This window comes from Cryptomeria japonica, chromosome 10, assembly GCF_030272615.1.
Source record: "Cryptomeria japonica chromosome 10, Sugi_1.0, whole genome shotgun sequence".
In the NCBI taxonomy this organism is placed as follows: Eukaryota; Viridiplantae; Streptophyta; class Pinopsida; order Cupressales; family Cupressaceae; genus Cryptomeria; species Cryptomeria japonica.
Window position 1 is genome coordinate 739,432,065 of NC_081414.1, and position 72,089 is coordinate 739,504,153.

At 36.8% G+C, this 72,089-nt stretch overlaps 1 protein-coding gene across 6 annotated transcripts; it reads left to right on the forward strand.

Moving 5' to 3' along the window:
• Positions 1–3,221: 3,221 nt before the first annotated feature.
• LOC131047346 (uncharacterized) lies at positions 3,222–57,153 on the forward strand. 6 transcript variants are annotated; one of them, XR_009359141.1, is made up of 5 exons: positions 3,222–4,518; positions 56,308–56,358; positions 56,476–56,722; positions 56,820–56,909; positions 57,045–57,153. XR_009359141.1 is itself a non-coding variant. In XM_059213184.1 (2 exons), exon 1 carries the CDS (start codon positions 3,313–3,315, stop codon positions 4,471–4,473), a length of 1,161 nt encoding a protein of 386 aa, XP_059069167.1. In that variant the 5' UTR covers positions 3,222–3,312; the 3' UTR covers positions 4,474–4,518; positions 27,935–28,466. The 6 variants fall into 6 exon arrangements, 4 of the variants coding, with proteins under 4 accessions (XP_059069167.1, XP_057837199.2, XP_057837198.2 ...); XR_009106113.2 differs by lacking the exons at positions 56,308–56,358; positions 56,476–56,722 and having other exon boundaries at positions 57,045–57,149; XM_059213184.1 differs by lacking the exons at positions 56,308–56,358; positions 56,476–56,722; positions 56,820–56,909; positions 57,045–57,153 and adding an exon at positions 27,935–28,466.
• The last annotated feature ends 14,936 nt before the right edge of the window (positions 57,154–72,089 follow it).

Here is a 72,089-nt window from a genome sequence, read left to right on the forward strand (position 1 = left end):
GAAATCACCGATTCGTGTGGCTAAAGAAGGTGTTGACCACACATGCCACGAAAATGGGAAGGCGCGTAACACACAATGTTAGTCACATTCGTTGTATCGTGTGGCTAAAGAAGGTGTTGGCCACGTAGGTCGCGAAACTGCGAAGGTGCATAACACACAATGTTAGTCGCATTTGTCGTATCGCGTGGCTAAAGAAGGTGTTGGCCACACAGGCCACGAAACTGCAAAGGCACATAACACACAATGTTAGTCGCATTCGCTGTATTGTGTGGCTAAAGAAGGTGTTGGCCACGCAGGCTACGAAACTGTGAAGGTGCATAACACACAATGTTAGTCACATTTTCTTTCATGGACATCCTTACCCTATTTGAGTAAAGTTATTCCTCTACACTATAGCATAACTAATATCTGACAGATCCAAGGTGTAAAACAAATGTAACACTGTTAACAACAAACCTATGGATTCAATAGGGCTTGTCAACTGGTCTCTTGGAGAGGTACTACATATTGTGTACACAAATGGCTCAAAACCCCCAGATCTACCTTTGTATGTAGTTGTTTGATTTGATAATTACCATGGTCCGCCTTGGAACCAAGATGACTCAAAAAGTATACCTATAACACCAATCTCCCTAGGTAATCATAGACAAATACCACTATCCATGGCATGGGCAATCACCATACAAAAATCCCAAGGACTAGCACTCCCTAAAGAAACAATTAATATAGGTAAAACAAAAAGACAAGGGCTAACTTTTATAGCTATATCTAGAGTTAAACCATTAAAGGGTCTTCGAATAGAATTGCCATCCTCCTTCAATCGATATTCAAGAATGAAAAACAATCCATACACAATTATCAGGAAAAAGGAAGAGTCTTGCCTACATCAACTCTCATTATAATGAGTGAAGGTTTGTACTTTCAAATTTGTCCTTGTATATAGAAAATATATATTTTGTTGTATTCACTATATTGTCTTCCTAACAAATGTTGTGCAAGAAAAAAAATACAAAGTTAACAATTTCATGGTGCACAGGTTGCTCTACACGTTGTTGCTTTATACACACACACACACACACACACACACACACACACACACACACACACACACACATATATATATATATTGTTGTATTTACTATATTGTCTTCCTAACAAATGTTGTGCAGGAAGAAAAATACAAAGTTAACAATTTCATGTTGCACAGGTTGCTCTACACATTGTTGCTTGATATATATATATATATTGCTACCAGAACACAGATTCATCAACTTCCAAGTCTTGAAAATTGGAACCTTTGTAAAATAATAATTCAATTCAATATGACCAAATATGTAATATGAACATTTTTTTAATGTTACCAAAAAGATTGTGCGTGTCTAAGAGTTGCATTGACAAAATATATATGACATACTTAATGTAAGGGGTTGTTGTCTCAAGTGTGGGGAGCACAAGGAGGCAGGTAGTCTTGTGGGGTGTAAGTCCCTATTCGATTCTCATGAGGTGTGCATTGTGTTGGAAGATCGTGGGGAGGTCTCAAACTACAGATGTGTGGGAAATGGACGAAAAACTTATATATGGGGGATCGGTTGAAAGAATAGCCGAGTGCCAAGAGTGCACCAAGGTGGTCTGAGGTAGACACCTCCTCCTAGGGGTGAAGAAGAGTAACCCTACCCTCTAGTCTTAGGGAGATAGAGGTTCTACATGGATATTAGGGGTGAAGTAGAGTAACCCCGCCTTATCATTAGAAGGTGAGGTTGATTGGTGGATGCATACTCATGGTCCCTATCTCAGTGAAGCGGATTAGGCGAGCCAATGTTGGGGATGACTTTCGAGGAGTTGTCCATGACCCGAGGACTGGGGAAGCGGAGTACCCAGGTCCTTATGAGAAGGATGATTGCACAATGGATTGTCTCGGTTGGGGAAATGGAGTACCCATGATCTTGTAAGGGGGATGGTCATACAATGGGCTATCTATGTCAGAATGTTGGAGCTCGAGAGACGGGTGAGCTATGTGGGTTGAGTTGCAGAGCCAGATGTCCATGTGTCTTGTGGAACAAGTGGGTGATGTGTCGGGCACACACCTAGGTTACCTGGAGTTGGATTTGCAATGAGGTTTGGGATCTTAAGGCCTTAGAGTGGGGGTTGAATGTGGCAGTAGGGGCAAGGTTCTAAAAGTGTGCTTAGGTTGAGCCGAGCCATGAGGCGACTCCAAGAGGGTGACAAAGATGGACGAGTTGCATGACCGAAAAGGGGACATGGTCCATAGGCAAGTTGATTTGGGAGCACCGCCGAGTTGAAGGAGTATTCAACGGCCAAGGATATTGGGTTGGATCATGGAGCGGAGAGCTTGGAGCCCAAGTAGGAGTGCAAGGTGATCTGTGAGTTGAGGAGCTTAGATCGGGTGTTTACGTGGAGTTGGTTAGTGTGCATAGGATGTACATGGAACAGGGTTCACCAACAAAGTCATGTAGATATAGGCTAAGGGCCCATGTAGTCGGAGCTTGGATGGATGAACATGAAGCTAGCTCAAGGAGTCTAGTCGTCCCATGAAGAATGTTTGGTGCTTGAGGGTTCCGAGGAGCTGAGGGAGGCCAACATGGGGTGCCAGTGCTGATGGAGTACTGGGCATGCTCAGGGAGTGTGCAAATTTAGAGCCTAAGGACTTAAGGAGTTCCAGATGGGGTCAGTGTTAGTAGTTGGGGTCTTATGGGGGACTTAAGAGACGAAGGTATGGGGGAGACCTATAAGCTTGTACCAAGGGTGCAAGGGCAGTGTGACAAGACAATGCTAGAGTAGAGTAAGGACTTGAAGAGAGTGCTAGGAGCATCGAGATGAAGGAGACCCGCGAGAGGGTTGGCATGTGCTTCTATTCCACAGGTGTGTGTGTTAATGTGGTCAGGTGTTGGACACTTGAGAAGGGAAGGTGTAGTTTGGGAGCAAGAAAGGGCTTATCCGCAATGGGAGTCGTGAGTAAGGTTTGCCAGTGCCGCATGAAGTTGGACCTCCTTTAAAAGGAAAAAAGCTAGTTTGGGCAGCAAGTCGGTCTAGCCCCATGACACTTAACAATATACATCTCTCATATATTTGACATACAAGTAATTTCCTATAGGCAAAATCCTTTCACCTCCTTTGGGTGCAAGTGCTAGTTTTTAAAAACATAAAAATATAATAAATAGGGCTTTGCTTCCGTTTCGTTCTCTAACAGTCTTACACGGCATCGTTGGAACAACAAGTGATATTCCAAATAGTTTTTGTTCAACTTTTTAAGCTATTAAGTTGCATGCACAACAAGCCTCTGAAAAAGAGTATATGGCAGAGCAGCAGCAGCAGGACGATGATGCGCGGGCACGAGGGCTTTCTAAGCTAGACGCCATTGTTTTGGAATCCTTCATTTCTCCCTCCCAAGAAGAACAACTACGCCAATTACCCGAATGGGCGCTTTTTGAATCGCAGACAGAAAGCCCTTCCAAGTTGATGCCAATTTCCCAACAAACAACGCCAACGTCTTCTCGACTCTCTGCCCAAGACAAATTCACAGTGGGCTGTCATCCTACAATGATATATACGCCAACAGACACAGAAAACCCAGACGAGAAAGAGGACGAGGAACAGCCTCCTGCAAATGCTAATGATGATGATGACGATAGTTATGAAGCTAAGTTTGAGAGTGATCGAGATTGTTCCCTGAATACCCAGTCCCAAAATTTCGTACACCTTGCCAAATCCTTCCCCTTAGGTGGCCTTATTTTGAATGATCACTCTCCATCCCCAGTTAGATTGGATCTTGCCTTACCTGAATCTTCCTCTGTTTCTTCCAAGAGAGGCATTCCAAATTTAAACTCCAAGAAGAAGATTAACCCTAAACCCGCTTCTTGTCGCCGAATTATGGACGAGGAGGAGGAGAACTCCCAAATGAAGACCACTCATAATGCCAAAATTCTTCCTGACATTGTCGAAGATAGCCCCGTCGACCTGCCCAAGCCTGCCACCCAATTGGGGGTTATAGCACGCATTGCCCGATTCGACAACTGTCCAACCCTAAATTTCAGTCCTATTGACACCCAATTGACGCCAAATCTCAATACCCAATGCCTTAAAGGTTACACCCAAACTGATAGTGAAATGCATTTTTCTCATAACTCGGGAGAAGAGCAGGAAGAAGCTACTGAGTGCGAAGAAATCAGCGCATGCAGAGTTTTGCCAACTTATTTCACAGCTGACTCTGTGCAGAAAAATACACCTACAGATTTGGAAAAGGATACCCAAATGGGACAGGATAGGGATGGCCAATATGTTCTAAAGAGGCGGCGCAAGGAGCCCAAGCTTTTTCCAAAGAATCTTATGGATGTCATCATGCATTTTTCGGGAGAGCCTCCTGTTGGGTCCGAGGATGTTGATATTGTGGAAACAGCTATTAAGGCTGGATATACCTTTCCCCCACCACTTTCTAGGCACCGTTATCAAGCATAGCCAATGTGGAATTGCACATGCAGATCAGATTAGGCTCCGTACACTGTAAGTACTTTGAAATCTCGGGCAATGTTATATCAATCTGGACATTATATAGAAAGATGTATATCGATTTTTTTGAGAATGGACATATATGGTTTTTAGTTGTAGCAATAATTCTGCTGGATGAACCTGTGCGTACTGAATTTTTTCTTTCCCTGATGCCGTTATGCAGAGTTTTGGTTATGTACACAGTAAAAGATGTTTATACTTATACTATTTCAGCATTGGTTGTGTTAGTTTACCTGATTCAACATTCAACATTTTGTACATTTAAACATGTAACATGTACCCTGGAGATTTGAACACGGGTGTCAACTATGAAAGCCTCAGTGATTAGCCACTTGAGCTCATCCCGTTTGATTTAACTGATCATTAAATGCTGTTTAATTTCTACTTCCTGTCAGTTTTAGGCATTCATTTATTTTAGAAAATATTCTTGTGACTGATGTAGTGGGTTATTACTTATGTAGGAAATTTCAAATTTTCTAATTTTAGGATTTGTTTAGTAGAGGCAGTGTGGTGTGTGTGTGAGAGAGAGTGAGAGAGAGAGAGGGCGGAGAGAGGGGGGGGGGGGGGTGCTGGGATAGACATTTAAAGAGAACTTTTGCTGTTTGCTGTAGTCAAATTCAGAAATAAGAGTGGTTGTACGATTTGTTACGAATTCTGCTTGTGCTATTAGTTTTAACATTATTTTAATTTCCTGTCACTGTTACGAGCTCATGCAGATCATAGAAAAATCTGCATCATTTTGTATCAGAGTATCCTAATATGTTGGGAGAAGAGAATTTGTGAGGAGAGTTTTGAGTAGTTGAGATGAGAGTCATGGTTTTGGCTGTCCATGCAGAGATGGAGTTCTATGATGTGACAAAGAGGATAACTAAGTTGGAAGAAGGAATAAGACAAAGGAAGAGACAAAGTAAATCAAAGATAAGAAAATAAAGCTGACACAAAAGTATTCAAGGGATGTGAGAAGGTGAAAATTATTGGTGGGAACGAATATTTAACTTGTGAGCAAGATCTATTTTCGGATAGGAAAGCCATCGAGTGTAAGATCTGCCGAGGTATATAACTGTTTGAATAGGGAAAGATTAAATTCCTTGAGGAGTCGGCATAATTACCAGTGGATAGGAGGTCCTTTAATGTGATTTGCAAAGAGTTTGAGAGAAGGAGATAGATGAAGAGGATGGATGAGTGGGATGAATGTGTTACCCTGAAGAAGGTGAAAATATTGATGATTCTAATGAGAGAGGATAAGAGTTTGAAGACTGCAATGGAGAGGATTGTAGCCTATCACCGAAGGTGGCCCAAGATGTTGCAGTTGTGGATGCAATCCATATTAGAGATGAAGCACCAGAAGAGAAAGAGATCTTTGGACGTCTCATATTGATGATGGAAAAGAAGCCCTCATAAAAGAGGATGACATTGTGAAGAATGCAGGTGAATGGCATCATATTGTGAGCATCCTAGAAGCTAATATAGTAGTAAAAAAAGATTAAGAGAAAAATGAGCTCTTGACAGTCTGTGACAGGGCAACAAACAATGGAAATGATATAAGCTGCAAAGACAAATTGTAAAGCATGCTTAAATGTCATAATGTAGAGAAGGGGGAAGTACATGTGGGAATTTTTTATTCTCTTAACTTGATTTTTGTTTTTAATTATTTATTGCAAGCACAATAAAAGGTTGGGCAAGTGATGAGAAGAGCCGTGATTGCTTTTAGTGGAGGAGGACCACTCAAAAGTGGGTCTAGGCCTGTAAGATGCAATGAAAATAGAAAGAGGATCATTTGGTAGAGGATGATGATTTATGATCTAGCAAGGGGCTAGAAGTAGAGAAAGAAACTAGAAGCATTGTAGAAGCACCTAATATGGTAGAAGGGCGGGCCAAGATAGTTAAATTCTCTAGTTATTTGAACCAGGAGGTTCAAAACTCTGAAAAGATAGGGAGGATGATGTAAGCAACCATTAAATGCCAATTAATTCCCAGTTCCTATGAGTTTTAGTCATTCACTCAATCTAGGGAATGTTGTTGTGACCACTGTAGTGGGATATTTAGGAGTTTTTCTTTTCTTAGGATAGCAGTTCTTGTTTATTAGAGGTATTTTGGACAAATATATGCATATTATGCTCCACTTTTGATGTGTACATTGTTTGGTGCATTTTATCACTGCTGATAGTAATATTTATGACATTTGTTGATACCTGACATGCTCCATTGTGGGCCCCAGTACCCTCCATTTCTATCTCCACTTTATGACCCTGCTCCACTACCAACTCCTCTCCCCTACTCAACATGTTTAATATTCCTTTCTAGAACATTGCCTAATTTTGTTTTAAAACAATAATTCCAACTTAAAATGAGAATTGCATTATATTCATAACCATATAAAAAATGATGAAATTTTATTATAATATATGATTCAACTTTATAATTCTATAAATAATTCTAAAATTAGAACTTATCTTGGTTTTCTGCTATGATTCTCCTTCAAACTGTGATGATTTCCTCTTGTAAGTCTACTTTCAAAGTGCTTTCAGATATGCCTAAATCAGGGGTTTTCATCCCTAACTCGGCAATAGCAAGATTAAGGGTTTTCATCCTTAACTTGCTAAGAGAATTTAAGGGGATCATCCTTAAAACTCATTATTTACCTTGGAAGGTTTTTGTCCTCTTTGACTGGTCAAGATTTGGGTTTTCATCCGAAACTTATTGATAAGAAATAAGGGTTTTCATCCTTAAATCTCTTTATGAACTTTGGAGGGGTTTTATCCTCTTTGGCTACAATTGTTTATTTGCAAGTCATTTCTTATTTTCCACATTGATTATTTGATAGCTGGATTCATTGATGTTTGATGATTGATTGATGCATATTCCATGAAGGTAAAATAAATAATTTTCTCTGCTGAATTTCCTTCCTCCCCCCTTATTTATCCTCATATAACCTTTCTCTTCAACGGTCATAAAGTTTTAAGCACCCCTTGACCTTTGAGTTAATTATTATTTATTTTGTTATTAGAAGGAATCACCGTGTTTAAGGATTGGTGTGCCCCTTTTCTAGATGGCTTTAATCAACATGCTAAGTAAGAATATTAATTTATTTATACTAAACTGATAGTATCTAATATAAAAATCCCAACAGACCTGGTGTTTGCTAACAATCACAATGCATTTCCACTATACTATGGCATGCCCTCAAATTTTAATATTCAAATATCAAACTAGTTTTGTAGAGCATCAGAAAGGTCTTGGCAAGAAAATCATTCTCGTGGCTTCTAACTATTTAATTAGTTATCCGACTTCTCAGCATCAATAGATCCATCAGTGTGTATTCAAATTTTGCTTGAAACATGATTATAAACAAAAATGACTTGTATTCCATTCTCTGCAGAAATCTTTTCCTCTGAAGCTTTGGCATTCCTTCTACATCATTCTTTCCTCCTCTTTTCTGCATCATATGTTGTTTGTAACTAGGTCTATATATGGGTTCGGATTGCCTTAAGGGAACATCCGAACCCATTTAGGACTGGGCCCTATCCTAAAGGGTAATGTGACCCAAGTCTAAGCCCAGCCCTATACTTCACACCATCCTAAATACCCACACCACAATAACTATATTGGCGCCAAAAAGGAAGGAGGCCGACTTGAATTAATAAAGGCTAAAGACATATATAAATAAAGATATCTTGCAAAGACAATTCATTCAAATCAAGCGAATTAGCTCTGCATAAAAAGGTGCGAATTTACAAGGAGTGTGCGAACTTATCCAGACTTGTGCGAAATTGTCCAAGAGGACATAGGCTGTTTTGGTGCAGACCTGAAGAACTTAGAAGTGCAGATCTGTCATACAAAAGGGATCAGATCTGACAAGGAAGCTAAGTATTGTACTTGTGATTTTAAGGGAGAATATATAATCTGACCTGTGGGTCTTTAATGCTGGGTTTTTCCTCCTTGGAGGTTTTCCCAGGGTATGTGTGTTTGTCACTTGTTTACTTCCTTCATTTCTGAGTTTACTAAATTATGATTTACTAAAATGTTACAAATCTGATTAACAAACTAGGGCATAATTAAAGGGCATAAAACTGATCACTGATCTAGGGCACAAAAATTACATCATAGACATAGTAATTGTTAATTTTAAGTGCTCAGATGTTAAACAAACTAATTAACCATAATCAGACTGGGAATAAATAGTAATAGTAATGAAATGCAAGACACAAGACACCAATACCCTAGGGAAACCTCCCTCTTGGAGGTGAAAAAGTTCCAGTGAACCACGGGGACGCGTCCCCCCCATTTTTGGGCGCGTCCCCCCGTCAGAGACGTCTCGGGGACGCGGGGACGGGGACGCGACGTCCCCCGCCGTCCCGCCACCGCCACCCAAACTCCGCCGGGACGGGGAGACGTCCCCGACGCGGAGACGTCTGGGCGTCTCCTGGGGGATGTCTGGGCGTCTCCGTGGGAGACGCCTGGGCGTCCCCCCGTCCCTCGAGAGACGCCCAGACGTCTCTCGAGGGACGGGGGGACGCCCAGGCGTCTCCCGCGTTCGCACGGGATAAAAAGCGCAGTTTTCATTTTTTTTAAAAATTTTTATGACATGTGCTTTTTGGGGGGGGTTAAGGGGTAACCCTAATTGGACGTGGGCCCCACCCCACCCCCCAAAACAACACAAAAACATGTTTAGTTTGGATTTCACTCTCATTATGCAAAACTGATTTTTTTTCCAGCAGCTTGAAGAGGAGGAACAGCTTGAAGAAGATTGATTGAAGAGGTGAGAAAAGTGACTACAAGTGTGATAGGAGCTAGAAGAAGCAAGAAGAAGAGGAAGAAGAAGATTCTTCTACATTTTGGAGAGATTTTTCAAGCACAAGGTAGGGTTTTTCAACTTCTTCTTGTTTTTTTGTTTGTTTTACTTTCTGATTTTCATTGTTCTATGTCATTTTTGGTTTTTTTAATTTTTTTTCCCTATTCATCTTAAGACTCAAAATGAGGTTTGATGTTGAATCTTGAGGGCAAAATGATTCATCATTTTGCCCTCAAGATTCAACATCAAATCTCATTTTGAGATGAATAGGAAAAAAAATTTAAAAATTTAAAAATATATTGTTAAACAAGGCTGATTTTATTTTTATTTTTATTTTTATTTTGTGAAATGCAGTGTCAATTTGAAAATTTCACAATGAGCTCCCAAGGCACGAGTCAAGATAACATGGAAATCCATTCTCATAGTGAGAATGATTCAGAATATGAACCTGAAAATGAGGGGGGTGACCATGGGGCTGATCCTGGAGCCCAATCTAGTTCTATGGCAAGTGCAGCAGCTAGTACAGGTTGCCCTTCAGAGTTGTTGGCACCATATGCTAGGGGTCATTTTGATCCTAAGTCTCCTCTAAAACAGTTTGTTTCACAAATATCAGTACAAGGCACTGCATCACATTCAAGTGGGGGAACAAGGAAGTGGAAGTGCAATATTTGTGACAGAGAATGGTTCGGTAGCATTAGCAGGGTGAATGCACACTTTCTATTTTGGAGAGGAAAAGGCGTGAAACATTGTAAGTTTTTGGAGGAACCCAAAAATATACAGTACAGAATTGAGTTTAACAGGCTTTGGGGGGTTCCAGATGACACAAATATTTCAATGCCTACTACTTTGTCTGCTAGGGCATCACTTCACGACAGCCGGAATGTGCCAGTGCCACATACTTATCATGCTTCGCAGGCGGGAGGAATGATGTTTGGATCTCCATCTACTTCCACTTCTACTGTTGCCAGGACTGGGAAACGTAAGTTGCATACACCACAGAGCAACCCCATTGCTGATATGTTTAATGTGCAGCTGAGAGATGAGATAGATGAATCCATTGACAATTTCTTCTTTGCCAATGGCATTCCATTTCATGTTTCACGGTCTCCTTATTATAGGAAGATGATAGATATGGTGGCCAAGGGAGGACCATCTTATGTGCCACCAGGGGAGACGAAAATGAGGACCTCGATCTTGGATAAAAGCTATTCCAAGATCAATATTTTGATGGAGAAGATGAAGGCATGTTGGGTGGCATTGGGGTGCAGCATAGTTATGGATGGGTGGACGAACATTAGCCATCATCCACTCATCAACATCATGGTCACATGTGCAGAGGGCCCATACTTCCTTAGAGCAGTTGATTGTATAGGGCATCGTAAAGATGCTGATTTCCAGTTTCAGGTCCTCAGGGAGGCTATTGAGGAGGTTGGGCCACAAAATGTGGTCCAAGTAGTGACAGATGCAGCATATGTGTGTAGAGCAGCAGGGAGACTCGTTGAGGCAGCCTATAGACACATTTGGTGGACCCCATGTTGTGTGCATGCCATGAACAATGCACTCAAGGACATGGGGAAGATTGACTGGATTAGAGGAGTGGTCACCGATGCGAGAGATGTGCAGATGTTTATCTGCAACCACCACATTTCACATGCACTATTCAGGACCTTCGCGAAGAAGGAGTTCTTGAAACCAGTTGAGACTAGATATGCATCCTATTTCATTCTCTTGGAGAGAATGATTGAGTTGCAAGAGGCATTGCAACTCATGGTTATGACTAATGAGTGGAATAGGTGGGCTGAGGCCAAGACAGAGCAGGGGAGAAGGGTGAAGGAGATAGTGAAGAGTGATGTGTTTTGGACTGATACGAAATACATTGTCTCCATCATTTCTCCAGTATTCCAGGTGATCAGATATGGGGATGGGGATGCACCTAACCTTGGAGAGGTGTATGAGTGCATTGACTCTATGCTTGGCCAGATGCGGGCTGCTGTGCGAGTGAAGGACCCCTCTCTAGCATTCTACAATGAGCAAATCCGGCCTATCATTCAGAGTAGATGGGACAAGTTGAACACTCCTTTGCATATGGCTGCCTTTGCCTTGAATCCTAAGTGGTACAAGGCTAGACCGGGTAGAACGACACCGATTGAGGATGATGAGGTGAAGGCAGGTTTCTTTAGCTGCATAGAGAAGATGTTTGATTCCAGAGATGCCGGTACAATACGCACTGAGTGGGGAAGATTTGCCACTCTTAGAGGTTATTCAGATGCAGCAAAGATGGATATAGACATTATGGCACAGGAGGACCCACTTTTGTGGTGGAAATGTCATGGCCCGAAATCTTTGACCACCACTCTAGCCATCCGTCTGCTATCCCAGGTTTCCAGTTCTTCAGCTGCTGAGAGGAACTGGTCTACATATAGCTTCATCCACTCTCTTAAGAGGAACAGACTTACCTCTAAGAGAGCCGAGAAGCTTGTGGCTGTACATAGTGCTTTGCGTCTCATTGACCGCAAGACACTTATGTACAAGGAGAGTCCAGCGGCACAATGGGATGTAGAGCCAGAGGAGCCTTCACAGATTGATGAGGATGATCCTACCACTTCAGATGCAGGGCTAGTTGGTGTGAGCTTGAGGGACCTTGATCCTCAGGAGTCCAGCAGTTCCAGTGAGGAGGAGTTTGCAGATGATTAGAGGCCTCCATTAGCTACAGTTTGAGTTTTCACTTTTCAGTTTTGTCATTTTGTATTTGACTCATCTCTTTTGTAATGCTATTGCTACACGTATTTGTATTTGGCTACTCATTGTAATGATGAATCATGTAATCATCTTTATTATTATAGACTTTGCAATGGCATCAGATATTCATATTTTTCGTTTTCCTTTTTCGATATTCATATGATAGAAATGAGAAATCTCCAATTTGACAATTTCATTTGTCAAATTTTATTTACTTTTAGTTTTAGCAATTAGCAATTAGTTACGTATCACTAATCTAAGTAATCTTGGTATTTCCTATAGTTTCATTTGAAATCTAATTCTTATACTGTTATACTGTTATACATCTTTTCAAAACTAGTTTTTCAAGTACTATATGTATATATATGAGCACCACCACCCCGCCGCCGTCCCCCCGCCGTCCCCCCGCCGTCCCCAAATTTAGGCCCTTGGTCCCCCCGTCCCCGAGACGCGTCCCCCTCGTCCCCCCGTCCCGGACGCCCGTGGAACACTGTGAAAAACCCAGCCTTAAACTATATAATGTATTATCTCAATGGTAGGCAATTACAACATAACAGACTTGTCTCTTATTGCTGTCGAAACAGCAAGTTGCCAAGAAGATGGAGGACGCTGCCCTAACCAGCAGTAGGAGACCAAAGGAGCAAATCAGCAGAAGATGACTTCAACAGACTGGAGCAGAATTATAAACAATCTTGGCAACCTTGCTTAACAATGTCCTTGAAGTTCGCCCAAGTGTAGAACAGCAGATTCATCAAGAGTAGAAGAGCAGATCACTAAAGTAGAGGAGCAGATTACTAAGATAGGAGAGCAGATCACATTTGGCAAGTGACAATGAATATATTTTACTTCATCTTGAAGTTGTTATATTTATATCCTCCTTTTGGCAGTAGACATCTAGGTCGGCTTGCAATACTTATTATTTATTTAAATTATGTTATATTGTTATTGCATATTACCACGTTGGACATTTGGGTCTAGACCAATAGTTATTGACATGCCTTTGCAAGTTACATTTTGGGCCCAGCCCAATGACACATCAAATTGCCTTTCCCACGTTACATTTGGGTCCAGCCCATTTAGCAAATACATTGAGATATCATATACATATTTGATTATTATTTAACATCAAAGTTCGATAATCAGATATCCGAACTTAGCTAATGTTTTCAACACTCCCTCTTAGCTAAGAAGGATAACTGCCACATGTCATGATCCATTCATGACTTTAATTTTGCATTGCCCGCAAGAGTGAATGTATAAACTTCATAGAGTATACCTGCAACAAAAACACATAAATATCATGAACTCATTTCATGATGTCCATCTTACATTGTCCGCAAAGGATGGAACCACCTTGCATTGCCCGCAGAGGGTGGAAGATGCAAATTGAATTGCATTACTAAGATTGAGACTCCCTCTCAATCAATCCTGTGTTCTCCACCATTCCAAGCTTCTCTCCGAAGTACTCAAACTTCACCCGAGCTAGAGGCTTGGTGAGAACATCAGAAACCTGTTCATCAGTGCTGATATATTTCAGCTGGATAACACCTCTTTGTGCCATATCACAAATATAGTGATAATGAATATCCACATGTTTTGACCTGTCATGAAACACGAGATTGTTAGACATTTTAATACAACTCTGGTTATCACAATAAATAACAGTGGATTCCCATGGTTGTCCAAACAACCCAGCAAGAAGCTTGCGAAGCCAAACTGCTTCTCTAGTTGCCACACTTGAGGCAATGTATTCAACTTCTGCAATACTTAATGCAACTGAGGAGTGTTTCCTACTGGCCCAAGAGATCATAGCGGAACCCAAGTAGAAACAGATTCCTGAAGTGCTTTTCTTGTCAGTAACACTTCCAGCCCAATCAGAATCAGAGTAGCCTTCCAAGTTGATTGCCGTGTTGATCGAATATTTCAGCTCGTAGCCAATTGTTCCACGCAAGTATCTTAGGATGTGCTTGGTTGCCACTAGGTGAACATACTTTGGCTGGTTCATGAATTGGCTAAGTGCACTCATTGCATAGCAGATATCTGGTCTAATGTTGACTAGATACATCAGTGATCCAATCAACTGCTTGTATTATGAGGTATTTGCAAAATCAGAGTTAGCTGCAAAAATACTCAACTTCTTCAAGTTAGTTTTTATCAGAGTAGACATAGGTTTACAATCCATCATACCAAATCTTGTCAATATATCAATAGTATATTTTCCTTGATAGAGAATAATTTCATTAGGTCTTTGCCACACTTCTAACCCTAGAAAGTAATGCATTAGACCTAGATCCTTCATTTCAAATTCAGTAGCTAATTCTTTCTTACACCTAATGATGAGACTATCTTCACCAGTTAGAAATAAATCAACAACATATAGAACCAGAATTAACATTTCACCATTAAATACTTTAAAGTAAATGTTAGGGTCAGCATCATTCTTATAAAATCCTAAACTAAGCACTTATCAACTCTTTCATACCAAGCTCTAGGAGCTTGCTTGAGGCTGTAGAGAGCTTTCTTCAATCTGCACACATGAGTTTCTCTATTGTGGATCTCATAACCTTCAGGTTGTTCAGTATAGACTTCTTCCTCAATGACACCATTAAGGAAGGTAGTCTTTACATCCATTTGATGTAATTTCCAACCTTTGGCTGCAGCAATAGCTATAATAGTTCTAATAGAAGTATATCTAGCAACAGGAGCAAATGTTCCTTCATAATCTATACCTTCCTTTTGAGAAAAACCACGAGCTACAAATCTAGCTTTATATTTCTCTATACTACCATCAACATGTTTAATTTTAAACAACCATTTGGAAGAAACAATAGACTTACCTTTAGGTCTAGGCACAACATCCCAAAAATCATTCTTGATGATGGATTGATGCTCTTCGTCCATAGCTAACTTCCAAGCTTGCTGGTTCATAGCTTCTTCTATGTTGGATGGTTCAGCCACAATGATGTTGCACATCATTGCAGCATAGTTGGAGAGCTTCTGAGGTCTCTTACTTTCTCTGAAAGTGCCACTAGGAGCTGCAAACTTTTCTGCATCTTGAATTGTGCTTCTAACCCAAAGTGGCCTTTTCTTGCTAACTGCAATATCTCTAGGTCCATCAGTTGGAACCAGAGGCTTAGGATGATCATCATGCTCAATAGGTTCAGGAGGTTCAATAGGCTCCCTCTGAATCTTAGGGTTAGTATCAATATCCATATTTTGATTATCATTAACTTCTTTATCATTTTCAACAAGAGAACCTTTAGATTTCTTGAACGCAATATTTTCTTCAAAGGTGACATCCCTACTTACCTCAATGTACCTTTGACAAGGAATGTAGATGCGAAATGCCTTGGAGAATTCACTATACCCAACAAGGATACCCTTCTTCCCGGAAGGCTCTAACTTAGTCCTCTTTTCTTTTAGCACATGAACATAGACAGGACTCCCAAAGATCCTTAGGTGGCTGATATCTGGTTTGACTCCTGTGAAGGCTTCCTTGGGAGTTACGTTCTTTAGGACAGGGTGAGGACATCTATTCTGAATGTACACAACAGTCTTGGATGCTTCAGCCCATAAGAAGGTCTGTAGGTCCTGATCGTGAATCATAGCTTTAGCAGCTTCAATGATGGTTCTATTCTTTCGTTTAGCTACACCATTTTGTCGAGGATTGTAGGGAACGCAAAACTCCCTCTTAATTCTTGTTTCTACACAAAAGTCATTGAAGCTACTTGAGGTGTACTCACCTCCATTGTCAGATCTTAACACTTTGATTTTTTTTCTAGACATATTTTCAGCTAGAGCTTTAAATTCCTTAAATCTACTTAACACTTCATCAAATTCTTTAGATTTTAGAAAGTAAATCCAAGTCTTTCTAGAAAAATCATCTATGAATGTAACATAGTATAGAAATCTGCTAGGTGAAGGAACAGACATAGGCCCACATAGATCAGAATGAACAAGTGCTAATTTTTCCTTAGCTCTACTTTCACTTTTATGGAATGGACTTTTAGTGTTCTTACCTAATGCACAACCTTTGCAAGAATCATCATGAGATTGATTAAGTTTAGGCATACCTTTAACCATCTTCTCAAGTGAAGGAAGTGCCTGATAGTGAAGATGACCGAGCCTTCTATGCCATAGCTCGCTAGATTCAGGAGCTTCATGAATTAGTGCTCGAATGGGGTTAGCTAAAAGCTTATACAAACTATCATATCTATTTCCAATAACACGAGCAGATTTAATACTAGATTTCTTAGGCCATGCAAGTACTTTAGCCTCAGAAAATGCTATTTGATAACCTTTATCTTCTAGGGCAGAAATGGAAATTAAATTCCTCTTAATTCCAGGGACAAATAAAATATCACTAAGATGCAAGGACATACCAGATTCTAAATTTAAAGAAATACTACCAAAGCCTCTTACCGAATACTGTGCATCATCACCACTTACCACATGAAGATTGGACTCTTTCTCCATCAAGTCTTAGAGATGCTCTCGATATCCCGTGATGTGTCTAGATGCATCACTGTCGATCAACCAAGTGTTGCTATCGGATGTCACATTGCTGGACAAAGCAAAAATGAAGAAATAGTCTTCATTATCCTTTGAGTTCCCAACTTCATTCAGGTTGGCCTCCCCTTGCAAGGGCGAATTCTGACATTCGTTGGCATAATGTCCAAACTTGTCGCATCTGAGGCAACGGACACGTGAAAGATCCCTTGTCTTCTTCCTTGAATCGAAAGCTGGAGGTCTGAAGTCTCTATCTCTTTTGAAGTTGTTCTTCTTCCAATGGCCTCCCTTTCTTCTAACATGTTGAGATGCAAGCACATGTTGATCTCCTCCATGAGAGCCCTTATGCATTTCTCTGGCAGCTAGGCGAGACTCCTCTTGAATGCAATCTGACCGAAGACGATCGAAGGAAGGGAATTCAGCTCTTCCACTTATGCTTTGAATGAAGGGATCCCAATAGTCAGGAAGACCATTCAACTGCAATCTGACCGAAGACGATCGAAGGAAGGGAATTCAGCTCTTCCACTTATGCTTTGAATGAAGGGATCCCAATAGTCAGGAAGACCATTCAACGCAATCATGACAATATCCTTGTCCACAACCTCGCTTCCAATGGCGCTGAGTTGGTCCTTCAATTCTAAAATCTTCATGAAGAAGGACATGACTGAATCTCCTTTGCACATTTTGACTTGAAGAAGTTGCTGCCTCAAAGTGAGTTTCCGGTTGATGTTGTTAATCTCATATATCCCTTCTAGATGTTTGTGTTAAATTTTTTATCAGATTTATATATATATATGGTATTTTAAAAAATTTATTGTCACTTTAGATTTAATCCAATATTATATTTCTATATGTTTCAATTTACAGAATATAATTGTATTACTGATATTTTGATTAATCTTTGATTTTGAATTATTCACAGTATTATCTATACATATATTTCAGCATTTACTTTAATGCTGATCACACTATATATATCTGTAGAATATCGATTGCACTTGTAATAATATCAATCAATGATATTGACAACAATTATATTGATCTTCACCTTCGTATATCGACTGCACCTTATCGTATCGACTGTTGTATCTATCTACCACCAAATGTGATAGTGCCGATATATCTATGCTTTTGCGGACCGCATAGAGTCACGGCTCTATGTGGAACCGACATAGTTCCACAGAGTCGTGACTCCTATGTGGAGCCATGTCAATCAATAGCGATCAATAATAAGTGACGTTTAACCACAATTTGCAATCGGTATAATTAGTTAACCGATAACATGTAATGATAACAATATTAATCATAGCACATACGGATTGATATATATAAATGCAATTGGTGCTATGTATAATTAGTAATATAAAGCTATTACTAATTATACATAGGATCGATAGCATGTATGATTCGATAGTTATATAGATGATTAAATCGATCATAGTTCCACAGAGTCGTGACTCCTATGTGGAGCCATGTCAATCAATAGCGATCAATAATAAGTGACGTTTAACCACAATTTGCAATCGGTATAATTAGTTAACCGATAACATGTAATGATAACAATATTAATCATAGCACATACGGATTGATATATATAAATGCAATTGGTGCTATGTATAATTAGTAATATAAAGCTATTACTAATTATACATAGGATCGATAGCATGTATGATTCGATAGTTATATAGATGATTAAATCGATCATCATACAGTATATTGATCTATGATCAGAATGCAAGGATAGAAGAGAAAGATTAATCATGCAAATGTTTAAGGCCGTAAGGCCAATTAGACATTTGAATGGTTAGGGTCATCCGATCGTTGCTACCTAACTTCAACACTCCCTCTTAGCTAGGGAGGAATCCATCTATCCTTCAATAAGTTACACCACCTCATGGTGATGATAAACATAATAGCTTCCACTATATGTGTGAGAGAAAATATCACCTCACTGTGATATCAAGTGTTATGGCATGTCCATAGATATCATGTCCCATGATATCCACCATAATTCTCTTAATGTAATATCCACCATTATAGCTTGTCCACGGATATCACGTCTCATGATATCCACCATTATGGCATATCTAAAGATATTACTTCATGGCATGTCCACGGATTTCACGTCACATGAAATCCACCATGAATATCTCCCTATATAATATCCACCATTATGGCTTATCCATGGATATCACGTCTCGTGATATCCACCATTATGGCATTTTAAGGATATTAGATCATGGCGCGTCCACGAATATTACGTCACATAATATCCACCATGAATATCTCTTTATGTAATATCATCCATCATGGCTTATCCACGGATATCACGTCTCATGATATCCACCATCAGCAGATATTACTTCAAGAGATATCAACCATCATGACATATCCACAGATATCATGTCTCATGATATCCATCATGATGGTAAAATCAACATTGTAAGATCGTCACCTTACAATAAAGATCACGTATACAAGTGTTCATCATTGAGAGATCGTCACCTCCCAATAATGTTCACAGGGGTCCATCAAGCACTGAACCTATGAAGTCATGGAGTCACATACATGACGATAATCATGAACCATATCAGATTACACATTAAACATCTTAGAGAATACATTAGTACTATTGTAAACAAATCAATGTTGCTGAGACTCAATCTTAGCTGGGGCTACATTTTCTACCATACCAAGCTGACCTCAAAAGTATGCAAACTTTATTCTAGAGAGAGGCTTGGTGAGGGCATCTGTAGTTTGTTCATCTGTACTAATATATCTCAATTGAATAACATACCTTTCCGCTTGATCTCCGCATGGCTTGACCTTTCATGAAATACAAGGTTGGAGTTTGCATCACTCTTGGTGTATTCCAAGCTCACCAAGTCTCCATCTATCCAGGAACCTTATGACCTAGGAGTCAATGTAAAGGTTTTCCAACCTATATATATGAGACTCCATCTCATGAAGCATAGTCTTCGGATTGATCACTAGAGAAATTAACTTGACATAGTCCACTCCCTCTGAATCAATATGATCAAGATCCTCAGATATCAATCGAAGCATATTCTCTTAGCTACTCCCTCTATCATGGAAGCATCCCCTGCTCACATGGTCCCAATCATGGAAGATATCTTGCTTCAAGAGACTCTCATCATTTGGTATGATCTTCATACAATTGGAAGTGTTAGATCCACAACCACCATGGATCTACTGTCATAAGATTGAGCCCTAGGCAGGAATATGACCATCCTGAGATTTAGAACAAAATCTCCTTGCAGTATGCTTGCTCTCACTGGGAAAGCCTTCTTGTCTCAACTTGCTTTGTAACCCTAGATGCTATCATCATCTGCACAAATGCCTCCATGGCTTTCACAAGTAAACTGTTGCACTTCTGTAGGTGAATATTTGTTTTATAAAAAAAAAGGAAATTCGAAATCTCATAATCTCCACTAAAGTCCTTTGTATATTCCTCCTGAATTTCAATCTCTTCATCACAAATAGAACTTCAAAACTCTATAACCTCTTCCAAGTCAGAATATGAATCCATCTGAATCCTTTTGTGGAAGAGTCCAACCAACATCTGCTATGGAAGCTTGAGGCATGGTCCTGGTTGGACATTGCATTGCATAGTGCCCATATTTGTCTTATCTAAAACATTGGATTTCTGAAATATCCTTCCTTCTTTTGAATGTAGGAGCACCATTGGATTCCTCATCTTTCTTCCTTTTGAAATATGCTTTTTTACCTTTCATCTTTGAGGAGTGCGAGGCAAGAACATGAATATCTTCATTTATGGAGCTTTGGCCAATGCCTCTTATCGCCAATCTAGACTCTTCTTGAATGCAATCAGTTTTTAGACAATCAAACTTAGGAAGTTTAGATCATGCACTTATCCCTTGAATGAATGATTCCCAAGAAGAAGGGAGACCATTGAGGGCTAACATGGTTAACTCTTTACTTTCAATTGTGTGACCAATGGTGGAGAGCTGGTCTCTCAGTTTTGTTATCCTCATGAAGTATGAGGTGATAGATTCGCCCTTGATCATTTTTACATGATGGAGTTGTTGCTTTAGGGCAAGAGCTCAGCTTGTGTTGTTTATCTCATACATGTTCTCTAATGATTTGAACATGTCATAGGCAGTCTCCATCTTGGAGATAATTGGCATGATATGATCTTTCACTGAGTCAACTAACATCTTCATGGCTTTATTGTTCTTTCTCATCCATTGAAGCTTTTTATCTTCTTCTTCTGATTCCGGTATAGCTTTCTTTACGAATTCATCTAATTCGTTTTCTCTTAAGGCAAGCATGATCCTAAACTTCCAAGATACAAATTTGGAAGCTCCTTCAAGTCGGTCCTCAAATCTAACACCATTCACCATTTTGATGTATAGAGGATAGACTTGCCTATATAAATCTGATCTGATCTTTTTCCTATGCTGGCGCTGATACAATGTTAATTTTTTTATCAGATTTATATATATATGGTATTTTAAAAATTTATTGTCACTTTAGATTTAATCCAATATTATATTTCTATATGTTTCAATTTACAGAATATAATTGTATTACTGATATTTTGATTAATCTCTGATTTAGAATTATTCACAGTAATATCTATACATATATTTCAGCATTTACTTTAATGCTGATCACACTATATATATCTGCAGAATATCGATTGCACTTGTAATAATATCAATCAATGATATTGACAGCAATTATATTGATCTTCACCTTCGTATATCGACTGCACCTTATCGTATCGACTGTTGTATCTATCTACCACCAAATGTGATAGTGCCGATATATCTATGCTTTTGCGGACCGCATAGAGTCACGGCTCTATGTGGAACCGACATAGTTCCACATAGAGTTGTGACTCCTATGTGGAGGCATGTCAATCGATAGCGATCAATAATAAGTGACGTTTAACCACAATTTGCAATCGGTATAATTAGTTAACGGATAACATGTAATGATAACAATATTAATCATAGCACATATAGATTGATATATATAAATGCAATCGGTGCTATGTAGAATTAGTAATATAAAGCTATTACTAATTATACATAGGATCGATAGCATGTATGATTCGATAGTTATATAGATGATTAAATCAATGATCATACAGTATATTGATCTATGATTAGAATGCAAGGATAGAAGAGAAAGATTAATCATGCAAATGTCTAAGGCCGTAAGGCCAATTAGACATTTGAATGGTTAGGGTCATTCGACTGTTGCTACCTAACTTCAATAGTTTGAACATCTCTCGGGCTGTCTTCAATTTGGAGATGACTGGAACAAGATGGTCCTTCACAGAATCAATAAGGAACTTCTTCGCTTTGAGGGCATTCTTCTTGAATTGCTTTAACTCTTCCGGATCCGAAGGTTGAGTCAGATCCGTATCTTCCACAAACTGTAACAGCTCTAACTCTTCAAGGGCAAGGAGGACACAAACTTTTTCCATGATGTGAAATTTAAGGCACCTTCAAGTCTATCCTCTACTTTCAGACCTGTAACCATCTTGCAAGACTAAAACAACAAATTGAAAGTGAAGAGCAACTAATAATCTGATTATGCAATGAACCTAGAGCTCTAATACCATGTAGAGACATGGACCAGCTAGGACTCGAACCTAGGACCTTCCATACGCTGTTGGAGTGCTCTACCACTGAGCTACGGGCCCCTCTTGGACCAGTCCATCGTCGGTCCAGGTGTGGCTTATTTTCAACACCAACAAATACCATGTAGAGACATGGACCAGCTAGGACTCGAACCTAGGACCTTCCATACGCTGTTGGAGTGCTCTACCACTGAGCTACTGGCCCCTCTTGGCCCAGTCCATCGTCGGTCCGGGTGTGGCTTATTTCCAACACCAACACCCCCCCTTAAGCCACACCTCTCGTGTTCTTGGGGCTCCTAGCCTGGGCGTGGCTCTGATACCATGTTAATTTTAAGTGCTCAAATGTTAAACAAACTAACTAACCATAATCAGACTGTGAATAAACAGTAATAGTAATGAAATGCAAGACACAAGACACCAATACCCTGGGAAAACCTCCCTCTTGGAGGTGAAAAACCCAGCCTTAAACTATATAATGTATTATCTCAATGGCAGGCAATTACAACATAACAGACTTATCTCTTATTGCTGTCCAAACAGCAAGTTGCCAAGAAGATGGAGGACGCTGCCCTAACCAGCAGTAGGAGACCAAAGGAGCAGATCAGCAGAAGATGACTTCAACAGACTGGAGCAGAATTATAAACAATCTTGACAACCTTGCTTAACAATGTCCTTGAAGTTCGCCCAAGTGTAGAACAGCAGATTCGCCAAGAGTAGAAGAGCAGATCGCTAAAGTAGAGGAGCAGATTATTAAGATAGGAGAGCAGATCGCATTTTGCAAGTGACAATGAATATATTTTACTTCATCTTGAAGTTGTTATATTTATATCCTCGTTTTAGCGGTAGACATCTAGGTTGGCTTGCAATACTTATTTTATTTATTTAAATCATGTTATATTGTTATTGCATATTACCACGTTGGACATTTGGGTCCCGACCAATAGTTATTGACATGCCTTTGCACGTTACATTTTGGGCCCAGCCCAATGACACATCAAATTGCTTTTCCCATGTTACATTTGGGTCCAGCCCATTTAGCAAATACATTGAGATATCATATACATATTTGAATATTATTTAACTTCAAAGTTCGATAATCAGATATCCGAACTTAGCTAATATTTTCAACAGTAATAAATTGAGACATAAAGAGACTTGAAGTTCACCTCCAACTTGGCTGATCTCCTTCCTTTCCAGATTTCTTCTGGGGTTACATTTGTTTTATCAGGTTGATCATTCAACTAGAAAGAACCTTGGTACCAACCTGGTATGTATTAATTGAATTTTGCAAACAGCAGTGTTACCCAGAAATAAACGGGAAACTCTCATTTTATTTCTATGCCCAGGAGCTGCACATAATCATAACAGGTATTTTCTAGAGATGTTTTATGGTCAGAAAAACAGGGGCATTAATTAAATAGGACAATTAAAAATATTTTCTTTAAGAGTTACATATAGCAATATAAAGATCTAGATTGATATGCCTCTTGGCTCCTTGACTGTTGCATTTGTGGCTTGCATCCTTGAGAAGAGGCCTGTTCTCTCCTCTCTATCCTTTTGTATTTCTTGTTTGACAGAATTATAATGCTGTACAGTAACCACTTTAAATGATTTCCTCTTAAGCTGCTTAAATGTTTTTGCCAGCATGACGATAAAGATGAGGGAGACCTGCAGTTAGGAAATTTTGGATAATGATGTCTACCATCACTGTACTGATCAATTTTTTCCCTCTTCCCTTGCAGTCCTGTCACTTGTTCCATTAAATGCATTTTAAGCAGGAGAAGGGTAGTTATGGCAGCATGGCCACTCCCATATCTTCAGGAAGCTCTCATTTTCTGAGAGAGAGAAATAACTAACTATGAATATAAAAAATCAGCATTCTTTTTTATAAAACATCATTTACCAAACATCAATGGCATGCATAAGTCCTTCATGATTCATGAAATGGATTTAAGAAACATGACTCGAAGGGTCATGTAAAGTCCCTTACCTGATCTATTTCAATATATTAAAATTGATTGATATTCCTCAATTAGTTAATATCAAGTGCTTATCTATTTTCCTCATTAGATGATTAATTTCATTACTCATAGTTCTTAATATAGATATCAGACCTTGCTACTACTTCAGTTTTAAGGGAGAAGGGTTTATGTGTGTTACCAAAGCACTTAGAGACCAACTACAATAGGTTCCTCAAAGTTTACAGATCCAAGCCCTTACCTATCTTGGGTCTATACCCTCAAATTTGATGGGGACATCACAGGTCATTTGTCACCATTGTTACTTAGGGTGTGTTGCAGGACTACTCATTGTCAAGGAGAGATTGTATGACAGTTAAGGAAGGCAGTAAGATAGTTCTCAGGTGGGAGGCATCACAAGGAGGTCAGAAGACAGGGAATCAGATGACGAAAACAAGCAAAATTTGACTGGCAATGAAACTACCTATTTCCAATATTCTAGGCAGTTTTTGTTTCTGGACTAGTCAGACATCAGCAGGTGGAAGTTTTGCTTCTGGCAGTTATGACCCCAGTGGTTTTGTATCTGCATCCTGATGACTCGTGGCTGTTACTTTGTTTTAGGACAAGAAGGGAAGTCGAAAGGTTTTTGGTGCTTCAATTCACATTCTCAGTGTTTGGAACACTCTATGCTGCAATAAGAAGACATGAGAGAGCCATTAAAACACCCAAAACACCTCGTGCAAAGGTAGTGGCTCTCTCTAGTAACCTAATACAATGTTCATAATGTTCAGTCATTGTAATAGGTGTTGAAGCTCATTTATTCGAGGAAAGAACTTCTTGTTGATTAGATGTCATTCATCTGCATGCATTTTTACTGAATATAATGAAACAAGGAGCTGTTCTGCTCACTCTTACTGGAGTATTTCCTATTTTCTTGGATGTCTCCACAGCATTTTGCATGTTTAGTCGTTGTTTGGCTTATACTTCTTTGTTTCCAGTATTGTGAATGCATATTTCCATGTAAGCATATGAATTTTGTTTGAATGTTGCAGTAGTGGCGAGTAGAATTTACTTTAGTGTGAGGGTTTTGTGGAGCTAGTGATAAAGTATCTGTTCAGAACGGACTGGGGAGTATACACCTCAGTTTATTGATAATTTCCAGTCTAAGCGTAAGAGGATAAAACCTGAAAGAAATACAAAACAAAATTGCTGTGAGCCTATAAAGTTGACATCGATGGGATAGATGAATGGCTTCCACTATGAAGGTGGTGCAGGAGCACCCAAAGACACAAATGAAGCCTAAAGGAGTCTAATATCACCCATGAGGTGAAAAGGATCATATGTAGTAGGTTGATAGGTTTGTGAGTCAATAAGACCCAATTGATGTAAGGCAATTTCATGGTTGCATTTTATAAGCCACCATGGACAAATGACCACGTGGGTCAGTAGGAGTCTAGGCATGAGTCAGACCAATAAATATTGGTCTTAGAAACATCAGACCAAATCCTTGGAATAGGCCAAATACACCTTGGAGTCGCCAAATTTGAAAAGTGCAAGTTGACAACTTTTGTTGTCATTGCAAAATATTGTAAAAAGGTATAACGAATCCTCCAACGGTTCCAAAGTTTGAAAAGTGGTTAGAAACCGTTAGGGAGGCTATATTATGCCCACTTGGATCTATTCCAGGGTTGTTGTTGGTGTTGTTGTTGAAGTTGTTGAAATTGATGATGTTTTGAGTTTGGAGCAATACAATATACTTGGAGTTTTCTGAAATTTTGTGTTTTTGATGTTCATTTCTAACCGGTACGGATTGGTGGATGCCTGAAACCAATTGGATGAGTTAGGGAAGTCTCTTACCTTTCATTTGAATCAAGTGTGAGGTCTTATAACAATTGGGTTGTAGAGATCCATCAAAATCTAACCAGACTGGTCACAAACCCTACCGACACCTAGGGTTTCACCGTAAAGATGCCCTAATCTGACATTTTCACCGGAGGACCAAACAACCTGTGGGAAAATGTTAAAGGGGCCATTGTATCATAAGATTTTGGTGTTGGTTTGCAGGGAGGCTCCAAGCCCGAAGAGATTGAATTAGGTGGACATCTCTATGTGATCGCCTGAACTGTAGAAGTGAAAATCACTTGCAGTAGACAAAGAAGATGGGATCAAGTCTTGAAACCTTGGATTTGGTGGTTTGACCCCTTACCCCACCTTGCAGAAGTGTTGGTTTAGTCGGGGGACTAATACAAGGGGCACTTGCTTTGTAAATTAGGCCTAATTGGCTTAATTAGGTCTGGAAGGACAGTAAGGATATAGACCTTTCAAACTTGGGGTTAGAGTCTAAGCCTTTGGGGAATTGTGTAACTTGATAAAGGGTGTCTGAATCTGCCCTTAGTTTATCTTGTCCTTTGGAATTTTATTAAGTTGTGTGTAGAGAACTCAACCGGTAGGGCTACTAGTCTACCGGTAGGGCTACTAGACAGATAGGACGGTTGTGAGACAAGTACCCCCTAACACATTTGATAGTCAGATCTTATGGGTGTTTTGTGTTGGTTGGACCACCAATAGACAAAAATCCAATAGGTTTCCATCCCATCGGTACCGGAAGATTGTTTGCCTTTCACACAAGGGTAGAGTGTTTTCATCCTACCGGTACTGGAAGATATTGAACCAGTATGGATCCGGTCACACAAATTGTTGTGCGAGTTGAGTACTTGGAAGGTGTGTTGTCTGACACCTTGAACAAACAAAACAACTTGATTTGGACATAGTAGTTGTGGGTGAGAGAAGTTTATCACCTAGTTTGTTGCTTGGCTCTGCATCAGAAGGACAATAGACAATCATTATCTTTCTCTGTACGTCGATATAAAATTAACTGAGATGATCCAAGCACTTAATTCAATGAAAATCCCAAAGCTATATATGTCATCAGCTATCTTGGTAAGCCGATCAACACTGATCCATGAGGCAGGTGTATCTCCTGCAAGTTAAGGATTCTTTCCTATCCGAATGTGAAAGGAACTAGTCATTTTGATGTCCTAGAACAGAGCCACCAAAGAAAAGGTCGACCACAGTTGCACTTCAATTGACGTGTAGCTGCCTCACTGCAGTAATTGAGTGCAAGCTTGTTTATTTATTGGTGACTCATTTATGTGCTTAATCTCGCGGCTTTCAATCCATCTTTGCTTGGTATTAATGAATACATTTAATCGTGAACTTATTTTGTAATTTATGATGGATGTGACGACACTTTGAATGTATCTTTTGTGTTTGGAATAATGAACTTGTCTCAATGGGATGCTTTGGAAACCATTTATAGAGAAGATCATCAGGGAGTCAATGTGCCAGCCGTCTGGTGGATTTGATCAAGTTATATCTCATGTTTTCTGCAAATTCACAGAATCCAATTGTTTGTATGCTATCACTAATCAATTTTGCATACTTATTAGCAAACTTTCCATCATCTGTTGTCTCATTGGTTTCACTGGATGTGTATTTGAAAACATGGCTTAGTTTATTTACCAAATTTGAATCTATCACTGTATTTTTTGCCATTTTACGGTTTTGCTGTGTGTTATATATTATAATTGCATTTGTGTCAATGAAAAGATGATACATAGTCTCAAGTTCTATTTTAAACTTCATTGTAAAAGATCTGCCATAATGAAAGAAAATTAAGACATAATTAGTGGAATGGCTTAACATAATTAGGTTTCCTTCTTGAAAATATTGCAGTAAAACGTATACAGATTATTCATCGACTGCTATGTTCTACAGGGTTTCAGGGCTGGGGAGGGCAGGGAATGGCGGGATGTGTTTCTGGTACGGGGTACTTTTGGGCCATTTTCTAGGGGACGGCAGGGCTGTTAAAAACATAGGGGATTTTTAAAAATATAGCAAAATTTCAAATATGCATATCATAGCAACGATAAAGAATTCATCATAGACATTAATACATAGCATTAGACTTGAATTGAGATTTCACATGAGAATCGACAAAGTAGTCAGGCAATACATTACAATATAACATGATATGAGGTATTGCTGATGGAAATCTGATTTAAATGTTCTGATTACAAATTCAGTTTGCTACTATATCCAAAATGATGCCAAATATTATTGATAATTCATATAATCTTGTACCCAACCTAGAATACCTCACATATGATGAATGTAGCTGAGGATGATCTGTAATCATGCTGAAACTGCTATAACGATGTAATGTCCCATTTTCCTCATAATCACCCATTGAGACATTTAGTCCATTTTAGACTAAATTGGAGCAATAAGAGAATAATAATTAATTAGATATTATTAATACTAAGTTATCTTGGGTTATAATATTTAATTAATTAGGCTGGACCTATTTTAATTCTAATGTGACTTTATAATATGAGTGGAGACTTAATAAAATAAGTCACTTTATGAAAAGGGAAAATAAGAAATAAAATAAAATAAAATAATAAAGTGAATCTTCTAGAAAACACTTCTAGAAAGTTCACTCATGGATATATAAGGATGAGAAGGCAAAGTCATTTTTTATTATTCTTGACTGGTTATGTTGAAAGAAACTTTTCCTTCAGAGCTTGAGAGCTTAGTTTGCAGGTTCAGTAAACCCTAGGACAAAAACCCTAGAGATTTTGGCTGTTTGGACGAAAATCTAGATCAGCCTACTCAGTGAATTCATGTCAGAATTCATAGGTGTGCTTCATTATTCAGTTTGGAGAGATTCGTGGAGTTTCAGAGTTATATCTTTGCAGGTTCAAATATTGCCGGAAGGGTTTTGAGCATCATTATATGTCATTCTGGTATGTACAAACCTATTGATAGGTCTGATGTGTAATGGCAGATTTCTGAGTTGTATTTGGGCATGTTTGGCCTATGTATTTGGATGTAATTGCATGTTCAGAATTTCTGATTTGTAGCAGCAGACTGAATAATCCTGAAATCAGATTTGTTCCGTATATATGTTCGCATTTTTGATGTCATGTATGGTTGGATGAGTTTTTGATTGAAGATATTATTATAAGGGACCATTATTGGCATATGTGTTTTCTGTCCACATTTGTTGTAACCAGAAATATAAATCAGACTTCTAGGGTTTGGAGCAGAAAACTAAAATGCAGAGAATTAGGGCAGAATTCAGGAAACTATTTTCAGAATTATAGTAATTATCCTATTCAGGTTATTACAAATGACTGTCAAGACAGAACTAAAGCTCAGTGAAATCTCATTCAAATCATATCAGGAAGCTGAACTCAAACTACACAGAAGCATCAAAAAAACCAAATCAAACTACTGCTATAAATAAACACACTCCAAACATCCTCTAAAAACACCTAAATTTATTGTAACTTAACAATACCAAACTGCTAAAGAAAATCAGACTTGTACAGGTCTGAAATGAAACTAGAAAAGTAGGTACAACACTCCCAAAAAAATCTACATATTCAACATAAATGCCAGAAACATCCCCTAACCCTTCAGGAAATGTCCCCTCAGATTTTTTCAAATGGGAATGGACATGAAACGGCAAAAAAATGTCCCCACATCCCCATACCGTCCCGGTACGGGCACAGGGGTACCAAGCCCGGGGACGTGAACATGGACATCGAGACTATCAGGCTATGCAGCTTACAACAAAACATAAGATCCCCGCAGGATCAATCTACTCAAATGAGCTGGTAACCAACTACATCAAAGCTAGGAGAGCTAACAAAGTTACACTAAAGTATATAGTGGTTTTTTTAATTTTTAGTTCCATGCAAGGCATACAAAGACCTACTATGATATCAGCAAGCATAAATTCGATCATGGGGATGAGAGCCCTTGGCAGGCAAGATACTGGTTTCATGTGAAGTTACCACATGTTCCTCATGGCCTGCACGTGTAGAGGCTATATGCAAGCACATTCAAAAAGTCATATGCACATTAAAATGCACTTGATATACAATGAATTTCCTTTCCTTAAAAGTACTAATAAATACTTCAACACGACAATATTTGTTCTTTTGGGAGAAAAATCCAAATTAGAAGATTCCAACCTGGTTTTATAATTGCATATGTTAATATTAATCACATATTTTAATATTATTTTGTTTGAGGGTTTTATATCAAATTCATAGAATTGTTTAGTTATCTGATAATGGCAGCATAAGTCTTAGACTGAAACCTCTTACATTGAGAGTCGAAGATTGAGGGATATCCATTTTGTCAAAATCGCTAGAACAAACTTGGCTACATCCCTTATGGTGTTGGGGCTTTGCAATTAGCAAGATTTGGTATGCAGGAGTCTCTTTCAAAACCTTTGTAAATGATGTTCAATTCTCAATTCAATATGCAAGATATATTCTAGTTATAATTTTCTTGATCTATGTATTGTCTATTTATATGATAAATCTGATTATCTTCTTTTGTATGGCAGGTGAGAGGAGCATTTATTGATTTCTATGTCCTTTTTCTCATATGCCATATGATATATATATATATATATATATATATATATATGAGAGGGGAGGATCAAGCAGTGCCTTGACTGGTCATGTCTTATGGACATGACCGATTAAGACACTACTTGATCACACCCTTTGGTATATAATATCAACCGGTGTTAAACATATTTGTCAGCCCGATATTAATCGGTGATCACACAACACATAACATATTTGCCAACTCGATATTAATCGGTGATCACACAACACATAACATATTTGCCAACTCGATATTAATCGGTGATCACATAACATATGACATATTTGCCAACCCGATATTAATCGGTGATCACATAACATATGACATATTTGCCAACCCGATATTAATCGGTGATCACATAACATATGACATATTTTCCAACCCGATATTAATCGGGACTTACGTAACATATTAACATGTTTAACCGATATGCCAATTGGTATTAATGATGGCGTTTGGTATAGCAAAGTAATCGAAGTGAATTGGTGTCTATGTTAACCGACACCGATCACTTAACTAATGGTTATATTCATTAATCATTGATCGGTGTATTACTATGCCACCCAATAGTTATATAATAATCACTTGTTGAGATCAAATCCGATAAGATTGGGATAGATGATTAATTAGATAACTATTGTTGATTACCAATATGCCATGGTTATCGATGAGGAATAATCATCAAATATAATAGCTTGAAGTTTTTCTTAATGGTTTAATCGATAGGATAAATGATTGAATGTGAGACTTCATTTATCTCTCATTCAATCATTTATCTTATCGAAGCTATCATGCATTAACACTCCCTCTTAGCTAGGTAAGATAAATGCCAACAATATATCAAGCATCATAATTCAAATGATGATTAGTATTCTTTACACAATCTGACTCTTTGAGAAAATCATCACCTAATCACATGATATGAAGTATCACTCAAACACGTGATACAAATGTCCATCATGTCAATCTTGTGATGGCAGGATATCACCTAAGCATGTGATATCAGTGTTACCTAGACGCAATACTTAAGGATAATCATATGAGAAAGATTTAAATTCTCATTTTAGAAAATCATATCACCTAATCATATGATATGAAGTATCACCAAACACGTGATACAAATGTCCATCACATCAATCTTGTGATGACAGGATATCACGTAAGCATGTGATATCAGTATTGCCTAAACGTAATACTTAAGGATAATCATATGAGAAAGATTTAAATTCTCATTTTAGAAAATCATATCACCTAATCACATGATATGAAGTATCACCTAAACACGTGATACAAATGTCCATCACGTCAATCTTGTGATGACAGGATATCACCTTAGCATGTGATATCAGTATTGCCTAAACACGCAATACTTAAGGATAATCATATGAGAAGGATTTAAATTCTCATCTTATCCAAGTTGTGGTATGTGCACAAAACACCTTATACAAATGTTTTACCACAACACAATCATGGTACATCCATGACACACCAGAAATCCAACATGATAACTGGTTTGGACATTATAAGATCGTCACCTTATAATGTCTACATACAAGTGTTCATTATCTTGAGAGATCATCGCCTCTTAGATATGAACGCAGGGGATAAAATCCAAAATGTCCTTTCATGACAAAGAAGTTTACACATTAAACATCTTATTGATATGCAAATACAAATTACAAAGCATATTACCTTTCTATCATACCTAAACCTTTTCTGAAGTGATTTACCTTTACTCTGGAAAGAGGTTTTGTCAGAATATCTGCAGTTTGATCTCCAAGGGAAAACCCTCCTACTCGAGGGAGAAACAACCCAGCATAAAATGTCTTCTTTATATATCAAATATGTCTAGCAACAATGCAAGATACAGGCCCAATATATGTTGCTTCACTCCTTGAGGCAAGTTTCACAAGAACAAATCTGATTGGCCTTCTTTACAGGATTGATCTGCTCTAGCTAACATATAAACTGCTCTTCACATGAATTGAATGGATTAGAGAATGAGTTTGCATCTTCTATATATTTGAGGGAGGCACCCTTTTGCAAGGGGTTGGTCCTCAATGACACCATATGTCTCTTCACAAGGGTGGCCACTTCAATATCAACACTCCCTCTTAGCTAGGGAGGAATCCTTGTTAATAATATAGTCATGAAATGAAATCCACCATGGCTACTCCTAGAGGGTGGAACAAGGGCCTCCATCTCAAACTTTTCCCTCACAGAGAAGAGTGTATTAACAAGGGCTCGCTCCTCAAACTTCTATCTCACAGAGAAGAGTGTATTAAGCATATCTTCATGATGGTGTGGCTCCCTCTGAACCTGATATCAACCTTCTGACCTCCTTGTCTAAGGTTGCTTCTGATGAAATGTTAGACTCCCTCTGGATGTGATATCAACCATCTGACCTCCTTGCTTGTGATGGAATGTTAGACTCCCTCTGAATCTGATATCAACCATCTGACCTCCTCTTTGAAGAACCAGATCGCAAGAACAAACTGTATGGGTTCTTCTTCTTCTTCGATAAATACTTACCGCCATCAACTCAGTCCTATGACTGCAAGCATCGAGTTCTTTCTCCCTTGAATGAAATCTCTTATGCTTCTTGGTCTGTCCTTTCTTTATCTCGAAAGATCACCTGTAAAACATGACTTATAGAACTCTGGCATGTACTTAGCAAATTCACCACCAGTAGCATGAGCAAGGGCCCCTATGGTCAACATTGCTTCCCCATGGACTGTTGCACTTCTGCAGGCAAATACTTGTTTATAGAATGGAAATGCGGAATCTCAGAATCTCCACTAAAGTCCCCTCCATATTCTTCCTGAATTCTTCATCACAAATAGTACTTCAAAACTCTATAGCTTAAAGAGCAACAGGCTCTTCATCACTTTTAATTGCTTTTGTTGTGATTCTAAAGATGTCCTACATGTAAGGGGCAAGTTTCTCATAGTATGTTGAAGAAATTGAAACAAGATATTCAAATGCATCTTGTCGTGTGTGGACACCTACTGACAATGTTGATTCACAAATAATACACATAATGTAATTGCATGAATTAATAACTACATATGAAATTCATGACCATTAATCAAACATGGATTACTTATCTCTTTGTTTATTAGTCTTCCTCGCAATCCAACAATTGTTCATTCCTGATTCTTTGCACTTGATGATTTAGATCTCATTTGATGTTTTCTCTTTGATACACATATTTTTAGTTGTTGTGTTCATCTGATATAACCAGGATTTGTGAGATGTTGAGCCCATATGCCATGCACAGGACACTCAACAGTATCAATGTGGCATAGATCTTCCTCAATAATCTTCCCATCCATTCATTCAAATGAAGACCCTTCTCTGCAAATCTGTACATGCTATGGAATGAGAGCATCAAATTGGTTTTTTCTATAGTAAGACCGTTGCTTTTCATGTCTCTCTCTGATTGGCAAATATATGAGTATTGTTTCCAATGTTGTGGCGCTAGCGCCAAACAACATTAAGGATAAACCTTAATGCCTAGTTCAATAGATGGAACTACCAGTTCATTTGCTCTAGTTTCATAAAGACATTTGTGACTGCATCCTGTCTACATGTAATTGCATTTTCTAGAGGAGGTGTCTGTTTCCGGTCATCTTGAACGTCTACTTCAGCTCTCTTCTCAAAAGCAAATGAAACGTTTTTGCGTGACCCTGCCGAGAAAACAAGATGAAGAGAAGTTTCTCCATCTTCATATTTGTTTGGAGTATTTATCAACTGTTTTCCTCCATCGCATTCCTCCAGCAAAAATCCTACAACTTTTATAATAGCATTATCTTCAATACACCTTACAACATCCAAAGTTGTCAATGCATTATCTATTAAATAGAATGATCCAACCCGAGCTCCGCAATCTAATAAACTCATTACTACCAATATAACATGTCCTGCCTTCTTTTCCAACTGACTAGGAGCATGACCACTTGCTACAACGATTAGGAGCTTGTTTAGAAGATCATAATTTCCGAATGGGTTGTTGCTCTTCCACCTTGCATTGCTTTGCAGTGTCTACTTGGAACATGGAAGATCATCTCTCCCGCATGTTGACGCTACATACTCTATTATCTTTGTAGCACAACTGTATCTGTAACTGTGTTCACGGGGTGTGTGTACTATGTCATCGCCTTTGCAAAAACAGCCTGCGATAATATCCATCAATTTATGTTTCATTACTTTATGAATGTGATAGACCTCTTCATGCGGCATGTTCGAACCCATCCTCGTACAGAAAGGCACTTGACAAGATAATCTTGTCTCATGGTAGGAATGGCCGACAATTGATCATACAGTCGTTGTTGTCTAATGATAACAAGGCACTGCGAACAAGTGTTCATCCAGAGTGCACTGGTTACTCCTGTGATCTTATGGATAGTTAGAGACACATATCCGCCATCAAACTTTGACTTGCAACCTTATTGCCTTGTTCGATTCACATAGAATTGCTCCCTGGTGATTCCACAAAGAACTTGGCTCTTTAATGTGCAAACTGCAGTTGATTCCCTGAGAGTAAAGTCGATCTCCCTTAATATCCAGATTGCATTAGAATAGGCAATGGGGATATCCAAATCACCACACTCAAAGAAGTTCCGACCTAGACGAGGAGTTGTTTGATTGCTTCAACAAATCTGATAGGATCTTTAAATCTGATGGTGCTACCCATTAGAAGAATTTTGATGTTCGAATATATGCTTGTTTGAATTTTCCACAGAATTGAGCAGCCTCAGGTTCGATTTAACTATAGCTCTGATACCATGTAAATGATGTTCAATTCTCAATTCAATATGCAAGATATATTCTAGTTATAATTTTCTTGATCTATGTATTGTCTATTTATATGATAAATCTGATTATCTTCTTTTGTATGGCAGGTGAGAGGAGCATTTATTGATTTCTATGTCCTTTTTCTCATATGCCATATGATATATATATATGAGAGGGGAGGATCAAGCAGTGCCTTGACCGGTCATGTCTTATGGACATGACCGATCAAGACACTACTTGATCACACCCTTTGGTATATAATATCAACCGGTGTTAAACATATTTGTCAGCCCGATATTAATCGGTGATCACACAACACAACATATTTGCCATCCCGATATTAATCGGTGATCACATAACATATGACATATTTGCCAACCCGATTTTAATCGGTGATCGCATAACATGACATATTTTCCAACTCGATATTAATCGGGACTTACGTAACATATTAACATGTTTAACCGATATGCCAATCGGTATTAATGATGGCGTTTGGTATAGCAAAGTAACCAACGTGAATCAGTGTCTATGTTAACCGACACCGATCACTTAACTAATGGTTATATTCATTAATCATTGATCGGTGTATTACTATGCCTCCCGATAGTTATATAATAATCACTTGTTGAGATCAAATCCGATATAGATCGGGATAGATGATTAATTAGATAACTATCGTTGATTACCAATATGCCATAGTTATCGATGAGGAATAATCATCAAATAGAATAGCTTGAAGTTTTTCTTAATGGTTTAATCGATAGGATAAATGATTGAATGAGAGACTTCATTTATCTCTCATTCAATCATTTATCTTACCAAAGCTATCATGCATTAACAACCTTTCAATTACATTTGTAGACCAAGAGTCCATTGATAAAAATATTATATTTTTCAAAAATATTAACAAAGAGAATTGTAAAATAATTTGTGGGACAATTTTTTGTACAAAAGAATCCAAATTAGAAAATTCAAACCTAAATGCTTATAGATTGTACACATTTAATTGGTGGCAGAGGAATACCAATAAACTTAAAATGCTTTAGATTCTAAAAGGAGCTCAAGCATTGAAGGGAAGCAAAGGAAACTAAAAAATTCATGTATGTGAAAAGATACAAGGTAGCAAAAATGTTTCCTACACCAATCAAAGAGAGGAGAAATATATAGCAGATATGATCAAACAATTTAGGAAAGAAATATTATACAAAAGATTTACTACATAGCACAATGTTCATCTTGGGAAAACACTTTTGGTAAAAAGTTCAACCTTAAAAAATTGAACAAATTGTATTTCTAGCAACACAAATATTTTTATAATACAAATTTAGGCCCAAGATTTCACATAACATTATATCAATATATGGGTTTGGATTGCTTATATAGCATAACAATACCTTGCAATACCATTGTGAAACCTCCCTCAAGCACTAATAAAGAGAAGAGCAAACCACAAAGTGTTTGTGATTTACCGAAATCCCAAGTCAATCCCATGACCCAAAAATGACATCCAAATCAAGGGCTTAAATTTCAACTCCCTTGTCCCAAATGAGTCAACAAGCTATTTTAGTATATTCTTTTATAGACTTTAAGCTGCCATATTTTTGTCATAACCCATTTCTCCAAGTTTCCATTTTGATTTCATTATCACCATTCACAGATATTTTGACAATTCATAACATGTGTCATAATCAACAAGGAAAGGTAGTAATGTAACTTCCTCTTGGATGCTTTTATCCATGTCAATCGATCTTTTACACATCTTATTACACATCTCCATGATGTTATATTCTTTTATAATTTTCTACACACATTATACGTGACATTATTGGCCAACTTAAGGTGGGACACCTGTTTTCCGATGTAGACAACAATAATGAATAAATACAAACAATAATTAACTGATTCATATATTAAAATAAAAGGTTTACGACATATTTCTCAACATTCTCTCACGTGTGTACCTTTCAATGACAAAAGAGAAACATCATTAATATGGACTAATAGTTAGGGTTGAGAGGCCTATAGAATTAGCACACCACTTGAATTTCTTTGTGCTCACAAGCTTCACCAATGCATCTACAACATTTTCTAAAGTGCCATTTTTTCAAGCATTATCATTGTACATCAATATGCTTTGTGTGCATCTGAAAGGTCAAGTTCTTTGTTAGGTCAACAACACTATGACTACAATATCCAATTAGAGTTGCTTTGTGATAGCCCAATATTTGAACACAATATTTCAAACTAGATGACCTTATAGGCATGGATAGTTGCCATGTAATTTGCCTCTATAGTGGTCAAGGTGACAATAACATATCACTTATTTAACTAATTGCAACATTGAAAATGTTGAAAACACGGACCACTTGTAGGTCTTTTATTGTTGACATTGCCTACTTAATTTGAATCCACAAACTCTTGAATTTGAATTGAGTGCTCAAGGTCTACTTGATAACATATATAGTATTTGAAACTACCTTGCAAATGTTTGAAGGCCCTCTTCACTGTAGCCAACAATACATGTTCGAATTAGTCATGAAATGACCAAATACTTCCATTACTTAGGGAACGTCTAGCTTAGTGTAAACCATGAAACACATAAAAGTACTAAGTGCAATAGGTTATGGAACATGAGATATTTGCCATTTCACTAGGTGTAGATAGGCCCTAATTAATTGATAACTTAATCCCTATTGAAATTCAAGCAATCACTACTTCACAATTTGTAATGCTGAAATGTTGTAACATAGTTCTTATACATACTCTAGCTGAACCGAAGCTTTCTATTTGCACTATATCTTTTGATTTCCACATCTAAGATGAACTTAGGAACCCCAAAGTTCATATCAAATTATACAAAGAAATAATATTTCAAATTCTTCATCACATCTTTATTGCTACCAAAAAAAACATATCATTAACATTAAAAAGTGATAACAAAGAAATGATCATTGTACTACTTGTAATATAAATACAATTATATGCTTTGGACATTGTGAATTCCAATCTCAACACAAGAATACAATTTCTAATACCACATTTTGGGTGGCAGTTTGATACCATACAATATTCTCTTTAATGTACGAGTCAATGACTCTTATCTTTTACAACATGATGTTTGAATTGTGTTATGTTAATGTTATCTTCACATCCATGTACTCAATCTCAAGGTTAAAAATCACAACAACAAAAAAACTAAATGGATGTTAGTTAAGTAACTAAAGAAAAAATCTAGCCAAAGTCAATACTTTCTCCCCACAAATATCCTTTCAAAACTATTCATGCCTAATGGTTTTTTGAATTCAATTTTTGCTTGAAGACTCATTTACAACCATGTTTCTTTTCTTTTGACAACCGAACTGAGTCCTAATTACCATTCTTTTTCAATGCAACCATCTCATTATCCATTACATATTTATAGGAGGCAGTGTTGTCCATTTCCATTGCCTTTTTGGTAGTTTGAGGTTCATCAAAGTTAGTATTCAAAGAAAAATTATATCTAAAATCAGGTTTGCTATACCTCTCTAGTTGTTTTCTTTACTTAGTAAACATCCTCAAAAACTTAAGTGGAGGTTCTTCCTCCTTGAAGTTCTATGAACTTTTGAGTATTCACGCTTAGTCTATCTTGAATGTCTAGTTCAACCTTAGGTTAAATTGTTTCAATCAGTTTTAATTGGATTATAGATTTCACTTCCATTTGATTTCTCAACTATAGGAGAAGGTGTGATCTCTCTTAAGATGCTATATAGAACTTTCATGGTCACTAGGTCTAAAAGCTTGTATCCTTTCACACCATTTCAATAATTGATGATGATACATTTAATAACTTTGTAATCCAACTTCAATTTCTTTTTGTTAGGCATATGAACATGTGTATCACAACTAAAAACCCAAAGATGTTGAAGTGAGGGCTTCTTTACTATCCAAATCTTCGTAGGGCTTTATAAACAAGTGTTGACGTAGGAAACATGTTATTCAAGAAACGCAATGCTAATAACTTTTTCCAAGGATTTTTGCTTCAACATTCATTCCATCAACATCCTCTTCATCATCTTTGCAACTCCATTCTATTGAGGGTTATGGATTTGTCTTATGCCATGCAATAGCATTCTCTTTATCATTTTTTGAGATTTGTTGAATAATTCTTTTTGTTAGTGGTTCTCAATATTTTATCTTTTTTCATCTCTAGTTTTTCACGGGACATTTAAACTTCTTTAACTAACTTACGTCTTCATGCACACACCACTGTTCTTTTCCGTTTCAGTCTAGACGGGATCTTAACGTGGGTTTATCCAGGACATTTATCTATTTATGTACCCACTATTGGACATAGAGTGAGGAATGTATGCACTGACCATCCATTGAGAGATGCGCCTACCACTGGACATTTAACACTATTCGCTCATATTTGTCCATAAAAAAGTAGACCCAAGTTTTGGACAAATCATATCAATAAAAGAAACATAATACAAGAATTTTGATAATGAAGGAACATCTATTAGACCAAATACATCACTATGAACAAGATAAAAAATTTCATCACTTATGAGAGTTTAAGTAAAATTAAGCACGATTCTATCTATTTTAAATATAATGCTCATGAAAATTCAAGTCATGAGAACAATGACAATGCCATTTTACAAGGTTTTTTATTTTTCAAGGTTCTTAGACCTTTCTTGATAATGTGGCCCATTTATTGGTGCCACAACATAGTTTTTGATATGTAACTTGATCCCAGAGATAATAGAATGCTTAGATACCCAAACTAATAATATTAGATCTCTCTATTATAGGTTCCAATGCCAGAGGTGTAGAATGTACAAATCTCTTCACCACAGGGACAAAAGAACAATTACACGAAATGAATATGCTAGCATCTATTCATAAAAAAATACCAATCCATACTCTCTCCATGAGCACTATAACTCTTTGAATCATTTTACACCCCCACTTTTAAAAGAATAATTGCATTGGCATCATTCATTTTATTAACATCAATAGGTTTTGTTGATCTTAGGATGTGTAGGGCTTGTGAGATTATTTTCAGTCTCCATTCAAGAATCTAATCTTCACTTTCTTTCATGACCAATAATACTTGAGGTAAGAGTTGTCATTGAGATATATCTCCTATCATCATAACTCTAGTAGTCTAGAAATCACTTCCAATAAGGAGTGACATGGAAAAATGCTCAAGAGTTGATCATCCATGTGTATTCACATGATTCCATAGAAAAAGTTGTAAAAAATGTATCATGCCACCATCATCTTGAGAAGATATGTAATCAAAATCATCATCAAATTCATGCTTGTCCATTTTCTTCTTTTTCTCCTCTTAGTTTTATTTGATGTGGACAACCTTGCTATAGTTCAAGATTTTACTTTAGACCACCTAGAAAACTTAGATTTGCTTCTAGATATGGATTTTTGGTTCGTCTTATTGTTATTTCCTTTCTCTTTTTACTTCTTAGCTCCTTTCAAGGAAGAGCATTCACAAATGTTTCATTTGTTAGCTTAGTGGAGTCTAATGATGGTCATAAATAGATTCTCCCAAGAATCCAACAAAAATCATAATTGATTAATAGATTGGTGTTCATGTTTATCTATAAATCAATATATTTCAACTAAGTCACCACAATGTTGAAGGAATTCAAGGGTTTGGAAATTGAGGCAACATCACCCATCTTTAAGAAAGATCTTTGTAGGGAAAATTAGTTCCTTAAAGATCAGTTCGACACAAGTTTCCTAATTTTTTTGCAAGGATTTCATGGCAGATTCTTCTGAAACATTCAAGAGCATTGAATCCACCAAACATGTAGGTTGATGAGACTTCGTGCCTTTCTATTCGACACTATCTAGTCATCTATTAACATAGCCATATGTTTATTTGTATGTATTGCAACTGATGATCTCACTACATGAGTAAGTCTTCCACAACTCAAAATTAGTGTTGTTAAACTTTTGCATCTCCAATTATGACTTCCTGGGCATTTTCCATAAAACAAATATCTTTGTTGTGCACTACTCTCACTCAAACCAAGATTACCCTAAAATTCTTTTTCCTACCACTTATGAAATGTAACTAACCAACCTATGATATCAAATGAAAAGAGAGAAAAAATGATTCCTACACAGATAAAAAGGAGAGAAATGCATGAATGACACGATCAAACAATTTAGAAAAGAGTAATACACAAAAAAGATCCATTTTGGCTCTGTTGGAGTATCCAACTGATTGTTTGAAGGATTCCTATGAATTTTTTCGACTCAATCTATAGACCTTCAGGTCAGTGGCCAATGAATGAGGTTCAGTCACAAGACTGAAATCTCCTGCACTTCTGGCTCTGCAAATCCAAGTTGGGTCTCCCTTCACAATGCCAAAATGACTAACTCCATTCAATACCTAGCATTGCAACTTATAGAAGATATTTCCCAATAAAAATATACCAAGGAAGGTCTACAAACCTTGAATCTGGCTATAATCTTGGCATTTCAATGTTTCCCTCTCTAAACCTAACTTCTACAATAGAAAGGGAAAACATATTTTGAATATTTTTGATTCTGAAAACTGGGCAAAGACTCCCTAGACTAGTGCCTTCCTTAGGGAAGCAGAGTCATCTTACAACAAACAAATGTTCTACCCAAATAGATTAAACCTAAAACCAGTGAGTTCACAATATCAATACCTAACACTAATACCCTCTACTTTGGTTCTGTTGTAGCCATTCTTTTTAATCCTTTACATACACAACACCACTTCTTTGACCTATCATAAGCAACTTAGTCTCTTCCTTGAAGAGAAGCGAAAAACAAGACACACTACTAAAATATTTGCAGACGCAGCATAAAAGATCCTTGATCATTTATTCCATAAATTGGTGTTCATACATATAGGAGACAACCACACAGAACACATAAACATTTTTGCACTCTGATAAAGAACTATTTAAAATAGTAAAACATTTAGAAGCTGAAATCTCATCCTGCATGCTCTAATTTTGGACATGCTCTAATTTTGGACATGTACATGAAAGCTTGCTTCCAGAAAATTACATCAGAACTCTTACAAAATGAGGAAGAAGAATTAATAGAAAAAAGAGAAGCCCTAAAATGAATGTAGAAATGACATCTGGCTTCCTCTCTGCTGTTGATTTGCAAATCAGAAATCCCTCTATTCTTTTCTCTCTGCACCCTTGCAATTGAAATCTGTTCCTTCTCTGACATTCCTTTGACACTTGGCAGTCTGGAAAAGTTCCATCACTTTCTTTCTTTCTTTTCTTTTGCTTGCAACTGAAAATGCTTTCTGACTGTTTTAATCTCAACACAAATTTTGTCCTTTTTTGCACTTTGCCTCACCCTTGAAATATTCTCCCCTTGGTTAAAATGTCTTGCAACAATAAGCTTTGTCTATATTTGCAACTGCTTACCTATAAATACTTTTTCCTTTTCATATCACACCCTATGCAAAAACACTTTGTTCCTTCACCTGGGTGAAAAATAATTTTGTATACCTGTTGGTAATTTTATTTGGGTGAAAAGAATTGTCTTGTCACATTTTGCCTTGGGTGGAAGTGAAAATGTTTTCATTTTGCAATAAACAATTCTTATTATTGCACCATATCTCTGTTAAAATATCATTCCCATAAGTCAGAAAATAAATAATTGACGCACTGTGCCTTTTCCCTTGAAAATATTCACATTTGATGGCAAATATGAAAAATCACTTTATCCTTTTGTCTTTTGTGCATACACATAATTGCTTCCAATGATAATTATTTCACTAGATAACAAATTTAATTTGTAGCACTTTACCTGTAACCGAGTCTTTACCTTTTCCATTTACCTGACCTTGAATACTTTCTCTTCTGTGAAATAGAATTTATTTCCAAGTGAAATGATTTAGTTTGCTGCACATTATGTCCTTTGAATGTAGGGTATTCATTCTACGAGTAAGATTTTTATTTCTTTTTTTAACACCTTTAGTAAAAATATTTCACACAGAAAAATAATTCAATCTTTTTTGATTAATAAAGTAGTAAAACTAGGGTGCTGACCCTTAACAACATCCCGCAAGCTGTAAGAAAAACAAAGGGAACAAGTCCCGAACAACAAGGTTAGACAGGCAAATAGAGGAGCCTACTAGACCGAAGACAAAACAGACCCAAATCAAGGAGTAGTAGTAACACCCGAGCCTTGATTGGGTGAGGTTTGGGAAAGGGGGGAGGACTTCCCCTTCCGCCTGCGGTGAAGCATTGTCTTGGTGATACAATCATTAGGATTGAGTGAGAGATCATTCAAAAGGGGGTCCGTGGGGTTATACCTAAAAGAAACAATAACAGGTTGCTGAGGAGCCGCAAAGGGAACCACGTTAGGGGCATTACCGACAGCATCAAAAGGTTGGTGTGGAATCGCTACATGTTGTAGAGGAGCCGCAGAACAAGGCTGCAAAGTCTCACAGATAGAAGGAGCAACAACAGTAGCGTAGTCGGTAGGGTCAACAGTAAAAGGCACCACATCTCGGGACTCCTCACCTGAGCCATCTGAAATCTCCTCAGAAGCATAGATAGTTAAATGATCTAAGGTAGCGTTATTCCACCAGGTCGCAATGCCCTTGCGCCATGAAATAGAGCAATTCGAAGCAAAATGTCCTGTACAGAAGCACTTCCGGCAACGAAAAGGGAAACCCTCGAAATCAAGCTGTTGCTTCCAAGGCCTATCCCCAACCATAAGAACCACATCTCCCGGGAGGGGCCAAGCAAAATCAATGTCTACCAAGATGCAAGCAAAGGTGGAGTGGCCCATAGAAGAAGTATCATCATCCACTATGAAGAAGCGCCCAATAGAATTGCCAATCTGTTGATGCACCTTACATTTTCCCCTTTAATACCCATGTGCACCCATTCTTCACCCATTCTTCAGGGTGAAAACATTCATCATGCAGCTCACATATTATCAAGTGAAAATTTAAAACCATTGCACCATTTTCCTTATTGTTTGTAAAAATAATATCTCCATATGTGAAAAACCAACAAGCTACCAAATAAAAATAATACTCATAATGTGCAATGTTGCCACATATAAATTTTTTTGTGGCATCTAAAATAGTACTGCTGGATGATCAATATCTCAAGCTGCCCATAATCAGATGTTGTTGTTACCATTTTGAATGCCTTAGACATATGTCCTTGAATTTCTAAATCTTATGGACCTGGCATTATTCTAAAAGCCCAATTCACACATAGGGCAAAAACATAGGCATGACTGGAATAAACTGCAGATGAAGAGCCAAATTATAATCACGTTGAACCCAAATATGAAAACACTGATTCAGCTAAGAACATGGGCTGTGATATGGTAAATTTCTGAAAACCTCACCACATTTCTCTCACACCATATTCACCATATCGATCCATGGCTTATTGCAGCACCGATCAACTCATTCTCATCGGCTTTAACTGTTGGACACACAAGGATTCAAATATCATTTAAGGCAAAGCCCATCTCAAACAGTAAACTTCACATCGCTCCAATTCTGGCATCATTCATTGAATCTGTAATCACTGCGATGACATTGGGGAGCCACAAACACAGAACGCTGCCTTCTCAAGCACTGCTAACTGCTACCATGAATTCAACAATACAAACCAAATTTCTGCTCACTGAAGGTCTGCTCAATTACTCATTCCTGACATATTTACCCAACAAAACGTGCAACAAAACTCTCATAAATAAATCCCATTCATATATATATATACATATATACACATACACATATACATATACATATACATATACATATACATACATAGATATGTATACACACATATATATGTGTGTATCTATGTGTGTATCCCTCTCTCTCTCTATATGTATATATATGTATATATACATACATATAGAGAGGGGAAATGGATAAATCAAGAAAGAGGGGAGATAGAGTTATAGATAAAGATAGAGAGCGAGAAATAGTGAGTGTGTGTAACTGAAAGAGAGAGATAGAAATAAAATAGGATGAGAAAAACAAGGTATGTGTGTGTGAGAGAGAGAGGGGTACAAAGATAGAGAGGGGGAGGGAGAGATAGGGATAGAAAGGGGGAGAGATAGAGGTAAATATAGTGAAGATAGAGACAAGGATGAGGGGAAAGGAAAGGTAGGGAGATACAGATAAGGGAGATATATAGATAGAGAAATAATGACAAAGATGGATATGGAGATTGTTGTTCTTTATTGTTGATATTAAGGGAGATATATAGATAGAGAAATAGAGATTGTTGTTCTTTATTGTTGATCTTTTTAATAGATGGCAATTTTTTAATTTTATTTTATCTTAATTACTTTTCATTTTCATCCATCAAAATGGATAGACAACACAATTTACATCAATGAAAGCATAATAGAAAGAGATGTCTCACAAATTCACTTTTCAATATGTGGGATAAAATATTATAATGTACTCTTAAGACAAGTTGAAAATTTATATTATATTATATTCAACATTAGTAATTAGTGTGTCACCTATATGATTAGTTTTAACTGAACATTAGATTTTATTTATATTAGATATGCTATATTGCAAGTTATATTCATATATAATTAAACATATCATATGTTTAATATTTTTAATATTTAAATTATATTTATTATATAAAATTATAAATGTTCTACATAAATATTAGATGTAATATACATATCATAGATACTATTAATTAAATATAAATATAATATATTATAAATTATAGAATATATAATAATAGTTATAATTATAATATAATTAGTTTCTATTATGAATTAGTAATTTCTTAATAGAAAGAATTGAAATGAAATATATATAATTTAATTGTTATTTTTAATTATGTTACCTATATAATATTTAACATCTATATATTTGTAATTTAATTATGTATCTATTTTATAGATTATATCTTAATTTAATTATATTCATTGTTATATGATTAATCTCTCTAATTAATTCTTCTAGATTTAAATATAGATGGATCAATTTAAAATAATGTCACAATTTAATAGATATTAAATTAAATTAATATCATATAATATAAAATAATAAATATAATTGTAACATTAATCATTTTTTTTTTTTTGGGGTAACATTAATCATATACTAAATAAATATATACTTTAATAATAAATTTAACTAAATATATAATACATAATATTAAAATTCTATTCATAATTATTGTACTAACATTATAGTAAATGAAATAAATTATAATATCATTTCAAAAATAAATTTATATAATAAATATAATTAATTATTAAATATAGGTATAATTTGCTATATATTTTAATATTATATATGTTTCAAAAAAATATTTAGATAATTGATAAGTAAGCCTATAAAAACATGAGATATCTTGAAAATCACAGACCCAAATTAGAATATTAAAAGTTTACTGTCAAGTTACGTTGTATTTATTTATTTTTATTAATTCAAAGTTTCTTCTTTTTGACGTGAAAGAGGAAAAAAGTCGAGCTGGCAACAACTAACTATTTTATGTCATAATAATTTAACTATTGCTTTTTGTATTCAACGAATTACTTAAAAATTGTGTCGAGGGAAGCCCATGGAAAAGTACAGCCATTTATAATTTACTATGGATAAGTCAGTGGTACGGAGTAGAAATTCAACGATATAGCCGCACACGAAAAATAGAGCAGTTAGGGGAGAGGGGCCAGTAGTTGAACAGGGTCTAATAGTTGTTATAGCAATTGTGCTTATATGATGCAGTATTGCCACATATTTATTGTATATATTGTAAATAAATAATCAACATGTAAAATAAAAATTTGCCAAATGTTGATTAAAATGGACCAATACTTGGAACATAAGAGAACCTATAAATGTTATATAAAAAATGCATAAATACATTAATTAACAAGTGAAATAGATTATTTTTTGTTTCAAACAAAATATCATAGCTATCCACTATAAGTGTGTCATTTATAAAATAAGTTACTCACTTAAACAAGTACTCTTATCATAGTGAAACAAATATTATTCTTATGTGTACAACTATTGGGGTAGCAATGTATATGCATTGGAATATTTTATATTAATAATGTGTCTTATCACAAATATAAAAGGTGAACACAATAAATACCTTGTTTTTCTCCATGAAATGTGAGAGATTGTCCAAAGATTTAAGTGTTAAACAATTGATCCCTTTGTGTTCATATAAGCTTTATTTTATATAATAATATGTTGTTTTATTTGTTTTTTATAACATATATATTTTTGTGTTCAACAAATATAAAAGGTGAACATAATAAATACCTTGTTTTTCACCATGAAGTGTGAGGGATTGTCCAAAGATTTAAGTGTGCAACAATTGGTCCCTTTGTGTTCATATAAGATTTATTTTATATAATAATATGTTGTTTTTAATAACAATATATATATTTTTGTGTTCAACTATTGGTCCTTTGGTGTTGGATATAAAAGCCAGATATAACACACATTTATGATTACTAATATGTATTTGGTCCATTTAAGTTTCATATAAGTTATATTTTACATAAAAATTTGATATTATATTAATTACAAATGATATTTTCTTATTCAACAACTAGGGATTTTTAGGTTAAGTTTTGGTCGAATCTTTAAAAAGTCATTTTTTGGACACTTCACACTAGACGTGTTATTTTGACGACTTGCATGATGAGTCATGCCTTCAAACCTTAGTTGTAGATAGTTAAGTGTCCATATTACATCATTAAACTGATTTAAGAAATCATGGATTTAACCCTTTTGAGCATGAGCCATAGCACTAGTCAGGTCCTTGGTGGGCCCCACTAATTTTTTTTTTTCATATTTGAACAACTGAATCTTGAAAATGTTCTAGAACCACATTTGCACGCGTTTTAGACCCGAAAGATTAAGTGGGTTATCATTTAATTTGACGCTTGACGTTGATGTTTGACGTCACTGAAATGTGATTGAAACAACCGGGGTAGCCTCCATAATTACTTTAAAAAAATGATCAGACCTTATCTCTGCATCTTGGAAACTGGCACATGTATTGCATGTTATATGAAGAATTAAAAATGTCAGATGGATTCATACGGTGATGTGCGAGGTGATAAATTTTAATGCTCAAAGTTGCTTACTCAAACATTTTCTAAAACTGCACCTGTTGAATCTAGTTGAACCTCGTCAAATCACTTCTTTGAAAAAAATACCAAACCTTGCTTCGGGAAGCCAACATTAGGAAAAAAATTTCATCCAGGTACAATGAGTAAGTGTTCCAAGGGATTTTTCCCAATTCCACCAGGTTGCAAAATATTAAAAGTCGAAGTTGCCTTCTCTAGACTTTTTAGGAAATGTTGATATCCAACCTCTGCAAAGTTAGTTTAGTTTTGACCTTGAAAAAATGTCAAACTAAGAGATGAAGTGCTACAACTAGGTGAGGAAGCATATGAATATCCAAAGAATCATGAGTACCAATCCTTTTGACATGTAGGTCATTAGGTCATGAAATAAAAATCAAGATGCGAGGCTACTTTAGCAGATTTAACACCGTTTTCACAACAAATTTGAATAATCTGCATTCGGTTTTAACTCAGTAAAAATATCAAATGAAGTCTCGAGGCTCTAAAAACTGACACAAAGGTACATTGAAATACAAACAATCAAAGGAAGTGATCTTCTTGTCATGAAAATCAACTGGTAACAAAATACCACATTCTGAAAATAGCTACTCTAACAAGATAATCAGTGTGCAAACAACATACTATCTTAGGACCCCAAAATAGGTAGTTCAAAAACTGACCAAATCTGATTCTAGGGAGTTGCAAATGACCACGAGCGATCTTATATAGGAGGTGAATACTATTCCAAAGTGGTTCCTCATGACAATCAAAAGATATGAAGTTATTAACTCTCAAAGTGGGCATCTTTGAAAGATTTTGAAGGGGTCTTTTTGAATGCTGCCATTAGTTTTCTCCTCATACGCCCTTCAAATTTTGCCAAATTTTGAAGGTCCCAATAGGCTCTATTATCACCATTCAAATATGCTCTATGATGTGTCATGACATGTACAATAAGTTGGTCAACAAATCAAGTCAATAATATTATTCCAACTCTTAGATGTTGTTAGTTGTGCTAGAAAATTATCATAAGATCTTTTATGCATATTAGAATATCATAAGATATTCTTACACATCTCTATGACATTAGATTCTATTACAACTTCTTACACATGTTGCATGTTACATTATACATAACAGTATTGGGCAAGTCAAAGTGAGACATCCCTTTCCCATACATTAACAATAAATAAAAAATAAATAATTAAATAATACAAACATTCAAATATAAAGTTTATGAAACCTTTCCAATATAATCAATAGTATTTCAATGAAGTAGAAATGACGCCTTCTTGATCTTTGTTTAGAAATTATCAAGGATTTACTATATCTAAGACATCTTTTATGTTTATTTTGGATGTGGCTTATCAAGTGGTAACAATACACCTAAGCTAACATGTCTTTCCAAACCAAAATATAAAGAAACTTGATTTTATAATTATCATTTGAATAGTGCAAAACCAACCACACTATATTCTCACCCCTTTATAATTCATATAGGATTTTTATGACTATATGCAAAAGTTTCTCACCTTGGAGCAACTATAAAGAGAATCTAGAATCTAGATTATCTTTATGCTCTCAATTGGTTTATTATACAAATATTTTAGACTTTATAGATAATTATTTCTTTAATGAAGTGCCACCATAGGATGAATATTTTGCGACCTCAAAAACATATGATGAATAGTGATTATATAATCCCAAAACCATATATGTATTATACAAGAAAACATCAAATTATACTTTGTAAATGTAAAATACATTTTTGGCAATCTTAGAGAGATTGCATTTGATGTTGAGGGCATCACTAAGATCACCTTTTGTAACTTGTACAATGCTTTTTCATTGTTAAAAAATAAGTACATTTTACATCAAACTTTGACCACTAGCTATTTCTTGTATTCTAACTTTTTCAATTCTTTCATTTTCATCCAATACATCTTACTAAGACACATTACACATCTATTGTAAGAATATAGAAACCAAACATAGTATTAAAATCTTATGGACATAAGCTTGTGTATGACAAGTTGTTGGTCATGTTTCCTTGACAAATTGAATCTCAGTTTTGTGAACTTTTGAGAAATTAAAGGATGATAATAAAATAGTTTTTTTATAATGGTATACAATGGATTTTGAAAGGTTCCAAAACCTTTTACAAAATCTACAATAGATAGAATGATAAAACCATAAAACAAGAATGAAAAAATAATACAAGGACAAGCAAAACAAAGGCTGTAAAACAAAATCTATCAACATTAGACTAATTTCATCATTGCAATAAATAAGGTAGAATAAGATGTCTAGAATGAGATCATTCATGTAGTTTAAACCCAAAGAGCTCAAAAGAACTTTAAAAACTAGTTGTCATTATTCCCACCAAATTGTTGAACAAAGATTTGATCTCCCTTCTTTTATGACTAATCTTGGCCTACAAATTTCTCACTTAAGGAATTTATAACAAAGTGACCGATAGGGTTTGAACCCTTATTTTTCATTTTTTTTCATAGGGCTGCAAGAAGGTTGTGAAACACATAGAGGGCTAGAATAAACAACCTCCACCACAACAACCACTTTCATGCTCCTCTCACTAGTAGGGAAGGAAGGCATATCTTCATTATTCATAGGATTACAAAGATCCTTTTCCTCTTTCTTTTCCAAACATTTTGTTTCCTCCTATTGCCCAAGAAAACAATAATCAAGTGCCCAACCATAGGACATAATTGATACATGTTCGTTGCCACCTCAGACTTGACCCTTTATCCTAAAACATGAAGCTTAGAAGAAAATCAGATAGAGAATGTTAGCTTCTTATCAACATTTGCGTTCACAAAAAATCTATCAAACAATATATGCTTGATGTATCTCATCATAGGATCAATGGGAACGAGTTATTTAAAAAGACAAAACAATGCCTACTAAAATCTTTTCATCCCAATATTCTATTGTAGGCTAAAGAGCCTAATACGGATAGGGATTCTACTAAAGAATTCATTTTTAAGATCAAAATTGATTTCCATTTTTGAAGGAAGGGCACCTCTTGACACTATCACCCTAATTTGAAAAGGTTATTATAAAGAAATGTGGGGTTCCATTTCTTTTGTTCCCATCTTCTTACAACATCTATGTTAGGCCTAGCTTGTGAATACTTGCCAATAAAGGCAATTTGAATTTTTAAGGGGGTTCTCTCCACAACATAGTCAAGAACTTTGATCTAGATACATTTATAATTCATAATTGGTTCAAGGGGATAAAATAAAATAGGGCTAAAGTAAAGAAAACCATTGGCCATCTCGATTCTTTTTTGAGGGTCCACATGCCTCAATCCTTTGGGGCCTAAGCATCAACAGTGGAAATAGACATAATAGATCCATTGCCAATAGAAAATTACTAGGCACAAAAAATAGGGCACTAGAAGAACTAACACCAAACCTGCTAGAGACATGGGGTAAACACATGAAAGGAGGGGACCTATCATCCATCCACACAGTGATTTCTCACCTTAATACCATCACTTGGAGGAGGATCCATGACCCCACCCATTAGCCTTCAAACCACTAGTGTTGCCACATTTCCTAGTAGAGTCCACAAAATAGGATTTAAGGTCTTCTTTGGACCCTACCACAATCCACGTGTCGAAATATCAACAACCTGAACTAGAAGCCACAATGAGGGAATCTAAAATGATATTATCAACAAAAGCGTAATGTCCCCGCTTTGAAATATAATTTAAGAATAAATAATAATATGAAGCAGTGGCTAACAAATGTTAATATTAAATATTAACAAAATATAGCAAGTGTAAGGGTGCGATAACTATAAGAGAAGAGACACATCAAATTTAGTTAACGTTTATGAAAACTTGGAGAGTTGTGACTATATAGAAGGTGGCGACTACTTGTGTGAAGGAAGGCGACTCTTAAGGGAAGTCAAAAGATATAAAATCATATTGTGAATGGGAAATTGGAGAAGAGGAGTATGCCTGTAATACACACACACACACCAAAAAAGATAAAGAAGAAGATTATTGCAGAAAGGAATGAGAGGACATAAAAATAAGGAGGAAAGGGAATCGGGTAAGATAGTAAGGCTGCCAACAAGGAGATTATCAAGATTCATGCCAGCAAGGATAGGAGACAAAAGTAAGGCTCAGTGAGGTATGTTTATTGAGTGGTTTCTAATTTAATATTAGAACATAACAGTGAGTATTTTCTATATCAAAGTCATTGAATATAAACTGTTGTTTATAATCTTAATTACATTGATGACAATCTAATATAATGTATTAAGGAAATATAACGTAAGGGAATTGTGATAACTATATCAAATATAATTGATTATCATAATGGGTTGAATTGAATAATGAATATAACTTCATTGGAATATGACAAATGATTCATTGTATATGAGGGACCCTCTCTTAAAGTACACCACTCCTTATTGGATGTCTAACCCCTGCCACACGGAGCCAAGAGGTATGAAGCATTTGCTCTTGGGCTTAAGAGAGGAGGTGGTTGTGATGAGGGGGAACAGTGATAGGACACCTCAGTGGGTAGGCAACTCCATGATGGATGCTTAACACCTGCCACATGGAGCCAAGAGGGATGTAGCATCTGCTCTTGGGCCTAGGGTGGAGGGTCTCTTGGACACCTTATCCAACTAGCCTACCCTGGTGCACTAAGAATTGGATAATAAAGAATGACAACTAACCTACAATGTGATTTTACCTAAAATATAATACTAATGGAAAACAATATACAAAGGTACTCCCATAAACTTAATTACCTATTTTAGATTTGGGCAAATATAGGCTAATTCAAAGTATAACTGAGAAGGGGACATTACAAAAAGGATTAGAAATATGATGAACTTGGGTTAACTATTGAGACACCATCTAGATATTCAATAACAATTATACTCTTCGTTGTCAAGGTTGCCACTCCATTCATCCACAACATCACATCTCAAGAGATCACTCACACCAATGATGAGCCTTTATTTTGTCTCTTTTACAACTTTTTACCAGACTTTAGTTAAAACCTTTATGCTGCATATGCTGCAAACCTTGATTATAACTTGACTCTTTGCATTACCTAGGATATATATAAGCACTTTAATATGACTATTTAAAAGAATGTTGATGTAATATATACATGCTTAAAATTAAATGTGTAATGTGATGAGTTTGGAATGGTTAGTATCATATGTGATGTTTTGTATTCTAACCCATTGTGTAGCATTTCGACCAAGATGACTAAAGTAGTTCTTGTAGTTGAGATTATGTGACTTCCTACAACTAAAGACAAAATTTACTTTGAACTAGTCAACAAGTGGTCCAGTTATTTTGAACTATTGGAGAGTGCTATTTATTTGAAGACCTCTTCAATACCCAAACAACCACCTTCAGTAGTGTAATTTAATGTTTTGTTATACTGTTGCATGTGGATACTTATATTTTGATATGGTTATGAGGTGTAGTCCTATTAGGACTCTTAGATGTTTATGCTTATCTTAAATGACAATAAATTTCTTCCTAGATATGAGGAATGAGTGCTAGGTAATTATAGGATGGTTGATCAGATTGAGGACTGTATACGAGTCTAAACAAAACCTAATTTTTTTTAATGTTTTTCAACATCTTTTTCTAAGTGCAAGTTTGTGCGAAGTAGCTAGTACGTTTTTTGAATATGAATAACAATATGGTTTGCTAAAGTAACTATCCAATTTTGTTAATCATTTGAAGAGTGTTTTACCCAGGGAAGGTCCATTTGAGGCAATACATCTCTTAGTTTTGTTTATGCATTTCAATTAGATACTTCCATTTCATTGTTATATTTCATGTAGCTGGTGTATAGTTTGCAACAATCATCTTGTAGTAGTATTGTTTCCTTTATTAGCATAGAGTAAGTGTTTATGGTAAATGTTCTTACTGTAATTATTCTTGTTGTCATGTTTCAATTTCATTGTACTTGTTCTTGTTACAATATTTCTTTATTGATTATTATCATCTTAAGCAATTACTTTCATGCATTTTGTTTTACTACAATAGGGTATGTGCAGGATCACGAGGGACCAAAAAGTGATGATATGAAAAAAAAATGCCTTTTCCATTTGCCCAAAAATGTGAAAAATCTGTGTTGACTTTTTGGTTGGCTTGGATGTCAGTACATGTAGTCATGACAAAATCCAAAGCGTAACATATATCAAAAAATATTAGATACCCGATATTATCAATCATATATATAATATAATATACGATATATAATATAATATATAATATATAATGGAAAACCTAAAAAAGGAATCAAATATCCAATACCTGTGGGTATTTTATATACCGAGTCTGTGCTTGCCTATGGGTCATTTTTACCCATGGGTTTGGAGTTTGTAGTGATCCAATATTCAAATAAATCCAATATCCGATCTCTTAGACAAATTTTCATTAGATCCAAGCATCAATATGCATTTTTTATTTCCTTCTCTTTTTATCATTCATTTGCATTTTTTAATTTGTTTTTCGATTTTTTAGTTATAAATTAGGTTTTTTATTTGATGATACACTCTGTTGTTTAAAATCTATTAATCAAATATAATTTTTTGACTTCAATCAGGTAAAATGGTTGAGAACAATAAGAATCCACAATTGCCACAACTGCCACAATTGCTACAACCGCCAAACCCTCCGCTACCAAACCCCCCCTCAATTCATGAATTAATTGGTCAAAATCTGGATAAGTTGAGGGCCATTGCTAATGTCTATATTACAATCCCTCATTTATCCCCGATGTTAGCTGCATTAAAGTCAATAATCTCCAATGTAGAAATCGTTAACTTTGAGCACAATGCCATTCTTTTGTGGCAAGAGGCCACGAGGGAACAATATGCAGATGGCTTGTCCTATAACGAGGTGAAGAACCTCAAAATATCAAAAGTCTAAATAGCCACCCTATTTGTTAATCCTTGCATTGGACAACTCGTAGATGTTAAAAAACCAAAACTTTCCATAAAATGGTGTCAAAATGATGCTATGCGAGATAACTTTTGGGATTGTTGGTGGATGGTTTTTGATAGACTATCCAACAACAATCTCGATGTGCTATTTTACTTCATGAAGAAATTTTATGTCGAGTTTGTTTTAGGCAAGCATGTCAACTACTTTGACATCAGACATTTCCAGGGCGTAGGGGGGAGTTATGCCTCAGGATAGACTTGAGGTAGTTCAAGTAGTACAGGGCCCATATGTTCCCCCTCCTCACATTGCTCACCCATCTCCAATACAACCTCCAGATATTATTGCAGAGGCATCGTCATGAACTATATCGACTATTCACCCTTTGAGTGGCCTTTTGGTTTCTCAAGCTGCGACACTAGCTTAGCCACATGACCTTGATGTTAGCAGTGGATCAAGTGGCACTGAGACATCCTCCTTGTGTCCACATATTTGTGTGCCACATACTTGCACTATGTGCAATCACATATCCTTAGATCCTCTTGGACAACCTGTTGATCATCCCATTGACACATCTAATTGCAAGATCCATGATATGACCAGTGCACCAAGTGAGATGACAAGGACTGGAGCACACCCTGAGGAGTCCTCACATGCTAGAGTCGAGGAAGTACCTTCATCGTAAACTGATGATATAGTGGTAAGACAACCTGTGATTTCATAGTGCATTTTATTTTAAATGAATATTTATAAGAGATAGTATTAAGTACTAATGTTTATATACATGATCTATTAACAATTGATGTCTGAGGAGGAGATATCACAGGGCCAGGATGTCACCCTCTCGGCGATTTCATTTGGCCTTCACAGCTACAAGGTAAATATTTTTGCACTTAGTCATTTACATTTTTTATTGAATACATTCTTGTCATTTAAATTGTCATTAATTAAATTATATATTAATGTACATGTGTATCTTATTTTACTCTTGTAGGACACACCTAGTGCGAGTAAGGTGCCGTGTAATCCAGACTCTGGAAGTGCAATGACAGACAAGGGAAAGATAATTGAACACAAATTTGATTGAATTAAGAGTTTAAAGAACTTATAATTATTATACATGTCTACATAGATTGATAGTTTCGCATACTTGTCGTTTTTATTTACAAGGAATTGTTGGTTTCACATCCTTGTTGACTGCTTCCACAATACCTGAAGAAGAAGCCAAAAAGATGCCTTAGGTATTTGTTTATTTTATTTTGTGTTTAGTAAATATGTTCCTATCACCGACAATTATATGCTAACTTCTATCAATTTTATGTTTGTGAACATATGTAGGTTGTCTAGAAAAATGTCAGTAACATCACTTCTTTGCCACATACATATTCTAGGACTCTCGACTATCCTAGGAGAAGACGTAGACAAGAGGTAATCAAGAATTCAATTTTAGAGCTCACTAATAGTTCAATGTGAATTGATTTTGATGTTAATGTTTTGAATGTAAATTATATAATATAACTTATCTCAATTGTGGTTTGAATTTTTCTTTTGTGGATTCTTCAGAGCAAAAGAGTGCTTCAAAGAGGATCGATTTTGATGATCCATCAGTAGATTAGGATGTGATAGAGATATTTTGGGATTCATACATGGCTATTTGGCATTTATATTTTGTATATGGACATACATTTTGATTGAGTTAGCGTTTATGCCATTTTTGTATATGGACACACACTTGTAATTATTCTACAATTTGATATATAGAAGTTGAGATTCAATATAATTTGTTCCTCATGTGCATGTCTTAATTCTTTGAAATTTTAATCTTGAATGTAATAATGAAAAATGGTTAAATAATGAACAATAAAATGTTATATTATATAATCTTGAGATTCGATATAATTTGTTCCATCTAAATCTTAAGTGTTAAATTTGGTTGTTGTTGTCTAAATTCATGTCAACCTTAGCCTTGAAAAAATCTGATCTTAGAAAACCCACTTGGCTAAGTAAACACTATTAAAACTTCCATGAGAGCCCTAAACCCTAAATTTTAAGGTTTTATAACTTTTTATCCTTCTCAGGCTCTAAAGTTCTAATTTTAAATTGACTGGCCCAAGTGGTCAAATCACTTAAACCATATCGGCTGGAGGGTTTTCCATTGCTCACAGACCGCTTTCTTCTATTTCCCTACCGGTTAGCGCAAAGTTTTTAATGCTTTCACCATTTTGCGGAGTGGGGAACTTATCATTTTGTTCCCCTCGCGAAATAGCGAAAAGGCTAGGCTTTTTGCTGTTTTGCAAGAGCATCATGGAATACTCCACCCTTCCCTGCAAACCAACGAAAAGGCCCTTGGCTGTTATATAACGACTTTTGCCATTTCGCCAAGAGGAAGGCCTATGGTGGGCCCCCTCGACGAAATAGTGATAGGAGGGCCGGAGGTAGAAATGCTAGGTTTGAAGACTTTGCTATTTCACTAAGAAAAAATAGAAAGGCGGGGCCCTCCCCGTGAAGTCGTGAAGTAGATGCGGTAACATAAAGGGTTATTGCCATTTTGTGGCGGTTAAAGCCAATGTAACATTTCAACCCACAAAATGGCGATAATGGCTACGGTGAAGGAAAATGACATCGTTATTTCACAACGATGGTTTGATAAAGGAGATTTCAGATTGCGAATTGGCGATTGCCTTCGCCATTTCACAGAAATACAAAGTTCTAAAGTTTCATGCGCCGCAAAGCAGCGACAAACAAAGTGGACCCGACTTGCCATGTGGCACATATGTAGTTGTGGATTTTCACTTAAAGAGGCTGATCAACGACCATGTCTTAAACTTTCACCAAGTCCTTTGAAGGGCTATGTGGCGTCATCATGTACGCCCATCTTCACGCGTCCTCCATGATCGAAGGGCCAAAATTCAAACTTGTAGGGCAGGTGAAAATTTAAAATTGTTTGTGTAGGGTAGTTGTCAACCAAGCGATTGAATCTAGGTTTTGCTTCGGTTGGTGCCTTTAATACGATTGGATCTCAACTCAACCACCAAAATTTCTGCCAGAACTCCAGACTTGATGTGCAGATCAATTTCAGACGCCATCCAAGGGTATTCAATGCAGAATGGGGACTTTTGTGTCCTACAAGTGCATTGAATGCAAATATTTCTTCTTCTGCAGGGATATTTTATTTTCTTCCCAGATGCAGAGGATATTTTCAGATTGTAATTCATACTATTAGATCAATCTTTTGATTTGATCGTTCTCTTCTGATATTTTGTAACCTAACCCTAGCTAGGGTTAGGGTTTCTAACTGTGATTCGATCAGAGTTATGCTTGAACTATAAAGACAATTTTGTAACCTTGTTACATGGATCTTCTTTCTTCTACATAAAACTTATGTTTCTCTGTATTTGTAAATTTGTCTTGCCTTTACATGAATAGAATTTACCTTTTGCCTTCTTTCAGTTCTTATAATATGTGCAATTTCATTACCTCTTATATGAATGCATTCTTATTTGTTTCCTTAGTGTATTTGGCTGAGTTGATCCCTCTTTGGATGTCACTTGTGAATTGAATCAGTTCCTCTTTCCATCTTGCAAGAATTCCAACCTTCACTCACACTTAGGTGGCTAATTAGGATAGAATCCTTTGCATGTTTTTGGGTAGTTCTATTGATGTCATGTGCAGTTTTAGGTAGGGAGATCACATTTCAATCTAGGTGCAAACATTCTTTCCCTTTCAAGCCTTCTTTCTCCCCCTTCCCACCTCCCCCCCTTCAAAATAAATAGAAAAGACTTATTTGTTGGGTTAGACCAATACATGCACTCAAATTGGAAAGGAAGCCAACCTTCTCCAGAGATTCAGCCTCAACCATGCAAGGTCCCAGGCTTGGAGGTTTTTTCAATGCGTCATAGGTTTGATGAGCTTGACAGTTCATCAAGGGTGTACACTTTTGTGACAATAGTTTCTGGCAGGCTTGATGAGACTCTCATTTCAACTCCTTGCTAAGGATTCAGTGCTGCTCCTAGCAATCCAGCCTTTTGAGGCAATCAATCAAAGCACTTGGCGATCTGAGGAACAAATTCAGACTCTTGGTGATGACTAGTTGCATCTTTTATGCCAAGAAGACAAACCTGATCATTATCTAAAGGTAACTTTCAATTCATTCAACTTTCTTATTATAGGAGAAGAGAGGGTAAACATTCCTTGTCACCTATTAGGGGAACCCAAACAAAAGCATCCACACCCCTAAGATCCCATTCTACCCCTTCTATTACAAGATTAGCACATCATAAGGGCCTTGCCATTCATATCAATACCCCCCTATTTGCTATGGCAGTGCCACGAGCACATACATTTGTCACCTTTAATGGTGGCAGCCCCTTTGTTCTAGTCCAAAAGAACGATATCCTAGTAGCGGCCCTAAAGGCTATACCTTTCTTTATTGGGGAAACCTCTGTCACCCCGAATGAAAACATTTAAGAAGTGTCAAGCATCTACACGATGTTTGATGTCATAGAGGATAATGTTGCAGTGAGGCTTCTTGCTCCTTCATTCAAGGGAAAGGCCCTAGAATGGTACAAGGGTCTGCCCTCTAGATCCATTCATAACTGGGATGAATTAGAGAAAACTTGTGCAAACACTTCAAGGACATAAGTGACAACCTCTCACTTGTGGAGAAGCTAACTACCATCAAGAGAGCACCCCATGAGTTCATGGGAGATTTCAATTATAGATTTCAAAAAACTTGGGATACAATTCCAATGTTGGTAAAGCCCTCTTCGAATCATGCTTTCTTATACTTTCTTAGAGCTCTAAATAATGACATTGCTGCCATGATTCAATCAATGGGAGGAGATAATCTTCTAGGAGCTTATGATACTTCCATAAGGGAAAAACATTGCTTAATACAGGGGGCGAAATTATCTCCTAGGCCTCCAATGCCCTTGTTCCCATAGACTCGTACACAACAACCTTGTATGGCACCAATACTGGTAACGACATCTATAAGTCATTTGCTCACACCTACACCAACTCCACCATATTTAGAGATTCAGGAGCTGAGGGTTGCTCTTGAGACCTCAATGCAAAAAATGAGCTAGCAAATGCAAGGGTTTGGGAATGAATTAGTTTCGGTCAAAAGGAAGTTTCCACAGGCCAACATACCCTACCAACCACAAAATTAGAACTATTAGCAAAGGTCAAACTTTCAAGGGCAAAAGCAATGGAGTAACGCTAGGCCCTTGAATAACTTAAACCCCACGACTACAAGTACCTCAAGAGCATTGGTACCAATACAAAACAATCTTGCTCAAGAGAAGGAATGGTGTAATCAATGCAATCAGCCTCAAAATTAGATTTCTTGTCAAAATGGTGAGTTTTCTTAGGCCTTAGTAGCTCAAAATGAACCAACGACTTCAGGGCAACAACATTTTAATGACTGTCCAAATCAATCACAAACAAATTCATCTTTTATGAATTGATAGGAGGCTGACTTCTGTGGTATAAATTAGATTAACAGTGACTTTGTGGCCAACAATACAAGATCCAAAAAGAGGGCCATAAACCCTAATGCTACTACAGTAGCTCAGGCATCATAAGCGGCCATGCAATTTTCAACGCCAAAGACATATGATAAGGTGGCTGCTCTAGATAAAGAGAAAGGCTTGACTCAAAATGTCAAGAAGGGAGAACCACCTAAACCTCCTACACAATCAAAGCTTGACCTTATTACTACAAAGGTTCCTATTAAGGCAATGGTTCCATTCAGCATAGTAGGGAAAATGAAGAAGGCCAACCTTAATGTCTCTATGTGGGATGCTCTTTCTATTCCATCTCAGAGAGACCTACTTCAAGAAGCCTTGAAGGACATAAGTATAACTAAGGTGACACTGAAGGGTTGCAACTCTTCAACTCCTACAAGTTTGGTACAACTTGTGGAGGCAGAGAATTCAGAGAAAATCAGTAAGCCTCCCTTCTATCTTTCCTTAATAATAGGAAATAATCTTGTTCATAATTGTATAAAAGATAGTGGGGCTAGTAGTTTAGTTATGCCTAAAGGAATAGATGACCACCTAGGTATCAAATATGAGCCTATATCAAGAGGTGTTGTGTAACTCGATGACACATCAATTCAAATTGTGGGGGTCATTAAAGACCTGAATTTGACCTTGCATGCTTGCCCGGGTTGCAGTGTGTTGCAAGATATCTCAGTGATTGACCTCCATGCCTACTTTGCCATTTGTCTATCTAGGGAGTTCACTGCTACGATAGGTGGTGACCTATTCTCTGATTGGTCTCATATGTTATTCAGAACAAGGTATGGTACAAAGGTGACCATAAAGGTAGATCTTATTGCCAAAGATCACATTGAGCCCTATTCCCCAAGGCCTATTAACATGAATTGCACCCTCCATGAGGAGAAAGAGGAGATTTCAGTTAGAGAGCCTACAACTCAATTAGAGGAAGTCCCTGATTGCCTACTTGATGAGTGGGAAAATTCATTTCAGTTTGACCCAATTGATGAGGTCAATGGTACCAACCTTGGTACATATTGTATTCATGAAGAGGACACCCCTATCCCCAATCTTTCAAAGGAAAGCAATGACATGCAAGGATTGTGGGATATGTTCTTTGATGGATCAAGGAACAAAAATGGTGTAGGGGTTGGTGTACTACTAGTTTCTCCTAGAGGGGAGAAATATTACTTTTCTTTCAGATTTCATTTTAGTTGCACTAACAATGTAGCTGAGTATGAATCTTTGATTTTGGGTCTATAAATGGCACAAGGAAGAGGAATCAGATCCTTAAGTGTACATGGAGACAATGAATTGTTTGTGAATTAGATTAGAGCTCAGAGTATCACAAAGAAGAACCTTCTCAATTCCTACAAACATAGAGCATGGGACCTAATTGGAGGCTTTGAGACCTTCAATGTTTCTAGTGTTCCTAGAAATCAAAATAAACATGCTAACAAATTTGCAACAATAGGTGCTCAGCATGACATCCCATCTCATGTTGCAATAGAGAAAGAACATCAAATCAAACTTGTGGTGAGACATGCAATACTTGATAACTAGGTGAATTGGCAAGTCTTTGATTCTGATCAACAAATTGTAAATTTTCTACAAGATGAGGTAGAGTTCTCACACAAGAAACAAGCCTTGCTACAAGATCAATATGGAGATCAAATTATGTAACTAAATTTAAACAAGCTACACAAGGGATTGATCACCTTGGAAAGGATCTTTAATACTAATGATCAAATAAAAGGTAGAGCTATGAACTTGGCCACAAGGAAAGGAGACTAAAAATCAATATCCATGGCGAAAGGAAAAGCTCTCAATTTGGGAGAGGTATATTCTGAAATAGATCAAAATATTTTTGTCAGCCTTTCTCAAGAATACAATGATGTTTTTGATTTTACATATGAGGATTTAAAAGGGTTTGACCCTAGCGTAACTCAACGTACTATAGAGCTTGATCATAATGCTAAGCCTGTTAGGAAAAAGCAAAGACATGTAAATCCCAAGGTTGAACCCTTGATGAGGAAAGAACTATCCAATCTTATAGAATCTATTATTATTTTTTCAATTAAGCATTCTTCTTGGGTAGCCAATCTTGTTCTAGTTAGGAAGAAGAATGGGGAAATCAGATTGTGTGTAGACTTTAGGGATCTCAATAGAGCCTCCCTCAAAGATCATTATCCCTTTCCTTCCATGGTATAAATTCTAGCCAAAGTTAGTGGCTGAGAAAGATTTTCATTCTTAGACGAATACTCAGGATATAATCAAATCCTAGTCCAAGAATTAAACCAATTTAAAACTGCATTTACTACTAAATGACACACTTATGCCTATCGTAAGATGCCTTTTGGACTAACAAATGTACGTGCCACTTTTCAAAGAGCCATGGATATGGCCTTTAAGGGAGTATTAGAAAAATTTGTACTTGTGTATCTTGATGATATCACTATATACTCCAAACATGCAACAAACCATTTTGCTCACGTTGAGCAGGTATTTTGAAAATATAGGGAATATGGTGTGTCCTTGAACCCAAACAAATGTGTTTTTGCCACTAATCAGGGAAAATTATTAGGACACATTGTATCCAAGGACATTTTGGCCATTGATATAGAGAGAGTGGAGGCCATTGTGTCTCTCCCACTCCCGATCCACAAGAAAATCTTACAAAGTGTAGAATTCTAAAAGCACCCCTTGCAATTTTGACCACATTTGGGGCCCTCAGCTTAGCGGTCTCATCCTCATGCTTGATCGGGACCTATTTGTGCCTCCCCCATGCAACCAAGCTTCATTTTTCCATCTTGCACCTTGCATAGCCCCTTGTTCTTGATCCAATTTGGGGTAGGACCAAGACACCACACTCTGGTCCTCCCTAATTGGGGCCCATTTTGGCCCTATCTCAAATTTGAGCGGGAAAACAATTCCTCATGTCGGGCCATGTCAAAAAATTAGAATGTTTGACGATAGGAAAGTATATAAGGAGGTCTCCCTCTCTCATTTTGAGATGGCAGGATAACACAATATCATCATAAAAAACATAAGGAGCATATAGGCGAGCAAGGTGGAGAATGAAAGGAGACTACATCAAGCATTCAAGCATTCTCCATCAAGCATTCTTGAAGGTTGCATATTCTTCATTAGAGCAACATTACATCATTCATTTGCAAGCATGTGTGTATGTTAGAATTTTGTCATGTTCATGCCATTTCATACAACATATGTGATTACATTCAAGAAGAAAAAACATCATTATCAATCATTGTAGATCTAAGGTATACCTTTCCATTATTTACTTCAGTATTTGTAATATTTCATTGAAGGTTGATTTCTCAATCGGGGTTTGACTTAGGCAAACCCCTATTCCCAACACATTTCCCTTTCCTTTTGTGTACATGAAATAGGTGCACGACTATACTTCTAGAAATAAGCTTCAGACAAAGAGACGAAAAAACCCTTTTCGACGATCAGGAATTTCAGAGGACCAAGAGGGGGCATCCTGGTCCCTACACATGATCCTTGCTATTTTTGGCAGTTTTTGCAGGGCAATTCCAAATCAGCTCACATTACTTAGATCCAGGTGCATGACAAAATCCTGAACTTATAGCTCACTGTTTCCACATATTTTGTCTCCAATTCCAACATTCTACTTATTTTAACAATTCAACTTAGAAAAGAGGAGAACCCAAATTAATCCAATGCACTCAGTATTCAATCCTTGTCTCATTTAGGATTGGATCTAGTGGATTTTCTTCCCTCTTTTGAATGTAAAGGTTTTCCAGATGAAATTGATTTGGTGATTTCTCCCTCCTATGTTGCAAATTGCAAACTCAAAATTTGCCCTTTACACAAAGCCTTCTTGGAAGAATAAATTTTGTAAGAAGGTTCATCCGAAACCTGGCTGCCATGGTGAAATCTCTTACAACCATGCTAAAGAAGCACATGATGTTAAAATGGACCAAGTAGGGTAAGGAAGGCTTTGATCAGATCAAGCAATCCATTGCTCATGCTCCTACCTTGGTCAATCCAAACTATGAGAAAGACTTCATCCTCTACACCTTGGGAGGAGAAGCAAGTATATCTGTTATCCTAACACAAGTAAATCAGGATGGGTTGGAGAAGCCCATTGCTTTTTTTAGTGAGGACCTGAAAGATTATGAACTCAAGTATAGTTATGTTGAGAAAAAGGTCATCAAACTAGTTAGAGCATTGAAAAAATTCAGACATATGCTCTCTAACAACCAGATCCATCTTCTAGTCCCTCATGCCAGCGTTAAATATTTCCTCCTGAATAAAGAGATAGGCGAGAAGAGAGATGGATGTATTACAAAGGTCATGGAATATGACCTTAACATCAAGATAACCAAGCTAGTAAGAGGTAGAGGACTATGTGAGCAGTTTATTTCAACATTTAGAAAAGTCATAGAGGTCTTCCTCTTGCTGCAGGAAGAAGAACAACTTGACAGTTAAGGAGATGCAAAAACCGATTGGTTTGAGGATATTTCTACCTTTTTAAGGGATGGTAGTTATCCTCCTCATTTTGATAGAACCAAGAGAAGGCATCTAAGGTTGCAATCCATCCCCTATACATTAGTGGATGGTATTTTATTCAAAAGAGACCTAAATGGGGTCCTACTAAGATGCATAAAAGAGGATCAGGTCAACAGGTTGATTGAAGAATTTCATAATGGCCCCTTAGGTGGCCATTTCTCAGCTAGAACTACATCCATGAAGATCATGAGAGCAGGCTATTATTAGCCATCTTTATTTAATGATGCCCATAGGTGGGTTAGACAGTGCAAAGAGCGTGCACTCTTTTCAGGCAAACAAAAGTTAGTTGCTCTTCCTCTTCATCCCATTTCAACCAATCAACGCTTTGCACAATGGGGCCTTGATTTTATTGGTCCTATTAACCCTATATTAAGTTCAGGCCATAAGTGGATTTTCGCTGCCACATATTATTTTACAAGGTCGATAGAAGCAATTGCTCTAAAGGATGCAATTGAGAACTTAGTGTTCAATTCCTTGAGGGGATTGCAACTAGATTTGGAGCCCCTTCCAAAACATATCAGACAATACTAATGCCTTTGCTGGATATTATATTAGCTTATGGGTAGTCCAACACGATGTATTCTTGAAGATATCATCAAATTATTATCCTCAAGGCAATGGCCTAGTTGAGTCCTCCAATAAAAATCTTATCAAGATCATCAAAAGGACTCTTTATGATAACCAAAGATCTTGGCATCTAAGGTTGAGAATAGCCCTATGGACTGACAGGATTACTCCAAAGATAGCATTAGGTAACTCACCTTTCATGTTGGTATATGGAAGGGAAGCAAGACTTCCCTTATCCCTTGAGTTACCTTCTCTATATTTAGCACACCAACTGGAGCTCCTAGAAAATAATGCCATGTCAATCAAGTATGCAAAACTCACAGAGCTGGAAGAAGTCAGAGAGAGGGCCATGCAGATGCTAACTGTCCATCGTGGACAAGTGAAGAGATATTTCGACAAGAAGACTACTTTTAGGACCTTCAAGGTTGGAGACCTTGTCCTAAAGTGGGATACTGATAGAGAAAAACTAGGAAGACACTCAAAAGATTGCATTAGGTCCTGGAGACAACTGAGAGGGGGGGGGATGAATCAGTTGTCCAATAAATTTAACCTAAATTAACTTAACCAAAACTTAATGCTTAATGCCGGTAAACCAAACTTTATGCCGGTAGACAATTTTATCAGTTAATTGCAGTACCGGTAAAGATTAATGAATGAAACAGAAAGACATTAACATCCACAACACATAACACAAATATTTGTACGTGGAAACCCTGTAAGGGGAAAAACCATGGCGGGAAGCCTTACCCACAATCAAATGATACTACTGCATATAGTATGTGTGTACAATATGGATTCTACACATGCAAAAAGGCCAGCTGGCCAGAGCTCACTGCTCAATCACAAAATGAGAGTCACACTGACTAATTGGATGGTTAAATCCAATGATAATGTACTGCTTAAAATAGCATCTTCATATGCTGGATTTAGTACCAGTTTAGTTTTGTTTGCTTTCACAAAAACCTTCCTTCAACCTTCAAATGATGTCTGTGTGTATAGCTCTGCTTATTTTCGCATATACCCTATTACAATCCTTTTTCTAATTGCATATCAATCTCACAAATGAGATTTTACATTTATACCAAAACCTAAGACCAATTGAATAGGTCGGCTCACTAAAAGATATTACAATAAAATCAATTACAAATAAATCGATATCTGATGCATGATGTTGGCTCAATGCATTTACAATAATAATAAATCATCTCCATAACATGTTGTGCTGATCTGGAATAGATATGCCTACCGGTGTATATCCTGGACCTATTTGCCGATAACAACAAATATGCAAACCCGAATAAACCAATAACCAAATCGCTAAAACCAAGTGATCAAATAATGTCTTCGACATAACCAAGTAGTCTCCAAGTCATTCCAAGTGTTCGTGAACAATATAATCTGTTGGTGAACTAAATACCGGTGACTGTGCATAAGTCTCTGACTCGGCGGTGAACAAAACAAAGATCTCCAAATGCTGATAAGTGTTGACAAGTGATGACAGGTGTTGACATCAATGACAAAACCATATCAACATATCCAAAATAACAACCGTTTGATGCTATTTGGAGTGGTCCTTATGTGATTACAAGCTGGAAGGAGGCAAATTATTTCAATTTAGCCACGCTAAGTGGTGAAGCCCTCCCTATTGCAGTTAATGGTATTCACCTTAAGAATTGTACTTGACGTGGTCTTCTGGTTCTTTTTTTCTTTGTAAATATTTTCCAATTTTTGTTCCAAGAAGTGCTTATTCACAGACTATTCTTTCTAGAATGACAAGATTTTGATATCTCACTAGTTGCAGGGGCAAAAATTTTGTTGTCTCTTTCAAACCTTGACTCTATGCCCAATGGACTATCTAAGGCCTTTGGTCTTTTTTCCAAGCAGGCTTGTCACCCCTCTAAGTCGCCAAAAATGTTGACTATAAATTCATGTCAACCTTAACTCTGAAAAATAATGATTTGAGAAAACCTAGTTGGCTAAGAAAACACTGTTAAACCTCCATGAGAGCCCTAAATCTTAAACCCTGAGGTTTAATACATTTTTATCCTTCTCGGGCTATAAAGTTCAACCATATTGGCTAGAGGGTTTTCATTCATTTGCAGGATGGTTTCTTCTATTTTTCTACCAGTTAGTGCAAAGTTTCAATGCTTTCACCATTTCATGGAGTAGGGAACTTATCATTTTTCTCCCCACGAAATGGCGAAAAGGCTAGGTGTTTCGCTATTTCGCAAGAGCATTAGAGAATATTCCACCCTTCCCCATGAACCAACAAAAAGGGCCCTTGGTGGTTATATAATGGATTTCACCATTTCACCAAGAGGAAGGCCCATGGTTGTGTCCCCTTGATGAAATAGCAATAGGAGGGCAAAGGCAGAAATGCTAGGTTTGAAGACTTCGTAGTTCACGAAGATAAATAGAAAGGCGGGGCCCTCCCTACGAAGCAATGAAGTAGATGCGGTAACATAAAGGGTTATTACCATTTCACAATAGTTAAAGCCAATGAAACATTTCAACCCACGAAATGACGATAACAACCATGGTGAAGGAAAATGACATTGATGTTTCACAACAATGGTTTGATAAAGGAGATTTTAGATCATGAATTGGCGATTGCCTTCTCCATTTCACAGAAATACAAAGTGCTAAAGTTTCTTGTGCCGCGAAGCAACAATAGACAAAGTGGATCCGACCCACCACATGACACATCTGTAGCTGTGGATTTTCACTGAAAGAGGCTGATCAATGACCATGTCTTAATCTTTCACCAATTCCTTTGAAGGGTTATGTGGCATCATCATGCGCATCCATATTCTCACGCCCTCCATGATTGAAGGGACGAAATTAAAACTTTCAGGGCATGTGAAAATTTAAAATTGTTTGTGCAGGGTAGTTGTTGACCAAGTGGTCAAATCCAGGTTTTGCCTTCGTTGGTGCCCTAAATCCAATTGGATGTGAAGTCAACCACCGAAATTTCCACCATAACTCCAAAATTGATGTGCAGATCAATTTTAGATGCCATCTAGGGGTATTCAATGCAGAATGGGGAGTTTTGTGCCTTGCAAGTGCATTGAACGTATAAATTTCTCCTTTTGCGGGGATATTTGATTTTCTTCCCAGATGTGGAGGATATTTTCAAACTGTAATTTATGCTATCAGACCAATCTTTTGATTTGATCCTTCTCTTCTGAAATTTTGTAACCTAACCTTATCTAGGGTTAGGGTTTCTAACTGTGATTTGATCAGAGTTATGCCTAAACTATAAAGGCAATTTTGTAACCCTTTTACAGGGATCTTTTTTTTTGCAGAAAACTTATGTTTCTCTGTATTGTAAATTTGTCTTGCCTTTACATGAATATAATTTACCTTTTGTCTTCTTTTAGTTCTTATAATCTGTGTAATTTCTTTACCTCTTATATGAATGCATTCTTATTTGTTTCCTTAGTGTATTTGACTGAGTTGATCCCTCTTTGGATGTCACTTGTGAAATAAATAATTTTCTTTTGCCATCTTTTAAGAATTCCAATCTTCACCCACACTTAGGTGGTTAATTAGGATATAATCTTGTGCATGTTTTTGGGTAGTTCTATTGATGTTCTCTTCAGTTTTAGGCAGGGAGATCACATTTCAATCGAGGTGCACACCTTTTCCTTTGAAGCATTCTTTGTCCCCCTCCTCCCCCCTAAAAATAACTAGAAAAGACTTTTATGTGTTGGGTTAGACCAACACTTGCACTCAGATTGGAAAGGAATCTGACCTTCTCCAGAGATTCAGCCTCACCCATGCAAGGTCCCACATGGGGAGGTTGTTTCAATGTATCACATGGTTGATGAGCTTGAGAGTTCATCAAGGGCGCACAATTTTGTGACAACAATTTCCATAGGTAACTTCACCAAATTTAATGACCATATTGGTATTTGTAGTGTCGTAAATTGTACACCCTTGCTAGGGTGGTACAATTTCACACTTAGATTAGCACCCACCTTAGTGTGTCTTGCATCTTACATTTCTCATTCTCCTTTAAGCATTTAATTAAATCTAAGGTCATGTCTCATCAATTTACATATTATAAAGTTGGGCCCTTTACCCTAAGCTGCCCCTTTTAATTTTATTCCTCCAATGAATCATTTAATCGTAAACCCTAATTATGTCTTATTTTGACCGTTTAGGCCCGATTTCGCATATCAAAACATCTTGAAATCAGCTGTAACTTTGGGATGCACTCTAATATCATCATATCTAACGGCCTCAAAAATTTGGTGAAAAGTTGGTCGAATGATGACGGGAATGCACATGGTCTGCGACTTTTTTCTCAAAATTTCGGGAGCACAATCCTATGATATGATAATGCTTAACCCCAAAATATCAGCTGGAAATTCAAATCCTTGGTCGACCTAAACATGAAATTAAGATCTAGGGTTCCATACTTAAGAGCTCTCTTTCTTCATTTGAAGGGGTCTTCTTCTAAGAATCGAAGAACAAGTTTTTGGAGTACTAGAGCCTTCTTTGCAGTGAAAGAGTAGATCTTTGAAGTCTTCAACAAAATTCAACATTCATCCATGAAACATTCATCAAGCATCATTTTTATCAATTGGGGGCTTTTGAAGATGTAGAAGAACAATTGGAGATCACCAATTGACGATTGGCTTGTACCTCTCCCTTGGGGCTGGGTATGGTTTCATGTTGTTTTCATGTCTTTGCATAAGCTTCATTTTGATTCATATTCATGCTTTATATCACTTTGCATTGTGGATTTAGAGTATTTACTTTGTCAATTATAAGTAATTAGGGTTTACTCTTTAGGGTTGCTTTAGGTTGTTTACTTTCATTCTTAGGATCTTGCATATACACAAGATTCTCGCACACACATTTTCAGTATATTATCAGCTATTCATGGAGGTGGAAATCACCAACACAGGGGGTTTTGACTAAGGCAAAACCCTATATAGCCACCCCAAACCTTCCCTTTGCAGTTGCAAGTGCAGAAACAGGCATCCAGAGGTAGTTTCGGATTTGGAAAAGGGAGTAACACCACCCAGAAGTTTCAGAAGTGTAGAAATATGTCAAGGACATGGGTGTGGTGCCCTAGTCCTGCCAAGGATAGTGGCGTGGAACCATGGTCATTCCCTCTGTTAGCAAGACTTGATAGAACAACACTTTGCAGATCTTAGAATCCCTCATGTCAGTTGCAGCTCCAGAATTGCAGAATTAGGACAGTGGCGTGGGACCCTGGTTTCGAACATTTCTAGTCAGATTTTAGGCAGAGGCACCCCTCTGCTTTTGCCTTATGATCTTTACTTTTCAGCAGTGTATCAGTTGTTCTTTGATCTGCATTATGAGATTAGGATTTGCTTGCTTACTTGCTTTCTAGGTTATATTGCATTTTGCATCATTCCTCTTTCTCACTTACAACAAAGGAATAGAAAACCAAAGAGGTAATCCATGACCTTCTCTTTCTCATAAGAAGTAGCCGACGTGCATTACCTCCTTAGGCTCTTTCATATTCTATGAGTGTGTATGAGAGTGGGATTAGGGTTTCCATACTTAGTCTCACTTTTCCCCCTACACATCTTTGGTGAACCCACCATGAACACAATTTCATTTGCATTGCATTGCATTGTTAGATCTAGATCTAGTTTATTTCATTTTCTTTCAAAACATAAAAGAAAAAAAAAAAAAAGAGAAAAAGAAAAAAAAAGAGATAGGTTTCTTTCATTTTCCTTGCATTGCGTGTTTAAGTTTCATGCAATTTTCATTTCAAAATGTCAGATTTCTATTTACAAGATGTTCATTCTTTTGATGATGAATGCAATTTTGTTGATTATGAGTTTAGTAAGGATGAATTAGATGAAGCTCTAGATGAGTTTTTGAACCTTAAGCCTTCTAAACCCTCATTTTGTCAAAAGTTAATCAACCTTGTTACTATGCCATTTCGTGGTGATGAGAAAGATAAGTTGAATGATCCCTCTCATGGGTATATTCCTAT

Bases quoted from the DNA above. Each gene is read 5' to 3' on its own strand.
- LOC131047346 (XM_059213184.1), top strand. From the start codon at position 3,313: ATGGCAGAGCAGCAGCAGCAGGACGATGATGCGCGGGCACGAGGGCTT.